The sequence below is a fragment of the Triturus cristatus genome, chromosome 10 (assembly GCF_964204655.1).
Source record: "Triturus cristatus chromosome 10, aTriCri1.1, whole genome shotgun sequence".
Lineage (NCBI taxonomy): Eukaryota > Metazoa > Chordata > Amphibia > Caudata > Salamandridae > Triturus > Triturus cristatus.
In genome coordinates, this window is record NC_140593.1 from 1,174,183,392 (window position 1) to 1,174,255,480 (window position 72,089).

Below are 72,089 nucleotides of genomic sequence, written 5' to 3' on the forward strand. Positions count from 1 at the left end.
TTTAGGGCGGTGGTGTTCGGGCAGTGTAGGAGGTCTTGCTGGGGGTGGTGTTTTAGGGTTTAGGTCAGTGCAGTGGTGTTCAGGCAGTGTAGGGGGTCGTGCTGGGGGTGGTGTTTTAGGGTTTATGGCAGTGCAGTGCTGTTCGGGCAGTGTAGGGGGTTGTGCGGGGGCTGGTGTTTCAGGGTTTTGGACAATGCAGTGGTGTGCGGGCAGTGTAGAGGGTCGTGCGGGGGCTGGTATTTCAGTGATTAGGCCAGTGCAGTGGTGTTCGGGCAGTGTAGGGGGTCGTGCGGGGGCTGTTTTTCTGTGTTTAAGGCAGTGCAGTGGTGTTCGGGCAGTGTAGGGGGTTGTGTGGGGGCGGGTGTTTCAGGGTTTAGGGCAGTGCAGTGGTGTTCGGGCAGTGTAGGGGGTCGTGCAGGGGCATGTGTTTCAGGGTTTAGGGCAGTGCACTGGGGTTCGGGCAGTGTAGGGGGTCATGCTGGGGCTGGTGTTTCAGGGTTTAGGGCAGTGCAGTGGTGTTCGGGCAGTGTGTAGGGTCATGCTGGGGCTAGTGTTTCAGGGTTTAGGGCAGTGCAGTGGTGTTCGGGCAGTTTAGGGGGGCGTGCTGGGGGTGGTGTTTCAGGGATTAGGGCAGTGCAGTGCTGTCTGGGAAGTGTAGGGGGTCGCGCAGGGCGTGGTGTTTCAGGGTTTAGGGCAGTGCAGTGGTGTTCGGGCAGAGTAGGGGGTTGTGCTGGGGTGGTGTTTCAGGGTTTAGGGCAGTGCTGTTCGGGCAGTGTAGGGGGTCGTGCTGGGGTGGTGTTTCAGGGTTTAAGGCAGTGGTGTTCGGGCTGTGTAGGGGGTTGTGCTGGGGCTGGTGTTTCAGGGTTAAGGGCAGTGCAGTGGTGTTCAGGCTGAGTAGGGGGTTGTGCTGGGGCTGGTGTTTCAGGGTTTAGGACTGTGCAATGGTGTTCGGGCAGTGTAGGGGATCATGCTGGGGCTGGTGTTTCAGGGTTTAGGGCAGTGCAGTGGTATTTGGGCCGTGTTGGGGGTCGTGCTGGGGCTGGTGTTTCAGGGTTTAGGGCAGTGCAGTTGTGTTCGGGCAGTGTAGGGGGTCGTGCTGGAGCTAGTGTTTCAGGGTTTAGGGCAGTGCAGTGGTGTTCGGGCAGTGTAGGGGGTCGTGCTGGCTGGTGTTTCAGGGTTTAGGGCAGTGCAGTGCAGTGGTGTTCGGGCAGTGTAGGGGGTCTTTCTGGGGGTGGTATTTCAGGGTTTAGGGCAGTGTAGTGGTGTTCCGGCAGTGTTTGGGCATCGTACTGGGGGTAGTGTTTCAGGTTTTAGAGCAGTGCAGTGGTGTTCAGGCAGTGTAGGGGGTCATGCTGGGGGTGGTGTTTCAGGGTTTAGGGCAGTGCAGTGGTGTTCAGGCAGTGTAGGGGGTTGTGCTGGGGGTAGTGCTTCAGGGTTTAGAGGAGTGCAGTGGTGTTCGGGCAGTGTAGGGAGTGGTGCTGGGGTAGTGTTTCCGGGTTTAGGTCAGTGCAGTAGTGTTCGTGCAGTATAGGGGCTTGTGCTGGTGTAGTGTTTTAGGGTTTAGGGCAGTGCAGTTGTGTTTGCAGCGCATGTGCTGCGTCGCTAGGCGAGACCTAAAAAGCATTACACTAAGATGGCTGCCAACACTTCCTGGATTGAAGTGTTGGCAGCCAATTAGAGCCAAGCTCATGCTTGTGTAGTTAGGTTCCGCCCAGATATATAAAGATTTTTTTCCTTCAAGATCTCTAAAACTACTGAACGGACTTACACCATTTAAAAAAAAGGTTGCTTTATGACCCAAGCACTACCTTTTTGCCAAATTTGGTGTCATTCTGTTCAGTAGTTTCAGCTGTAACCGTGTCTAAAGTTTCCTATGGGAAATTGATTTTTTGACCTCTATTCTTTTAATTTATCAGGAACTACTGAACAGATTTACACCATTAAAAAAATAAGGTCTCTTTCTGAACCAAGGGCTACCTTTTTGCCAACTTTGGTGTAATTCCGTTCAGCAGTTCGGGCTGTAGTCGTGTCTAAAGTTTCCTATGGGAAATAACATGGAGAAAGCGCGTTTTGGGACCACACTTTTTTCTCGGCACCCGCTTGGCGAATCACCCCGAAACTTCCAGGATAGGAGCTGACCGGAGCAGGATCGTTTTGAAAATTACGCGAAGATTCGTCAACCGGCGCCAAATTTATTGGGAAAAGAAAAAACGCTTTTTGAATAGAAACAATGTCCTAACTATAACTACCTACTGGTGATGTGTGTGTGTATATATATATATATTCACTGAAAAAACCAAAGGTTTCAGGGGCGTTATAGTCAGGAATTGGCATTTAAAAAACCTTAGAAATTCACTAAAAAAAACATAGATTTCAGGGGCGTTATAGTTAGCTGTACATTTCCCTCGTACAAAACCCTAGAAATTCCCCCGTTATAGTTAGTTCAGCTAACTCTAACTCATGCCCCCGCAATGCACTGCTGATGACGTCACATGTTACATCACTCATGACATGGTCAGTGACATCACTGATGACATCACTGATGACATCTCAAATGACATCACTGATGACATCAGACCAATGCCACCCTGGTCACGTGCAAGATTTGCAAAAGAGTCCTATCGAGAGGGGATCCTAACAAGAAATACTCTTGCGGCACGGCAAGTATGATGAAGCACATGAGGACCCTTCATCCGAACAATCTTGCACAAGAAGGATGAGAAACACTCCTGCTCCTGCGCCATCCACCTCATCGCAGCCGAGCACATCAAGAGTGCATCCATCAGCCCAAAACTTGGACATCCGTCCTCAATTTGAATTTTTAAAAGTGCTCTGCACTAAGTGCTATAAGACTTTCTGCTATGGTGAGCAGTCGATCGACCTGATCTGCCGCCGGCAAGAAAGTCACATTTGCTAGTTTTTTTTGTTTTTTTTTATTGTTCCCTGAAGTTCATTGTTTGGTTTCTCCTGTTTTTTTTTTTTTTTTGCAGAAAAACCCCAAAAATGTAAAATTGTTCAGAAAACCCCCAAAAAATTATAAAAGAAGAAAAAAAAAGTTCTTTTAAGAACTAACTGTCCTGGTTTAACAAAAGAGCTAAATTTCTTTGTTAGTGTTAGTTTAGATGAATGTATGTGTAGTATGTAATTGACTGAATGAATGCATTAGTAGCGTATGGTGAATGTATAAGTGCGGAACTATGAGGAAGTGCTGCAGCATCACACAGTAACCTCTTTAACTGCAGTGTGCTGTAGTACTTCCGAAGCACAGGGATGTAACATATGTACATAAATATGTTGCACATCTATGCTTCTCTCTGCACGGCTGCTTAAACTGCAGCCTTGTGGTGACACAGGCACCCTTGCACCACAGTGCAAGGATATCTGTGTCATGTGCTGTTTGTTTTTCTGCAGGAAGACACACCTTCCTGCACAAAAACAATGAGAAAATGCATTTTTCTTCTTCAATGTATGCCGAACATTTCAGCATACATTGAAGTTATGCAAATGTGGAGAAATTAAAACAATTCTCCTTGTTGTGCTTTCCTACACCAATTTTAGAATGGTGCAGCATTCACACACATATCGAGATTGATGATTTCTGATAAATCTAGACATGTGTCTTGTTCTATGAGTATTAAGTGCAATCATGCACAACAACACTTATAGAACACCCTTTCAACACAAAGTGGTGTGCATGATGAGGTTGTATTTGCATGGAGTATAAAAAGTGCACAGAGTGCCTTTTCCTCTCTTTGTAAATATAAAAGAGTATCTTGCACAATAACTATGTTACAAAAAGTGACATATTTCCGTTTTTAAATTTCCTTGCGAATGATAGAAGGTAAGCACAGAGTTTTGTCTGCAAAGATGTTCAAAGAATAATGATTGAAATGATTGCGGTCCTTCAACAGCTAAAAAGGTGAAATATTATGAACCTCTCAAATCTCTTTTTTTGCAGGTCACATGATATCTGATTATGGTCAGATTTCAAAACTACATAAACAGAGTGTTTTAAGAAACGTGTTTCAACTTTGTAGCTTCTTGCAGGCCTCTTCATTCTGCATATTAAGACTTAGGAATACAAAATGGTATACATTTTTTTCTGTTTTTCATTCAAATATAAATTCATATAAATTGCTTATTTTAAAATTTGGATCTGTGAAAGAAAAGGGAAAAAAAATTATAACATGTAATAATACATTTTTTACAACACAGCATAATTTCCACAAAGTAATTTTTTTGCCTTTTTTGCTGTTCTCAGAGTATATTAAATTTCACTAAAAATAGTGATTTCAATCGTACTCATCACTTAACAGCAGGCAAAAAAAACACAATCTCAAAGATTGTTAAAAAAAACCCAACATGCCATTCTCAAAATACAAATCACAGAAATATAAAATGCACACAGCTAACAACATTTTTTAACTTTAACTTACAAAAACTGTAAATGATGTCGCTATAAAATATTCACCAAATCTAAAGTTGAATTTTTGGAGGATGCACCACGCCCACAACATTTTCCTTCAGTGATGTGGAAATTTTCTACTTTTCTCGAGGGGCAAACAAAGACCAATAACACCTTTCTCATGCTCAAGATTTTCAAAAGAGTTCTGTTACGAGGGGATCCTAACAAAAAATACTCATCCGGCACAGCAAGTATGATGAAACACCTAAGGACCCTTCATCCAAACAATCTTGCACGAGAAGAGTGCAAACAGATGAGAAACACTCCTGTTCTGTATCTGTAAAAAAGAATCACAAATAAATGTATATTAATAACTTTCAAAATTATACTATTCCATTACTGTACAAACACATTTTATATAAATACTGACTAAGAAACTATGTCCCTGAACCACAAGTGTGACGATGGTTAAAACACTACATGCATAGTGCATACTACTTTGAAGCAGTTCATGCCCTAAAGCCTACCTCACTAAGGGCCTCATGTAGGTAGCCAAATACCGGTCGGTAACGGCCGATTTTCGGTAATTATACCGTTACCGACCGGTATTTTGGCTACTGGTATGTAGGGGGACAATTTTTGGTTTCGGAATTTACCGAATCTGTAAAATTACCGATTCGGTAATAATACCGAATCGGTAATGTTACCGAATCGGTAACTATTCCGAATCGGTAATTTTACCGATTCGGTAAATTCCGAAACCAAAATCGAGATGTAGGGGGAGTGTGTGGGTGTGTTTTAGAGTCGGTATTTACCACCAACTTATAGTTGGTGGTAAATAATTAATGTATGTGTTTAGGCATTTTTACGCGCGTAGCAGTGTGCAATGTGGCATACATACATGCCCTTAGGGCATGTATGTGTGCCACATGTGCACACATGGCCGAATCAGGGGTGCAACAGGGTGTCAATGTGACACCCTGCCACCCTTTCATGTGTTCCCCCCATTACCGAATCGGTATTTACCGATTCGGTAATGAGGCATACCTTCCCATCAATGGGAAGGTATGCCTCATTACCGAATCGGTAAATACCGATTCGGTAATTACCGACTTGTAACGAATCGGTAAAAAATACCGACTCATTACCTACATACGAGTTACCACTTCTAAAATACCGATTCGGTATCGTTCGGTATTTTAGAAGTGGTAACTGGTATGCTACCTACATGAGGCCCTAAAACTCTACATGCTAACTGACTAAATGATTACAGTAGTATAAGGAGACACACTGGGTGATTGACAGGGTGTTTTCTAGAAGAGTATGAATACTAACTAGGGAATTGAAGGTGTGAAACACAACTGTGTAGGTGATTAGAGGACTGCATCCATACTGCATAGGCATTTAAAGCAGTCCATGTGCTAAGGCCTGGCTCACTGCATGACTACTTGGGTACTGACTGAATGATTAGAGTACAGCAAGGAGAGTGCCTAGGTGAATTTATAAGTGCTAGGCTTTTCGCACAGGGAATGGATTAGTACTTGGTACTGAATGGGTCACTAGAGGAGTGCAAAGGCAGTGACAAGATGTTTGCTGGACTGTATGGATACTGACTAGGAAATTGAAAGTGTGAAAGACAAGTGTCTAGGTGGTTAGAAGACTGCATGCATAGTGGATAGGGGTTTGAAGCAGTCCATCTGCTAAGGCCTGGCTCAGTGCATGAATACTTAGGCACTGACTGAATGATTAGAGTACTGCAAAGATAGTATCTTGGTGAATTTATAAGTGTTTGAGTTTTCGCACAGTGAATGGATTAGTACATGATGCTGAATGGGTCACTAGAAGACTGCAAAGGGAGTGTCAGGGTGTTTCCTGGAAGTGTATGGATACTGACTAGGGAATTGGTGGTGTGAAAGACAATTGTGTAGATGGTTAGAGGACTGCATGCATAGTGGATAGGGGTTTGAAGCAATCCATATACTAAGGCCTGGGTCACTGGAAGAGTACTTGGGTACTGACTGAATGATTAGAGTACTGCAAGGAGAGTGCCTGGGTGAATTTATTAGGGTTTGGCGCAGTGAATGGATTAGTACATGATGCTTAATAAGGTCGCTAGAGGAGTGCAAGGGGAGTGACAGGGTGTTTGCTGGAAGTGTATGGATACTGACTGGGGAATTGAAGGTGTGAAATACAAGTGTGTAGGTAGTTAGAGGACTGCATGCATAGTGGATAGGGGTTTGAAGAAGTCCATGTGCTAAGGCCTGGCTCAGTGCATGAATACTTAGGCAGTGACTGAATCATTAGAGTACTGGAAAGAGAGTGTCTTGGTGAATTTATAAGTGTTTGGGTTTTGGCACAGTGAATGGATTAGTACATGGTGTTGAATGGGTCACTAGAGGACTGCAAAGGGAATGACAGGGTGTTTCCTGGAAGTGTATGGATACTGACTAGGGAATTGATGGTGTAAAAGACAAGTGTATAGTATGTTAGAACACTACATGCATACTGCATAGACATTTGAAGCAATCTATTTGGTACTTAGAAACTGACTAAATAATCAGACTACTTCTAGAACAGTGCTTAGGTAAAACTTTTACATTTTCAGTTCTGCCACAGTGAAGAGAATAGTACATTGTACTGCACCTTAGTGTCAAACCCTGACTCATTTTATCAATGCATAAGCAAAGACTAGCTTCTAATGCTACTAAAACTTGATAACATGACAGGTTTTAAAAGAGTTATCTGCTAAAAAGTACATGATGTTACCAAATGCTTCTCTCACAGTGGTTCCCAAATGCACACAGACTCACAGTGTGATTCTAGACAACAACCACTATACCTAGGAGTTTACCAAAAATATTTCACTACTGTGGAAGTGGTAAGGGAACTGCACACAATCTTCATATTTCAGGACTGCACTTTTGTGTCAAAGCCTGACTCATTTAATCAAAGCATAAGCAAAGACTGGCTTCTAATGCTACTAAAACTTGACAACATGACCGGTTTTAAAACAGTTATCGGTCAGCAAATACAAAATGTTACCAAACGCTTCTCTCACAATCCTTACCCAAATGCACACAGACTCACAGTGTGATTTTAGACAATCAACACTATCCTAGGAGTTTACCAAAACTCATTCACTAGTCTAGAAGAGTTAATGGTAGTGCACACAATCTACATATTTAAGTACAGCACATCAGTGTCAAAGCATGACTCATTTAATCAACGCATAAGCAAAGACTGGATTCTAATGCTACTAAAACTTCACAACATGACAGGTTTTAAAAAAGTTATCTGTCAGCAAATACATGTTGTCACCAAATGCTTCTCTCAGAGTGATCCCAAATACACACTAACTCACACTGTGATTCTAGACAAGCACCACTATCCCGAGGAGTCCACCAAAACTCATTCACTACAGTGCAAGTGGTAAGGGAACTGCACACAATCTACATATTTCAGGACTGCACTTTTCTGTCAAAGCCTGACTCATTTAATCAAATCATAAGCCATAACTGTCTTCTAATGCTACTAAAACTTCACAACATGACAGGTTAAAACAGTTATCTGTCAGCAAATACACGATGTTACCAAATGCTTCTCTCACAGTGGTTCCCAAATGCACACAGACTCACTGTGGGATTCTAGACAAACAACACTATCCCTTGCACTATACCAAAACACATTTCTTCATCTAGAAGTAGTACTACATTTTAGTATAGAAACATAACACAACTCATTTCACAAATTCATAAACAATGACTGGTTTCTAATTCTACCAAAATATAAAAACAGCACAGTTATCTGTCTGCAAACACATGAAAAACACCAATGCTTATCACAGAATGGTTTCTACATGCACACACACTGAGAAAAAAAGTACTCCCTACACTTTAGCAGGAGAAATACATTAGTCCGATTAAAATCAAAGTAGTCTACATACATCCCCTCACAATTAAATAACTCATCTTTCAAGTTCTTTTGTAGATTAAGAAGTATATCAGTCACTCACCATATTTTCTTTTACAGAATCTCTGCACTGTGCACCTCTCAGCAAAAACAAAGAATGGAAAAGTTTCCCTTTCATTTTCCACACATATACATGTAAACATCAAATCACAATCCTTCACACATAAACTCAAAAGCAAACACACATTTCTATTGGTTAAACATTTCAACCCTTTCCAACTGAAATACATTTCAACCCTTCCCACAATCTGCCTTCTGCCTGTTACCATAGAAACAGGTCATGGAACACTGCACTAAGCACACAGGTCAGAAGTTCAGCACACAATGTTCCTACACAAGAGAGGAAGTGTCCTTCACTTTTCAACATATCAGCTAATTATTTATAATGTTCCTTACAATCTGTTTTTGTTAACCAATAAGAATCATACCTTTAAAAAACAGAAATATACACCCTACCTTTCAGTGTACAAAGTAGTCATACAACCAATGATTTCTTGTCTTTTTTAAAAACAATTCCGTGGATCCGCTCTCCCAACGGGATAGGATGCGCGCACCGTGCGCGCATTTCACAGTTTTTTTTGTTTTTTTTAAACGCGGGCCCCAGGGGGTCCTTCTGGGACCCCCTAAGCACCTCTAGAGGGTCAGAGTATTTCCACTCTGCCCCCTTTATATGTTTTACACACGTATTCCCCTTGCTTCTTCAGCCTCGCTTCTACCGAGGCAGAAAATGGCCGCCAACAGTTCCTGGTTTCGAATGTAGAGAGACACTCGACAGCCAATTAGCATTCAGCACGCGATCGGGAGGGTGCGCGCTCGGTTCGGGGAGGGTGCGCGTACGGTGCGTGTACGGTCCGTGGATCCCCCGCGGCCATAGATATTTATGTACTTTTAACTCTAGTTTTCTCAGGAACTACTGAACGGATTCACACCATTTATGCAAAAGGCACGACTCTGAACTGAGGACTACCTCTTTGCCAAATTTGGTGTCATTCCGTTCAGCGGTTCGGGCTGTAGCTGCGACAACAGATCCTATGGGAATTTGCATGGGGAAAATGCATTTTGGGACCCCTCTTTTTTCCCGGCCCCCGCTTGACGAATCACCACAAATTTTGCGAGGATTCGTAAACCGGCGCCAGACTTATTGGGAATAGAATGTTGCGGATTTCCTATGGAAAATCGGTCCTAACTATAACTACCTACTGGCGACCGCCAGTAGGTAATATGTATATATATTTGTATGTGTATATATCCAACACATAATTCTCCAAGACAGGTGGCCCTAACCCTGGCAGCATCCTGCTACTTGCACCCAGCAACATAGAAAATTCAACCGAGTAACAGGAATGCTATTCTTCAACGTTTCCGAACGAGTCAGTCGCATTGGGCTTGTTTCCAGACAATTCGCTTTGGACATTTTACAGCTCCGCATGGATAGCAATGTGCTAATCCTCTGCTTAAGGACTTTGCTGTGGAAATAGTAAAAGACTTTCTATCTCGGCGTGGATGGCACTGTGCGAATCCGACACTTAAAGACTTTGATAGAAAAGCAGACATTTGAGGTGAACATATTTAGAGTGTTGCTGGTGTTGAGTGTGCTGGAGCTGCTTTCCAACTAAATTTGAGAGCTACCCAGAGTTCTCTGCTTCTTTTTTGCATAATTTATGCCTCACTTAATGCCTGAATGGATATTCAAGTTCTCTGCTTCTTTTTTGCATAATTTATGCCTTTCTCTATGCCTGAAAGGATATTCTTTTGACTTATACTGGGTGCTCCCTTGTGTCTGGACAAAGCTATACCACTCTGAAGAGCTCTAATGAGAGCAAAACACGTGTCAGGGTATGATTTTCTTCATTTCAGGTTGGCTTGGATGGTATTATACCAATCCAAAGCTGTAATACTGTGCCTGGATTGGTAAAAGGCTTTAGCCGTTTTACAGCTCGGCATGGATAGCACTGTGCTAATCCTCTGCTTAAAAACTTTGCTGTTGAAATGGTAAAAGACTTTGTCCGTTTCTATCTTGGTGTGGTTGACACTGTGCTGATCCTACGCTTAAAGAATTTGATAGAAAAGCACACATTTGAGGTGAGCAAATTTAGTGTGTTGCTGGTGTTGAGAGTGCTCTATATAGGCGCTGGTTTCCACCTAAACCTGAGAACTACCCAGAGTTCTCTGCTTCTTTTTTGCATATATAAAACCAACAAAAAGACCATTTCTTATATGCCACTTTTAAACCAATGCTTAATTGCTGAATGCCCAAAGGTTATGAGAGTTATGAGCACTTGGATATTTAGCAAAAATGTTGATAACACTGTAGTTGGAATCAACAATGGTCTTAACATTAATGGAGTAGGTACATTCCTGGTTGTGATACATATAAGCAGTTGCTGGTGGTGGTACTATCAAAACTCAGCTACAATCTAAAGCACCATGAACATGGGGAAATTGGGCACGTTGATAAATCTCTTGTTTGATCAGTATTTGCTCCTCAAGCGTATTTAGGAAGTGCAGATACTGTGGAGGTATTTGAATGAAGGTGTCGGGTAGAGTTGGCAAAAGGATGATAATGCCCTGTGAAAAAGTGCCCGTCACCCTGGCCCAAGTGCTTTGGTAAGATTCTGATCCAAGCAGATATAGTACAGCCAGGAGCTTCAAATGGGAAGGTATGGCGTGCCGTACTGGGCTCCAAATCGGGTCATTCTGTTTTTTATTCAGGAGAACCATGACCAGTTCAGTCTTTAAAATTTGATGACATCGCCCTCCCTTTGATTTGAGTGTGATCCTCCAAAACACCCTCTGCTTGTTTGGACTTCTAAGGACGCTGTGCTGTTGAAGTGTCTGCCTGTGGTACTGATGTGTGATTTCCATGGCTGTAGAGTAATGTGTGATATACCCCATGCTCCTTTATATACTGGGGAGCTTCCCGGGTTTTGTTCCTACGTGGACCATGCATGAGGTTTGACATTTGCGGTACGCTACGCCTGTCTATGAGAAAATAGCAAATAACATTACATGATTTTTGCTAAGGGTTTGCGTGTTTCCACCTACATTACATATATTAAATACATTTTCACGCCGCATGGTGCAAAACAGATTGTGCCCCACCCAAGCGTTACAAAATAATGCAAACCCTCCACTATTCTACTTAGTAAATACTACTTGCTCCATTGGGCTGGGTTGCGCATGCGTGTTTGATGCAAGAGTTTAGGGGCATATTATCGAGCACGGCGTTAAAATTATCGCTGCTTTAGCGGCAGAAAACTGCCGCTAAAGCGGCGATAATGGGCTTGATAATATGCCCTTGTGAACTCCAATAGAAGCCCATGTTGACACCAGAACATGGGCTTCTATGGGAATTCTCTGTGGCATATTATCAAGCCCATTATCGCCGCTTAAGTCGGCGATAATTTTAACGCCGTTTCTTGATAATATGCCCCTAAGTAATTCCGGGCCTGGATCTATATTGCCCATGGGTTTTTTGCAATAAATTAGTAGGACATGAAAGATTAACTGCTGATGTGAGACTCTACGTCTAGAAAACGTCAGCTCTATGGGTAGTAATCATAGTATTTCAGAAAATTAGGGCACGTTTAAAAACGTGCATAGCCTTAGCTGGTAAAACAATTATTAATGACAAATTACTCCTCTTTAAAGTATAGGCATGTGTTGCACTGGTAACCCCAAAGAAATGTCATTAATTAAAAATAAAATTCTGTAGAAAAATAATCACATCTCCCATTTTTCAGATTATCTTCCTTTACCGTAATCCTAGTTAATGAGAGTCTAAATCTCAACAGTCTGGTCTGCATCCGTGCAGAGGAGCAGGTGCGCGTGCACCCGGAGGATGATCCGTAATTACCCTACTGCCCCCCCCCCCCGGGAGCGTCTCTCTTTATTCACAGGGTCGCCATCGCCTACTCACCAGTTGTGGATAAATAGAACGTGTCCTTTCACCTCTGTTAGCAGAAAAACGTCCTAGAATCATGAAGAGTAGAGAGACGTCACCGAAGACACCCTCCTCGCCGTTCAGTAAGGAGAGAGTCGAACTCTTTCACCTCAGAGATGAACCCTCAACAGCTCCAGTCTGAAAGCCCTGGCGTGGTGAGTGACGTTTCTTGCCTAACCAGACCTAAGATCTGTGATTTTGTATTTTACCCCGATCCTAACAGGGGAGAACGAGCTTGCTGTCCAGTGGGCAGATGAGCGTGTACACATACAATATTTGTAAACTATAACGAAAAGGAGCAAATGGGAACATTTTCCTGCAAAAATCCATATCAAATGTATTAATGTATTAACTATCTTTTTGGGGTTTTTTGAAAGAAGATTGAGTTGTCCAAACCCTTTAGTCTGTTTCTTAACATATGTGGAACCTAGATCTCAGGCTCAAATAAAAATCTTAGGGGGATATGTAGAAAAGAAGTGGCGGAGGGAGGCGTTAGACGTCTTATCTTAGCGCCTCACTCCGCCACTTCTGAAACGCAAGGCTGCACCATATTTACAACGATATGGTGCAAACGCAAGGCTGCACCATATTTACAACGATATGGTGCAAACGCAAGGCTGCACCATATTTACAACAATATGGTGCAGCCTTGCGTATCCCCGTGTGATGGCGCTATACTTAGCAGTGTAGCGCCAACGCAGGCACCTTTGCACCAGAGTGCAAGGGTGCCTGCGTGCAGGAGAGGATTGTTTATGTGTAGGAAGGTGTCCCTTCCTGCAGATAAACATCCTGACATGTCATTTTGTCACTTTCATGTGTGCTTCTTAATGCAGCACACATGAAAGTCACAAAATTGATTTTTTTAAAAAAAGATTGTTTATGTACAGGAAGGTCCTTGGCATTTTGCTTTTTCCATGTGTGCTGCACAAAGCAACACACATGGAAAAATGCAAAAACAAGGAGAAATAATGCATTTCTCCTCGTTTCGCCAAGTTGTTCTTAATTTTAGCGCTGCCTCCTATGCACACTGCCCTTGTACATAGCTGGCAGTGTCAAAATCAATAGGTGTTGCGGTGGAACGCCTACCGCAACACCCACTGCCCACCCCTTTCACGCTAACCACAGCGTGAAAGGAAGCCTTATTTACAATGCAGCGTTAAGCCACATTAAGTGGCTTAACGCTGCCTTGTAAATAAGGCTAAGCCCCTATCGCCATCACAGCGATTATAAAAGTGACGTTGTGGAGGCTAGTGGCTTGCACATATGCCCCTTATTATTTTCTCATATAACTAAGCAGGTGTCTAGTTATAATTACATTTAAAAAAAACTATTATTATAATAAGGTTTATGCATCAGTTTTCCAATATGTGGTAACTTTTTACAATTGGTAATTCCACATCGGGAATAAGCGCCCGTTTGTACCAGATTTGGAGTTATCGTACCGCTCATATCTAGAAGCGCAGTGTTGTAATACCTTATTGGGCATATTACACCAACTCTGCTAGACGAAGATGTTCGGTGCTTCATTTGTAAAAGAAGGAGTGCTGGGGCCCGGGGCTCTTGTTCTGAAGTCTGCGGCCGGGCTAATTCAATGTCAGCGCGCCGAATACCAAGGCTGCTCTTAAACCTTCTCCTGCCGCTTCAATCCGCTACTAGACACTCCCTCCCCTTTATATCACACTTGCGTCCCCTACTTTCTCCCTTTGTGATGGTTCTTCCAACATTCTCGTTCCCTGTCTTTCCTTGTTGTTTTTCTCTCTCTCCCTTTCTCTCTGTAAATGTCTGATGCAGGAAAATAGATGCCGATCCCCAAAATTTGAGTGCCAGTGGCTACCACCTACAACCACCTGCTCAAATTAAGCACAGGAGATGTTCAATTGAAAGGCCGCATCAAGATTTGGCCACATTTGCAGACATTTTGCACTTAAATAGTGGTTAGATGGAAAAAACACTTTCTGAAATAAATTATAAATTTGGATAAAAAAAGGCAGACTTTGTAGAATTTCTAGTATATGTATGGAGGGGGTTAGATTTAACAGAAAAATGTTTCGTTGTGGAGAAAATAAATGTTACATTTTCTATTTCACAATTATGCATGCATCATTTTCCATCGAGCAAATTGCGTCCCAATTCTGGTGGAAAGAAGTGAAGACTGCAAATTTCCTGGTGATGATGGAAATCCACTCCAAATTTAGCAGTTATACAACAGGCTCGAATGACGAATTTAAAAACTAGTCCTTTGTAAATCAAGCACAGTGGAAGCAGCGATTCAAACAGCAAGTTTCATTTAGAGAAGTAGAACCCCCATGTGGAGCCTTGGCTGGTTTAATGGGTAAAATTCTTAACCTACAACCCACTGTGACAGGACTGCCAGACACACAACTAGCGCTGGTGGTGTCTGGTGTGACAATCTTTTTTGGCGCCCCGATGACCTCCTCCTCGGATTCCCTCACTACCACCCTCCAACAGTGCCCCTCATCTCTCCCTAGCTCCCCCCTCCACCCCATGACCTCTTCCTCGGATTCCCACACTACCACCCTCCAACAGTGCCCCTCATCTCTCCCTAGCTCCCCCCTCCACCCCATGACCTCTTCCTCGGATTCCCACACTACCACCCTCCAACAGTGCCCCTCATCTCTCCATAGCTCCCCCTCCACCCCATGACCTCTTCCTCGGATTCCCACACTACCACCCTCCAACAGTGCCCCTCATCTCTCCCTAGCTCCCCCCTCCACCCCATGACCTCTTCCTCGGATTCCCACACTACCGCCCTCCAACAGTGCCCCTCATCTCTCCAAAGCCCTTCTCTCACATGCATTGCATGTGTTTGAAGGCACTGGCAAAGGCTGGCTTTACTAATAAGAATGTATATCTACCCAAACAAACCCTTTTGAGAAATATTAGAAATAGATCATGAAAACTGGGGGGAAGCATATAGCGTCCTAACCTTTTTAATGCAGATTGCACGCAGCCTTTTAATGGCAGTTCATAACAGTCACTGTTCTGTATTAGGGTTGGATCTTATGAACTGCAGTAACAAAAGGAGTTCTGTGAAAAAGCACTAATCCACTCAGCTATCTACATAAAATACAAATCTTTGATCTGCACAGTGGGAGTTTTTTGCCGCAGGCATATTAACCCTTTGCACTACTTTCTGACGAGTCAAAACTGCCATTAGACAAAACTCCAATCCCTCTCTCTAGCAGGAACATTAATCACAAGAGTTATCTTTACATTTTTATTGCTGCCTGAAAGCAGGATGCACAAGGAGCTCGGCAGCAGGTATATTTAAATGATGTGTTATTGCTCTACACAGTGCCTCCCTCCCCGTGTCAGCGCCCAGTGCGGCTGCACCACCCTAACGTCAGCCCTGCTCACAGCATTGGAAGTCCTGCTTTAAAAACTCAGTTTTCCTTTCTAGATATACCATGCAAGGCATGGCAGAATTCTTGGAATGCATTTACGGTAAAGTGCTTGTGGTAGGGCTCTATATTGAAAAATCTGCCCTGCCAAGAAGGAGAGGATCTCAAAATATTGCAGTGGTCCACCTCCATATTTTAAATGAGTCCAGAATTTTTTATATATCCACAAAACTGTAAAAAACACAGCATACTGATGAACACCATACATTCTGAATGAGGCAACGGTGTGGGCACACAAGCGAGGGACATTGAGCGAAATTAGAAATATTGTGGCCTATTCACAATCTGCATTTGCAGTCCGTGAAGTAGTACTACCTAACTACTACTTACATACCACAAACTGGTATTCTGTAACTTGCCTTCAGGCAAAGACCTCCATCTCTCCTATCTTTTCTGTGCAAAGTCCACCACCTGCGGGAAGATCTTTCTTTTAAAATAATAATTTTTGTATTATTACAATGCCTAACTATAAGTTCACCATATCATTTGGTTTTTCAGTGAATTTCAGATTTTACTTAAACTAGGAGCTTATTATTATACCTAGCTCCTAGCTATAGTCATTTTCAACTTTGTTTTTGTCAAAGATTTTAGATATGTGTGTGTGTGTGTATTACATACATGTGGTTAAAGTAACATTATAGTTAGTTGAAAATGTCAGTGGGAACGTAACATTTTACGCAAAGAAATGTCCTAATGTCATAAGTGATGTAATATGAGGTGTAATTAGCAGGGCATGGTGAGGGCACTAGTTAAAGTTACTCTGAGGCATGAGTTCTAGTTATTAGAGATCTGCTGATATTGGTGGCTGGAAGAAGGGGTTAAAAAAACTAATATTATTTTTAAAATATGGATTTGCAGGCAAAACCGAAATAGTCATTAATTCGAAAACATTAGAAGAAAGAGTCAGTGACAGGTTGTATTTAAAAAAACTAAATCAAGCCAATATATCTGTGAGTATTTCTTTTAACATTTTTCAGTCCACAAAACACAATCCTAAAAACAACCAGAAGAAGTCTTTGCACTCCAGCTTCAGAGAATGAGTGTTTTTAAAAAGTATGGTACATTTTCCTGGGGTAATGGATTCAATGACCCAGGTGACTACACTCCCTGCTGGCCCCTACAACATTAAAACGTTTTGTTGGTACTCCTGTCCCCTTCTAGGGACATCAACAAGCTAACAACAAAAGTAAAGAACCCTCGCAGAGAATTATGGGGTGATTTTTTAAGGGGAAAGTGAATAATAAATTAGCAGATTTTTGGAAGGGGCCACATAGCCCCCCTCTCTAAGCCATCACAGGCCTCGGGGAGCACACCTCCCCTTTACCCAAAAAAAGGGCCAGAGGGATGGGGTCCCCCGGCCTAATAACGCTTATGTAGCGAGACCATTTGGTCCCCCTCCTCCTTAAAACAAGCATTGGCAAAGCTAATAGGTCTCAGCTTTGGGACCTTATAAGTGTTTAGCCAGAGCTATTGGCTTTGCCATTGTCTTTAGGCTATGTTGTAGAGGAGTGTGGCTGCTCCGCAGCATGTTGATAATAAAAAAGTGTCATAAGCATTTTTGTTACCTTATATATATAACCAAGAAGACATTATGTACAACTGAATGACCCTATTAAAAAAGAATGAACATAAAGAAAATGTCTTCTAGTATTTTTGACCTTGCAGTGCTGGCAACTTCTTCCTGCCTGTTCTAATGTGTGTTTGTTATAGTTTTTTTTATGGGGACATAAACAGATATAGGGTGGAGGTTGTAGATTGGGAAATAGTACCTGAATTACAACACAAGCAGACGATAGTCACTAGGGGAAAATCAACTGATGCCAGATTCCAAGGGCAGACTGAGGTGGTGCTGCATGGTGCTGAGGTGGTGGTGTGCCGATGTTGAGGTAATGCTTAGGTGATGCTGAATCATACTCAGGTAGTATGCGGGGTAATTTCTGTAGTCCACAAAACACCATCCTAAAAACAACCAGAAGAAGTATTTGCACTCCAGCTTCAGAGAATAGAGCTCCAGCTATGAGTGCTTTTAAAAAGTATGGTATGTTCTCCTAGGGTAATGGATCTAATGATCCAGGTGACTGACTGTTTTAATTTTTTTTATGTTGCTTGGGGACTGTTACACTCTCTGCAGGCCCCTACAACATTATAATGTTTTGTTGGTACTCCTGTCCCCTTCTAGGGACATCACCAAGCTAAAAACAAATGTAAAGAGCCCTCACAGAGAATAATGGGGTGATCTTTTAAGGAGAAAGTGAATAATAAATTAGCAGATCTTTGGAAGGGGCCACATAGCCCTCCTCCCTAAGCAATCACAGGCCTCAGGGAGCGCACCTCCCCTTTACCCAAAAAAAGGGCCAGGAAGATGGGGTCCCCGTGCCTATTAATGCTTGTGTAGGGAGACCATTTGGTCCCCCTTCTCCTCAAAACAAGCATTGGCATAGCCAATGGGTCTCACCTTTAGGACCTTATAAGTGTTTAGCCAGAGCTATTGGCTTTGCCATGGTCTTTAATCTATGTTGTAGAGGAGTGTGGCTGCTCCACAGCATGTTGATAATAGAAGAAGTCTTTGCACTCCAGCTTCAGAGAATAGAGCTCCAGCTATGAGTGTTTTTAAAAAGTATGGTATGTTCTCCTGGGGTAATGGATCTAATGACCCAGGTGACTGACTGTTTTAATTTTTTTTTAAGTTGCTTGGGGACTGTTACACTCTCTGCAGGTCCCTACAACATTATAATTTTTTGTTGGTACTCCTATCCCCTTCTAGGGACATCACCACGCTAAAAACAAAAGTAAAGAGCCCTCACAGAGAAGAATGGGGTGATCTTTTAAGGGAAAAGTGAATAATAAATTAGCAGATTTTTGGAAGGGGCCACATAGCCCCCCTCCCTAAGCAATCACAGGCCTCGGGGAGCGCACCTCCCCTTTACCCAAAAAAAAGGGCCAGGGAGATGGGGTCCCCGTGCCTATTAACGCTTGTGTAGGGAGACCATTTGGTCCCCCTCCTCCTCAAAACAAGCATTGGCATAGCCAATGGGTCTCACCTTTAGGACCTTATAAGTGTTTAGCCAGAGCTATTGGCTTTGCCATGGTCTTTCAGCTATGCTGTAGAGGAGTGTGGCTGCTCCACAGCATGTTGATAATAAAAAAGTGTTTTAGCATTTTTGTTACCTTATATATAACCAAGAAGACATTATGTACAACTGAATGACCCTATTAAAAAAGAATTAACATAAAGAAAATGTCTTCTCGTATGTTTGTCCTTGCAGTGCTGGCAACTTCTTCCTGCCTAGCATATGGCCATGTCTGATCTAGGGGTGACGGAGTGAGCTAAAGAATAATGATGGATTAAACCCAGATCTGTTGGGGGTGAGTGCTTGCAATGTTCAACACTCTGTCCATCATCCCCTTTGGTTTTGCTAACTTCTTCCTGCCTGTTCTAATGTGTGTTTGTTATAGTATTTGGAGGTAATGCTTAAGTGACGCTGAATCATGTTCAGGTGGTGCTGAGTGATGCTGAGGTGGTGCTGATGTGGTGGTGTGCTGGTGCGGAGGTGATGCTGAGTGATACGGAGGTGGTGCTGAATGATGCTGAAGTGTTGTTGAGTGATGCTGTTGTTCTGAATCATGCTGAGGTGGCGGTGCTGTGTTGGTGCTCGGGTGGGGATGAGTTGGGCTCAGGTGATGCCCTGGTGCTGTGGTAGTGTCAAGAGCACTATAACATTCTGTGTGCGACTGCAAGAGTATTGAACAGCTAAGTCCTAATGTTAGAGGAAACACTATCAATGTAGTCAAAATATTTGTTTTGATAATCCACTCACACAGTCAAGAAACAAAACACTACTTGTAGTGGACAAATAGTCATCTAATGAAAAGCCATCATCTTGGATAATGACGGCACTCAAAATGTCTTCACTTCAGAGCTTTTAAAGTAGTCGACTTTAAGACTACACAGGGATGACCTCAGAGGCTCTGGGAATCTATTAACATTAAAAAAACACCTGGTGCACAACAAGCCTTATCAGCACCTATGTAGTGGTGTCAACATGATATTTACAAGCTGGTAGGGCGAGCCTGGCGGAGGGGGAGTTAGACCACCAGGTATCCATACTTTGGTAAGAATTGACCAAAAGCTGACCTCCTATACAGTGCACAAAATCCTAAATAAGTTCATCCAGATATCCTAATTGCAGAGCAGGAGAATTAGATTCTGTGCATTTAATAGGACGCCATTAAAAAGAGGGTTCATTAAAAAACTGGGACTGCGTGAGACCATCTGGAATCTTCTTAAACAGCATGTGTCCACTAAAGACTGGTAAATCAAACTAACTCTTTTCCAGTCCTACTGGGTCCCACAGGGAAAAAACTGGAAGTTGAACACATATTATCACCCCAGAACACTAGAGATATCCATCCGTTCAGTCGGTTCACAAAAAAAGAACAAAGGCATCTTCAAGCCTGAAGGTGATCTTCTGGCTGAAAACTGGGGGTAGCATGCTTTATAATTAGGTTGTCAGATTTCCCTAACGAAATACAAGTGTTGCAGGCGAGTGCATATGACAAATACAGTGCTACTGGACCCTGTAGGAGCCTTACTGAAAGACAATAACTTGTAGTCTACCACTAACCCGTAAGAAAGGGAGCTGAAAGCGTCACTCTGGGTAAATCTCCCAACTGTACTTGGTACATCCAGTGGTGGGATCAATTGGCTTACTACAGAAAGGACCTAGAAAACAAACATCTCCAAGTCTGACACCAGAGTGTCAGAGAGAGGATCCTGCCAGTGGGGCAGAAGGGGTGAGGGGGCTGCTTGTGACTGTCACCAAGGCAGGCAGGCAGGCTGCTGGCTCTCTGGTTATCTTCCACTTTGGGGAGGGGGTTTATTGGAAAGAAACATTTAACTGTTACATATAGAAAGGAGACTAGTAATAGGTCATGTCTCACTAGGCTCAACCTACAAAATGGTACAGAGTGCACTGAGACACTGGCTCAGAGCCCAAATACCCACTTTGCCAATCCAGCACTGGAAGCTCACAAGGGTGGAACTTGTTGTCTAGAGGAAGTGCTATCAACACTGTTTGAACTACTATTTGAACACAGTTGTTTGGAATCACAGTATTGCTTGTCTGTGCACCTTTTCACATTTATTTTAAAATGGCATGCTTGCATGAGACACTAAAGCTCCTTGAGGTGATGCATTATGCAGAGCAGCGCTACAAAAGTGTCATCATTCATGCAAGATTAGAGAGAATCGGGTAGTGAAAGTAGTAACGAATCCCTGAAGACTCTAGGCGACCGTTGATTATTGGTAAAGGCCTGTTCAGTGATGTTGAATGCATTTACACAGATAAGGTACCAGGCATTTGGAAGCCATAATGAAAAGGCCACAAGATTAATTTTTCTGTTTTAAAGATTACATTTATTAATTTAAAATCAGTTACACAAAAAGCCTCATTTTTGAAGTTCAATAATTCACCTCACCAATCTGTGCCATTAAAGTGGCTGCAGAAAATGTTGCTCTCGCTTGATGCTTTGCCTGAAGTTGTCTTGTTTTAATATTGTTGTTAATATTGGCTTTGAAGTAATCTCTATTACAACATTGGAATGTGTAGCAGTCCATTTAATACAATGGAGTGCTCCGTGATTCTTCGGGCCAATAAAAGCCCTCAGAGCAACATTCCACGTAATCTTTGCTGTGAACCAAGGCCTCTCGAAACCCGAGGGGATTTAAAACCCCTCCGGCTCCGAGAAGCCTTTGTTTTATTTGTTAGAACATTCTGCCCTCTAGTGGCAGAATGTTCTAATAGCCTTATAGTCCTTCGTAGCTGGGCTATAGCGGCCATTAAAGTCCCTCTCCCTTGTTAAAGGCCCTCGCCTTTGGCTCTTGCCTTTATTGCTGGAGCGGGCCTTTAATGGCCAGTATAGCCCGCTACTGCGGGCTATAAGGCTATATTAAAGGAACTGAGGGGCAGTGACAATACAGTTATTTTCCAAAAGATCACAGATTGATAAAGTGGGAAATTATTGTTATGACACAAATAACAACCAACACATTTCCTATGAGTTATTTTTTCCACACGGTCCTTGCACATTATTAAAGCAAGTGCAATCCCTGCCCCCGCCAAAGTCTAAATAAAATAGCTACCGCCAGCAGGCTGCTTTTGTAAGAAAGTACTATAGACATCAATTTTGAGATAAAAGCCAGATGCAGCCACTGCTCCATCAATATGATGATGCTCGGCATTTCATGTCCCCAAATCAACGATCTCTGTTTAGAGACAGCAAACAGGGAGAGGATGTGGTGTAGCGGCCAGAACTGGCGACTTTGGAACTGGGGAACCAACTTTGAGTCACCTATCATTCACAAAAACAACATCCAATCAAAAGAGTGTGCAAACACAAAGGGAAAAACACTGCAGAGTAAGGAGACTAGTAATAGGTCTGTACTTCTGGAGAGGGAAATAGCTAAAAGAAGGTGGGACACATAAGTAAAACAAACCACACAGAAGCACTCTTTTCAGAATGACACACACATTAACAAATCAGCATCGAGAGATGGAATGAAAGCCCACATAGTGAATACAGCATGTCCCACAGGAGGCGCATGTGCACTGCTTGGGCTCGATCTAAAAAAGGATCTGGGGTCCCCAGGGCCTAATGGGCTTAAAGAGGCTTGGGGAAGGGGGCCACTTGGCCACCCTTCTCTTTAAAAAACATTAGGTCCTGTGGCCATGTGTGGTGGGGGGTTGGCTTTATATATGGTAATAAAATATTACTTTAGGTTAAATAAAACCTAGAAATGCACTGAAAAATACCAAAGCTTAAAGTAACATTATAATTAGGTGTTATAAAAAGATCTGTTTTGTTTATTGAACACCTTAGAAATTCACTGAAAAAAACAAAGGTTAAAGTTAAAGTTAGGTAAATGTGTTAGTGATAAAATTTATGTTTTGAACTAAGAAACATAGAAAGTCTTCAGTTATAGTCAGCAGCGCTAACTCTAACTTAAGCCCCTGTCATGCACTGCTTATGATCTCTCATGTAAAAAGAACAATTGATAGACAGAATGCTGAACCATGTCATACATTCACCCCAGTACAGATATCCAGGCCTAAATGCATCATTTTTTTGCTCCCCATGCAATTCCAGTTTGAACCCAGCCATATGCAAATCAGTCTTGACCCTGTGCCCAATGGGAACAGTCCAGCCCAAATTGCCAGGCCAGGCCCTCCCTGGAATGGAACAAAGCATCCTAGGACTGGTTTCGGGGTTTCACCCCTCATCAGCCAGGATAGTTTGACTCCAGTGGCATGGAGAGCACAGGACCCATGTCTGGGCATACACTCAACAGTTGCCAAAAGAACAATTGATGGACAGAATGCAGAACAATGCCATACATTCACCCCAGTGCAGTGATATGGGCCTAAATCCATCATTTTTTTACTCCCCATGCCATTCCAGTTGGAACCCAGCCATATTCAAATAAGGCTTGACCCTGTGCCCAATGGGAACACTCCAGCCCGAACTGCCAGGCCAGTGTGTCATCAATCATGACATGTTTAGTGACATCATTGATGTCATCAATGATGACATCATCCAAGTTTAATTTTCCCACATATTGCTGTATAAACTACTATGGCATTAGCGGTCTGACAGTAAGTTCAAAATAGCTCAGGAGAAGATCAGGCATCAACAACACAGAAACAACTCCCTTAGATGTTTAAAACAAGTATTTTGTGCATCATTGACCCTATAGCAAACACTTTACACTTAGCATAGTTCACATTAACAATCAACCACAGATATATGTGAAACCCTCATCGAGTACAGTGTTCAATCTCTATACAACTGTTTGGAGAAAGCCAAAATAGTGAATGTCGATTCCAAAACAAATGCCCTACTACTGACAGCTTTTATCTGTATCAAACCCCAGACACACACCGGACCTACATTAAGACATGATGTTGATATCAATTGGGAATTGAGTACTGTAAACAATGTTTACTCTATGGAGTGAGTTCTCTAACACACTGTTTGCAAACATTGAAACTCTTATGAGAAATCCATCACAGAGTATTACAAATAATCTACTAAGAGCAGTGTACATTCTATGCAACAGTTGTCCAAAAAGATACTATTTGATACTAAAACAACGAAGATCTGAAGGTGCTGAAAATCATACTACCTGCACCCTTCGTACTGTGGTGAGAACTTTGCAGATAGCCCATCTTTTGAAGCAATACAAGCACACGTACATAGGTTAGTACCTGGTGCATGCACTCTTCTATGTTAAGTATATAATATCATGCAGGCACAATTCTACCGAATAACTCAAGGCTGCTTACAAAAGTTAGTATCTTCTACATAGAATCTTTATCCTGCTGAAAACCTATTCTTCACAACCAAAAAGTTATGTGGACCATAATTAATACAAGCCAGCTGTCACTTGCACCTAGAGTTGCTCTTGAATGCAAACATTTATAACATGCTCAATACCTCTATACAGCTTTGGTGCATTAAGATCACATGCATTTTGTAAACACTTACACCGATTAGCTGGACCCAACCTGTACAATATTACGTAGAAAAGTAATATAGTCGCTACCCGTCACAATGTAAACTGTAATACAAACTAGCACACTCATTGGATGATGTCATCAATTATGTGATTTGAGACGTCATCAGTGATATAATAAATGATGCCATAGAACATGTCATCAGTGATTTCATATGTGAGGTCATAAACAGTGCATGGCGGGAGCACAAGTTATGGTTGCTAACTAATACTAGTAAATCACAGTTTTTTTTTGTTGAAAATGTTAATGTCATATCACTTACATATTCACCTAACTATAACGTTACTTTAACCCTAGGTTTTTTCAGTGCTGAAGTGGAAAAAGACTTCTTAGACCAACTTTCTTATTTAAAAAAGTTAATGTTGTTACTGACATATTCACCTAAATGTAATGTTACTTTATCCTTTGTTTTTTGCAGTGAATATGTATACATTTATATATATATTATGTGTGTTTGTGTGTGTGTGTGTGTATATATATATATATATATATATTTGATCTCCATTTGAAAGTCCCACCTTCCCACCAGATATACATTATCTACTACCAGTCGTCACTAGGTAGTTATAGTTAGAACTTTGTTTCCATAGGAAAAGAGTTTTTTGAGTTTTGTGACAGCTCCCGCCAATCCAAAGCAAACACTCTGGTTTCAGAGGGCGAAAGGTGTCAAAGTGCCCACTCCCACTGGAAATGGAGGTTTCATCTATTTCCGTGCCAGCAGACATGAGGGCGGGGAAAGAGATGAAACGATTGCTCTCACACACAGGGCGCTGCATGTTTAGCAGCTCTCAGCATGAGAAAGCAATGCCAGCTCCAGCAAGAGGCTGGGAGCTGGCTGGGACTGCAGGGTTCCTGGGGAAAAGAAAAGCAGAAAGAAGCAGAATGAAGGACAGCAACGACCAGGAAGAGGCAAAATAAAGGTGAGAAATTAACAGAAATAGTCAGAATAAATGGGAGAATTGAGCTGAAAGAGGCAGAATAGAGGTCAGCAATAAGAAGAAAGAGGAAAAATAAAGGTGAGAAATGAGCAGCAAAGGCAGACTAGGGTTCAGAAATGAGTGAGAAATGAGCAGCAAGAAGCAGAATAAAGATCAGAAATGAACATAAAGAGGCAGAATTAAGGTCAGCAACAAGTATAGAAAGATGCAGAACAAAGGTCAGAAACAAGTATAGAAAGATGCAGAATGAAGGTCAGAAATGAACAGAAAAAGACAAAGTAAAGGTCAGAAACAAGCAAAAAGAGGCAAAATAGAGGTCAGACACAAGCAGCAAGAGGCAGAATAAAAATGAGAAACAAGCAGAAAGAGGCAAAATAAAGGTCAGCAATGAGCAGATGTACAAAAATACTAAGGAGCAGCAAATCCATGGCAATAATAAAAAAAAAACACCACTGACTCCCAGGCTTGTTTTGAATAGAGCCCCTGGGTGGGCCAGGTCCCGAGGCATTTTTTTTTTTAAAAGAGGAGAGGTCTCACAGGGCCCCCCTCCTGAGGCTCTCTAATCCCGCCTCCCCGGGGCCAATGAAACATTGATGTGAGTGGCTGTGCAAATCCCCCTGAGCCAAGTGGACTACCACCTCCCAGGTAGTAAAAAACATTTAATGAGGGTCCCTCAGACTCCCCTACCCCTGGGGACCACCACCTCCCTGGGGCCAAATATTTATTTTAAAAAATGGAAAAGGAGGCACGCAGGTCCCCTCCCAGGCCACATAGGGCCCTGGGAAACACCACTTCCCCGGGCCGGCCCTGAAAAGAATAGGAGGGGAGCCCCCCTTCTTGAGCCATACATGGCCCTAGGAACCACCATCTCCTAGGGACGCATCCTGCTATGTTTCAGGGTAACCAGCCCCAGGACAGAGCTGTTTGCTTTTACTTGGTGGGAGCTGGGTCAGCATCAGTAGATCATGCCAGAGGCTGTGGTCTGTCCCCCATCCAACAAGGGTCCGACAGCCTGCATCAGCGGAGGGACTGAAAGGCTGACGGTCGGGCAGACCGCTTCCAACAGCCTGTCAGTGGCGGTCCACCCGTCATCAAATTAGGCCCTATGTTCCCAACTACACTAACAATTTAAATGTAATGGAAATAAAAAAAATGGTACAATTAACACATTAAATAATATACAAAAATGTTAAATAAATGAATATATAATATTTAATGTATCATTACTTAAATAACTTCCCACCCTATTCCTCTACAAACTAAACAACACACACCTAAAGTATAATTTAACAAATATGATAATTTCACAATTTATATAATTATCAGTTGCATAATTAATAATGAATTATCAATAAAATTGTTTCTTAATGAACTTCCTACTCTGTTCAATGCAATTAAATCTTTATTCGGATATGAGTATATCCATAAAAGATATATGACAGTGGTACGCGCACAGCCAGTGTGTAAGGAAAATATTGAAAAGTTTATTCAGTGCCGCCTGGGAGTCACTCTCTGAACACGAGTGGTATCTTGAAAGTCTGGCTGCATTCCCAAAGACTTTGAGATATGTCCCCAGGGCACTGATTTGTGGAATCCTCACCAGAGGTTATTAATGTTTAAATGAGAAACGCTCAAAAAATACTCTTATTCAGGTTGTTTTTGATAATTCGCTATATTGTTGGTTTCATAACATAACATGTATTTCCGTAGTCAAAACAACTACAATTTCCAGGATGCAGGATGTTTTATGGTTCCATCATCCCGATGCATTTCGGCCAGCAATGGCCTTCGTCAAGGGAATATCTATAAGTAATATGAACATATGCTCCTCAGTATCCAGGTATGAGATCATGTTAAGTGTATATACAAGTAAATATATGTATGATTGATGTGCCATGCAAGTCTAAAGATGGTGCTCGTGAGTATTGCTAATCGGGTCTACAGTGTAAGTGAAGGTGTTAATGATCAGTAAGGCGAAAGAAACGCCAGAAGTTTATATCCGTCGCGGTAAAGTTGTCAGTGATCTAATTGCGGGTCGCTAAGTGTGGACTAGATTAGTAGCGTACCTTGCGTGAATAAGTCTCATGCGGTTAACAACAAACGGGTGTAGCCTCAATGCGTCTACAGAGCAGACAGAGGGTTTGTGGACCAGGCTACTGAATCGCATTTGCGAATGAGTATCTTGTTTTCCTAACTCTAAATGATTTCATCATACAAAGAATTAAAATCTGCATATGGCCTGGATATTAATAATCTTACCTAATCAAAGTTTATGTACATGCAAAGCTTTGTTTGCTTTTGCAATTTTCTTTTAACTGTGCCATGTACATGTTTACAGTTTGCTAAATGTGTGCCTTTCCCATGTCTTGTCTATTATCTTATTAGTGTGCCCCTTTGCTCCATACTGAGCTGGACGTGGCTGTGCTGATTTATCCTCATCTCCACAAATATTTTCATTTTGAAAACGTGTTTTGCTCTAAAAGTCGTGAAGAACAAGAGGAATTTGGAGAGGCCTGTATCGGGGCCTGCTTGGCGTTGCTTCTCAGGAGTCAAGGGCTGCATGAGCCTGCAGAATGCAGTGGGACAGACAAGTCCCACAAGAGAGGATTTGTGAAAATGTGTGAATTGAGTAGGCCTGGGCTAAAATTCCGTTCCACTCGCGGAAATTGCGATAATTTGACATTTTCACGTTCCGTGGAGAGCGCGAAAATGTCAAAATTTCCGCAAACCGCATCTTTCCGGAATTATTTTTCTTGCTCGCGCGGTAAAAAAATTAATTCTCGCGTGCGCGCGATCGCCTTACCTGAATCCTCGCGTTCGCCGACAAGTTTTCCCGATCCGGTCGCCTTCTCCATGAGATGTTGGATTGTTGGTAGCCATTTGCGCTGTCTCGCGACAGGTCGCGCCCGCATTAACGTCATTTGTCACGCGATCACTTCATTCGTCGCAAAATCACATCTTTCTTCTCGCGATCATGCACCGCGAGAGTATGAGATGATTGAGATCACGCGCCCGTGAGAAACCGCAAGGGTAAGTTGGCGAGCCGCGATCACACAGAAAATACCGCGAACGGGCGGGAAAAACTTCTGCATCTTCGCGATATTTCCGCGTGTTTGCGGAGATTTGTAACATTTTCGCGATAGTTTGCGATAGTGAATTTCTCAAATTCCGCCCACCCCTAGAATTGAGAGGGGGTGGAAGAATGGACCAGAGGAGCAGTGTAGGTGAGAGGAGAATCATAATGGGAGGGGGAGAATGCTGGAGGGTTGGGACAGGAGTGAATGGGCAATAGTAGAAGAGGTAAAGAAAGTGGGCCATAATAGAGGAGAATGGAGAGGGAAGTGGTGATAGAACCCATAAGGGTGCAGGGTAAAGAGAGGAGTTAGGAGCAATGGTCAGAGTGGGAGGATGGTGAGCGGAGACTTGTAATGGAGGATGAGGATGGCAGAAGAGGAGGGAGGGAGAGGAAGGTTGTCATGGAAAGGAAATTGTGAGGGTTGGCCAGGTGATAGGAAAGTCATAATACAGGGAGAGCAGCTGAGAACTAGGAAAGCAGTGTGAGTTCAGCTTTATTGTGTTACCTAGAGACAATTGGGGGCAGATGTACTAAGACTTTGTATCAGGGTTGCATCACTTTTGTAATGCAGGCTCAACACATAATTGTTTTTGGTATTTACTTAGTGATGAAAAGCCAATTTGTGTGGCTTAACGTAGTTTAGTAAATACAAAGTAATGCCAGCTGTGCATGACTGTATTTGAAAAAGAAATACTTTGTCGATGTTTTACGCTATCCACTGAGGACCCTGCTCCAGCGAAAAAGGGCAAATTTACATATCCTCACTACGTCACGGACCGTCATCACACTAACTCATCCATATACGCATTTATTGGTGGGGCCCATAACACCAACACTCATACATCTCACTCCGAATCCGCACACAGGAGGAAAGAAGCGCTGGACATGTGGGGGTACCTTATTACCTATAGGAAGAAAAATACTTTACATTATATACATTATATACATTAGTACCTATAGAATCCTAACTTTAACATCAAGGCACTCCACTACTTGGTCGATGGACCAATAAGTTGGACTGGTTGATGTTGATTTAGAACCAGCTAAAACACATTTAAAGCTTCGGAAATTTTAATCCATACCTTATTAAAAGAATCACAAACTCATTTTCTGTTAATAAATGTTTAGTTTATCTAATTAATTCACTTTCATTGGCATAGTCAGCATTTAATCAATCAGAGTTTCAATCAATATTTTAGCACAAATTTGCATAACAATTATATTTACCTAAATTTTGATACCGGTGACCATTTCTCGAAACCTATTAGCCCTGCATAACTCAAATCTCAGGGAATTCAACATGTCATCCTTTAGTTTGTATAGTTCTCATGTGAAAAGTCCCGAAGTAACAACATGTAGACCTCTGGATACAGGTCACCATTGTCTTATCTGTCTTTCACACTAGCTGAGTCCTGTCAATCATCCACGTTCCTATCCATGACAAGGAACACGTAGCCTGATTTGGAGGTCGCCTGGAGATCTTCAGAGCCATCCGAGTCTGCGCAGTAGACATCGCGCTCACACGACGGTGGCCACTTCCGAACTCCGTCTGAATATCGCGGCTTAGTAGGCCCGAATTGCAACTTAAGAAAAACAAACATAAAAATAATTAATATACGGAAATTAAGATTCTAATGTTTAAACCCACACTAATCCCAATATAGAGTAGTATTTTCCTAGCTTATAGCAACATTTAAAGCAATAATACTCACCGTTCCGCAATACCAGGAGCACAAACCATTACAAAAGCAACATAAATCATGCAATTTTCTCTATCAACACATCCTGCGGTTAATATGCGTGCCACAGTTAATCATTAGAATTATTAGCCATGCAATTTAGCATTTAGTCCCACGTGCAATTTGTGTTTATGAAGGTGCATATATTGTTTAATAGTAACACTCCAAACAGTTAATACAGGTTAATATTTAGAATAGTTACGTGATTAGTATTTTGTCATGCAAATAGATAAGGTATACAAATGTTTGCTTTACCTGCTCCACCAACCCTTTTCATTTCCCATTATCCTTGGGGCTGAAGCATGTTTGTTGCTCCTGCAGAACCTTCTTTGGATGGACGGGCCATCATGCAGACTCCGCCATGTCTTTCTTTGGATGGACGGGCCAATATGCAGACTCCGCCATGTCTTTCTTTGGATGGACGGGCCATCATGCAGACTCCGCCATGTCTTTCTTTGGATGAATGGGCTCTCATGCAGACTCCGCCATGTCTTTCTTTGGATGGACGGGCCATCATGCAGACTCCGCCATGTCTTTCTTTGGATGGACGGGCCATCATGCAGACTCCGCCATGTCTTTCTTTGGATGGACGGGCCAATATGCAGACTCCGCCATGTCTTTCTTTGGATGGACGGGCCATCATGCAGACTCCGCCATGTCTTTCTTTGGATGAATGGGCTCTCATGCAGACTCCGCCATGTCTTTCTTTGGATGGACGGGCCATCATGCAGACTCCGCCATGTCTTTCTTTGGATGGACGGGCCATCATGCAGACTCCGCCATGTCTTTCTTCGGATGAACGGGCCATCATGCAGACTCCGCCATGTCTTTCTTCGATAAACGGGCCATCATGCAGACTCCGCCATGTCTTTCTTCAGATGAATGGGCCATCATGCAGACTCCGCCATGTCTTTCTTTGGATGGACGGGCCATCATGCAGACACCGCCATGTCTTTCTTCGGATGAATGGGCCATCATGCAGACTCCGCCATGTCTTTCTTATAGACAGGTTTCATTTTCAGTACAGCTCAATGCCCAGCTGTAATCCTGAAGACTATGAATACAATTACCACTGGGTACTACAGCTGTATTTCTACCAAATGTGAATATCCGAGACAAAACAATGAGAACACGTACCACACATTCTAACTTATACATTTGCTCTGTTACTACCAGCAGTGGTAAACAGGTGAGGGAGCATGAATAATATTGGAAAATATGGTTTTGGGCAGAAGAACTGGATTGCTTCAAATTTCTACCCTTAAATTCTATTAAAGGGGCTTAAAGGGCATCTTAAGGGAAGCCAACATATACTTTAAGGCCTAAAGCATTAAATCTAATAAGGGAATGTTCTCAGCACCATCAACAAACACCGAAAGAAATCTATTGTCTGAAAGTAGAGGACTGAAAGGGGAACTGCTCTAGGGAAACAATTTCCGTTTGAATCCACTTTGCTTGTCAGCTATATGCATTACCTCCCTGTGATCAAGAAAGTCTACCTTCCCCCCTTTCCTTCCTTCCCACTTTATAGACCCCTTAACGCTATTTTTCATTCACAAAGGATGATCTACGTTTCATTTATATCCTCAAGAATTTAGGTTGTTTTCTTCTACAACAGTTGATGTATTTCATATTTTCAAATGATGTTGCATTTAGTTAATATGTGTTTTATCATCATCAACTGCTGTTAAGTTTTCTATATAAAATGAACCTTAAAAAAACGGAAAGCCTTCGCCTTCGCCGTTACAGTGTCAAGCCACTGCCGTTGCCATGTTACTGACCCGTGAACTTTGAACTCCCCCTTGTAACTATGGCCAGAATGTGAAGTACTGGACGATGTCATGAGGAGAACGCTGATTTCCCCTGGGGGCGCGTGCCCTTGTTTCTCCTAAACTCGTAATCTCTTGTCTGAATAATCTCTTCCCACGCGCATCCTGTTAGAACAAATGCTTTCATGTCACCTCTCTCTCGAGGCTCATTACATGCTTATAATGTTGTTTCCCTAGCTTTAGTTGTCTCCCTTGGTTTTTTTAAACACGTTTAACTATCTACTTTTTTTCTCCTTCTCTGCAGCGTACAGCTCTCTTTCATTTGTAAATTACTTTCCTAATTACTTTGTTCGGGTACAGTAAGGGGTGCATCTAGACTGGAACTGTGGGGAAGGCAAAGCGATGGAGCGGGGGTGGGGTCATCTTTAAGCAAGAGTCAGAAATGCATTTGGGCCCTCCTTTCACTGTTCTGGTATGATGCATTATATGTAAGTAAGTCATCTTTACTACATATGGCAAACTATGGGTTATGAAAGCGCGCTGGGCCAGAAACAACTGGCTCGGTGTAGCATGACCTAAGATGTCCAAGGGATTCTTGGTTCCCCATTAAGGAAAGTTTGCATGATAAATGGCAGACACTACGTTTTGATACATATTGGCCCACTAGACCTGATAGGATGGGGAATTTCTGATGATAGAGTCTCCTATTATCAGTGGCAAGTTGGTGCATTAAAAACACCGGGGTCACGTTGCATAGGTCTTAGCCTAATAGGACTTTAGCAATATTTACAGAATGGTTCGGAATCCTTGCCCCAAAGGACATGTTAAGAGAAGTGGTAGCAAATTGCCCAGTTGAAACCCAATTACGGGACATATTCTCAAGGAGCTATCGCCGAGTTAATGGCACTTTATCACAGCCAAAGTCGCAATAAATTTATCGGCCCATTCAGAAGTTTGTGTGCACAGCCTATAACACCAGTTTACCCGCGATAGCAGCCGCAAAAAACATCGCCACAGACGCCCCCGGCAACTATCGCTAATGAGATGCAGAATAGGCGTTCCCGTGCCAAAAGCTGCGACAACACTACTCCGCAACATTCTCAATGACCAGCCAGATTGGCGAAAAGACCACGACACATGCAATAAGGTGCGTTAGCAGCAGCAAATTAACACCTGCTCTGACCTGGTGTAAAGTCGGACGGCAGCCTGCACCACAAAAGGGAGCCCAGCCCAGACCCACACCAGAACAACAGATGCCATGGAGCCACTGAACATGCGGGCCGGACACCCTAGAGGGCCCCAACCCCTCGCTACATCTACAGACCACAGATCTTCTTCAACAACTACATTCATTCACTCATTCACTGGTGGGGCCCATAACACCAATCATTCATTCTACTTTTTAGATCAATGGTCCTCGAGAAAAGAGAGAAAGGGGAAATTTATTTTCTCTCTTATTCCATGCGCTGGAAATTATGGGAGGAAAATTTCACCAATCACTTGTTGAGTAACTATAAGTTCACCTATTCATCCCTACCTCACCAGGGTCTCAATACCTTTATAACCTAGCAGTTCCTTCCATACTATAGGCCATGGATCAGCTTAGTTGCTGGGAAAAGCGACACCTTATTCTTCTAAACAATGTACATCAAAATACTTCAAATAATAACCCGACACAGTTCTTAAATGAATTAAAATGTTTATCTAATTAAAGCATAAGAAAATCATAAAGCATTCAATATTTTGGTTCGCATATGTACCTAATCTGGCTAAATGGCGTCCTCTATGTCAAATTCAGATCTTTCGTCTCTATGCCCATAAATCGATCAATCAGTTCGCAATTAATTGGGCATCTGATCAGTTCGTCAGAGTCTCTGGCAAGCAGCCGTCCAGCAGTGTCACCGTCCTCTCCGTCAGCATAACGTCAGGAAATCAGGTAAAGCACGACAAGAGGTACCTACCCTCTCTGGTCTACTTCTTTAATAGTAAAATCAACAACAAAATGTTACAATACATGTTTTAGAACGAATCCGATTGGTGGAACCAGGATCATTCTTCCTGATTCTCATACATTCAATGTTTAATTAGATGTGGTTCTTAATTTATTAATAAACTGCAACAGTTTCGAGTCCATTCAGGGCATGTTCATTCCCATACGGGTTTGTGTCCATGGTGTCATCAATTATAACAGTTCTTAGGTTAAGGAAATTCATTGTTTTATGATTGGCACTCCTCCCGGTGCGACCTTCACGAGTACAGTCTGCCTGGGGTCAGGACGAGGTTATTGTTGCTCATCTTTTAGCGCAGGCGCACTTCACTCAGTGACTTCTGTATCTCGTCTGTCCGTCAAAATAGGGATGGCAGACATTTTGTGGCCACTCCAGAAAGGTTAACTTAAGCAAAGAGACACAAAACGTAATTAATACATGGAAATGACTATTAAAATGTTATTCCCTTACTAAACCCTCTATGTGTGTGTATTTATCTAGCAAAAGCAACACGCATTGCGGTTTATACTCACAATTTAAAGCACGATTCACAAATCACATCACAAAAGCAACATATAACATATAAATTCTAAATATCATTAGTATGCGTACAAAAATTAATTTACGTATCAATCAGGCCATGCAAATGCGATTCCCACGTGTATTTACTAATTAGTAATGTTGATTAATCAAACACAGCAAACCATTAATACTATTAATATTAATTAGTTATTCGTTTTAATTCTAAATGATAAAATGGAGGAGGTATACAATTCTTAGGGAAAACCTCGCTCCAGCAATCGTACACTACCAACAACTGCCCTGGTGTCACTAACTCTGTGCATCGTGAGCCTACGACACGTGGCTGTGTCCCACTGCTGAACGCTGCCTCCGGCCTACACTGCGATCCAGTAGGTCACAGAGTCTTGATTTGGCAATGCCGGAGTTCATATCAGTGTACCGGCATCACCCCATACTGCAGCCCCTCTCAGCCCCGGTGCCACTAAGTCTGTTTCCCCGACATTCATGGACACTCTCTGGTCGTACATTGGTGGCGTCTGAGTTTATGGACTAGGGGGTAGATTTCATCCTCATGCAGCTGATACCGAATTGGTGGTGGCAACGAGGCTGTAGATTTCCACTCCTTCATTTGCTGCTTTCGGATAGCTTCTGCCCTCTGCATCATGACCTGGAGGACACCTTCCACTGTCCCCTGCAACCCTCCGCCACATTTACCTTCGACATCGATGAGGACTCACACATCAAATCGAGTCCTGACCGGCCCGGACATCGCATCACCACAGGAGGCACACGCCACCACCGCCAGGACCAGCTCCAACCACTCGATACATAAGAGGGGTGTACTGGGCCGTCATACGGAGGACCAGCATGGGTGTGTGGATGGTATTTACAGGGCTCTGGGCATAGTTCAGTACAGGAAATGTACACATTCATGTGTCTCTGTCACAGTTTGGGTCTCCTTTGTGGGGTGTAGGTGGTCCGTGATGGGACTTCAACACCCCGTATGTGATGTAGTTTGGCTTCCATGAGCTCTGACCCCACCCACACCTGTTCGGCCACCTCCTTTTGGCATTCTGACACCTGGCATTGGAATGCGATGTGTGCCTCTGTGAAGTGTTGGGAGCCTGCCGTGGTGGCCGCTGCTTCCTGCTGTGTGGTCTATGCAGGGGCTGGGGTTTCCTCTGTGTAGCTTGGCTGCCCTGCTCCTGGGGGTGGGCTGCCTGAGATGTCCATGAGCTGCTGTAGGGCGTCGTTGTTGAAGGTGTGGTGGTCATCTCCGGCATCACTGATGGGTTGTCTGGTCTGACCTGCAGGAGGTGTTTTGTGTCCCTCTGCAATGTGAAGGGGAGATGCATGTTGACATTGTGTTGACATTCATGTTGGCACATTGTTCTTGTTGACATGAAGACTGTGTGACAATGTACATTGTGACTTTTTTGGGGGGTGCTGGCAATTTGAGGGAGGACAGTAACCATTTGGACTACATGACAGATGTGAGGTTGCACCTGTACATATGCATTTCACAGTTCCCTGCTCTGTCAAATGTGATTGGCCTGTTTCTGCGCTTTAGCGTACCCAGTTGTGTCCTCTGTTCTGCAGTGTCGGTGTTGCACTTTGTGCCACATTGTCATGGGATGTGCTGCGATTGCTATGTGTGTGTGCTGCAGTGTGCCACGGGGATGAGGGACATGATCCTGGGTCATTGTGGGTGTGAAGTGTGCTATACTTAATTGTGCATGTGCGCTATTGTGCCCATCTCCCCCGTCCCCCCAGTCCCTGGTCGCTACTCACCCTGTTGTTGTTGTGCCAGGTCCTCTTGAGCTGTGTCCGTACTCCCACCTCCTTGCACCGTCTCCACACTGATGACTGGCCTCCATTTCCTCCAGCTCCTCCTGTGGCGCAGGACTCCCACCTCCTGTCGCTGTAGCTGCCTTCCTGTTGGCAGCGGCTTTGTGCCTGGTTTAGGTTTTCACGTCATGCCAGCGCATCTTGGCCTCCTCCATTGTCCTCCTCAACACTCTGGCTGCATTCAAGGTAGTCTGATTGTGGGTCAGTTGCTGGTAGTGTTCTCTCACCTCCGTGACGCTGATCTTATTTTCCTGCAGACTGCACCCCGTCTTCCTCTCCCTCTTCTCCTTGGCCTTCCCCGACCCCATTGTTCCTTGCTGGTGGTCTGTGGGGCTTGTGGGGGTCGCGTTGTCCTCTGCACTTGGTCAGGGTGCATCCATGTTGCTACGCACTTTGGATTGTTTCTGGTGTGTTGTTTTTGTAGCTGTGATAGTGCATTTTCCTGCCAGACGCGTGGGATTTGCAGGCCTGCCGCTGGTTTTTGCAGCTTTTTGTATCACGATTGGCCTCATCGCAGCTCTTTTTGCATTCGTGTTTCGCATTTTTGCGGCGTGGCGTTGATTTTAACACGGCCATTTGATGCGTTCTCTGGAGACTATCGATTGGTACCACCGTGTTGTGAATACTTGGTTAACATGGCGTGAATTTTCCACGATAGACTGCGATGTTGAAGGTTGTGTTAAATTACTTTTGCGATGGTTATTACACGTTCTTGAGAATTTGCCCCTACGTTTGTTGTTGATTACAATACTTATACTCTATTTGCAAGTTGGGATTCTAGTACAGGAGACAACACTCTTACTGTCATGAGGTAATGATGTCCGAGGTTAGTGCACTAAAACAAACAGAATACATACTCAATGGTATTGTAAGTTAACCCTGAGTTCGAGCTCCCAACACATTTTGTTGGCTTTGATATGCTTGGGAAATCTGAGTCTTTGTGATGCTGCCCGCACTTGGGAAGATGGTGACTGTATGAACACAAATGAACCGCAACAACTAAGCACAAAGTGTGAGTACTCAATGCAGCAGAGAAATGATATCCAAGATTACAACATTCCCATAGCACAAGAAACAATAGAATATTCAATATGAATACCCTTTATAAAAATAAAGGAAATAAGCGGCATTAATGCCTGCAGATTAACTCGGATACAAATTGTTGAATTTTGAAATATATTTTATAAACTTCATGGTAAGTAAATTTCAGTAGAATTCTCATGTGAGTTGATTGGATATATTACACAAGACGTGTTGGGGGGAATACTCATAAGGTCTTGCAGAAGGACCCGTGATGCTAAATCAGAAACAGAACCAGAAACATTTTGTGCAAACGGGAGCAATCAGTGTGAGTACAGGTGGGAGCTGCAGCCATAGTAGGGTCTCCTGGGGTGCAGCAGGCTAGAGCAATCCGACTCCAGTCTCATTTTACTTCCGGAGGTAGAGCACTGCGTTTTCTGAAGCAGGAAGCAGATATCCCAAGACAGTAACTGTGGCCACGTGACATTTTCAATTTCAATGATTGCAACTCTTTTTTTCTTCTGACACACATAAATAAACATGGCCTAGACAAGGGCTTTAAGTGGGATAACAAATGGGGAGGGGTCTCTCAAAGGGGCATGGTCAAAGTAATTAAGGGTGTGGCTTAAACACGTAAGCTAAAAATCTGTGCTTAGCATAGTGTGCCGCCCAACTTGTATTTTACTGTTTCTGTCATTGCATCCAGATACATGATAAACAAGTAACCTCATACCTACAACTATTAGCTTTGTCAATGATTGATAGTTGCATAAGATAAATAAGCAGCAACTATGGCTTGTATATATTATTGAAAGAGCTTCAACTTAAAGCCCTGGTGACACCACAACAATGTTGCTGCTCCTGAGTTTCAAAAAGAGAAGAGAAATCCAGAGAGAAAATTACTCTTTAAAGGATTTCCCTTCCCCTACAATGCTCACCTGGCATGACATCATGCCGTATCTTCTCCACCAGTAAGGAGTGAGCACGCACATATTGATGTGCCTGCTGTCACTGCAGTCCGGAGAAAAACGGACCACCTGTGCCAGGGCACAAAACAGAGCCAAATAGAGACCCGTTTCGAGTCCCCCCATGAAAAACTGCCAGTGCTCAGCTCCGGCGAGACCCGCGCCACTTAAAGCCCTGGCCTAGACTTAATTGAACCTGATAAATGCCTCTTTCACTGCATTTTGAGTCTCTTCAAGTTGTGCTTTGTGAATATTATATTTGCTCAGTTAAAACTTGAAAGCCTAATTTTGATGTTATCAGAAAAAGCATACAGTGCGGATGGCCACTATCACTCATGTTAAGAAACCTTCCGTTTGTGTTGACAAAGCTGCCACTCGAGTAGAAAATCTCCTTGAGCAGCTTAAATATGCAGCGCCCTCTTTCAATTCGCCTGGTGCTGTTCACCCTGATTTTACAGCGCAGGACAAACACCCAGTGCTAAAAATCCGCACAAAAGGTGCAATGTAACGCAAACTGTTCAGTGGTAACAAAAGATGCTTGAATAATTTGACTTTAAGCCTTTGAAAAAATACAATTTCACCTCAATACAATTTGACATAAGTGATACCAATTATTGGAGGTGCAATGTTCTACAAATTATGGATCAAAACCACAAGGGACTTCTTTAAATGATGCAAATAGTATCAGTGACATTGGGCGGCTTTGAAAAGTTTGCCACTAACTATTATTTTGCCTAATTGTATATCATAGTTATATTTAACCCTTGATATAAATAGTTGATTAACCTGGTGAGCTCATGAGTTGTAGAGTTGTGATCACCTGGCAGCTGAGTGGAGAGCATAATATTCTCTTTTTAAATCTTTCTTCATCATACTCCAGTGTACCCAGACATGTAACTTTGGTGTTGAGTCAAATTCACCGTCAAGTAAAACATATTTCCACAATCTCCTTTACTTTGACCTAGTCCTGCTGCTAATGCATGTTGATCCAAACAGTCAGCCAAACCAATAACGCCATCACACCCCGTGACACACTCACTTACATAGGATGCTACTGGTGTGGGCGCATTCAGCTTCCTCAATAATCTAACAGGTTCACATAGCCAGCAAGGAGAAGCACTCATTTCAACTTCAGTATTGTTGCTTTCTTCCTCCAACAATGCGCTGAGGTAGTAAAGTAAGAGTACGAGCCTTTCGGCTAGTTGTTTGGCTCCACATGCACTTTTATGCTTTTTACCTCATAGCCATGAGTGCATCTGACCGTGGCAAACAATCATCATGACCATCCCTGTGGGAACATAGCCCTGTGCACCTTCAGGTTGGTTGGAAACAACTGCGGCAACAAACACAGCTATACAGCACACAGTGAGTGTGGCCAATCTGCCATGTATTCAAGAAAAGGAACCCCACTGCTATCTCCTCCACCCCAATGACCTGACTTTTGTGAACAATATTTAGAAGACAAATTTTTGTCAGACAATATTTAGGCCATGATATTCTGTCACCACACACTGGAAACCAACGTGGAGCCACCGCTGAAGCTCCAAGAGACCGCCTTACTGCTGGCTCTGTCTGAAAGGAGGGTCACGGTCTGCATAAGGGGGCCAGAGATGAAGACATAACACTTAGCACCTCTTTCTGTGCCTCACCAGAGATTGGAAGACAGTTGCCTCAAGAAGTTACAACTACAAGTTCAAGAGAGCTGAGTGGTGGCTCTGCCTGGTGAGCATACACTCTCACTGCACCCAAATTTCTGCTTTTTGTTTAATTGCCTCTACTCTTTATATGGAGAGACAGCCCCTGTTGACCTCGGTGATAATCAGGTTGGGAAAGATCTGTGTTGTTTGTGTGCTTCTTGTGTGCCAGAGGTCTTGATTGCCATTGTCTGTGTGGCAGGCTGCGGTCTGTCTCCTTCATCAAGCCTGGTCCTCCCTAAGTGAGGAGTTAGCCTTGACCTTAATGGTCACAAGGATGCAATATTTTCAAATTTAAGGAACACTTACCACTCAGATCTAAAGTGTAAGATGAGCTCACTGCCTGAGCACTGAAAGTTATTGTTGCACTTTACTTCGACTGCCACTCTGCTTCTCTTTGTGTTGTTTATGATCAGTAGGATCATGTACGGCAATGTGAGAAATAGGGTTGTATGTTAAAGAGGGTGTAAGCCCTTCTCGAGCAATAGCCACAATCCTTGTCAGGGTGAACCACAAAAGCCATTAAATTAACCTGGTCTTAAACCCCTGATAGCTTGGTGCAAAAGCAGCTAAGCTTAACATAGAGGCAATAAAGTAAAGTGTAAAGTATATATGTTGGACATAAGCAGTAATAAAGTAAAACCAAGACACAACAAATATCTCACACCAATTAAAAAAAAGAATGTAAAATTTCATAAATTATTTGACACCAAATGACATAAATCGCATCAGAGATATACAATTTCAAAGATTTAAGGTTAGTATATTGTCTAAAAGAACAAAGCACCACTCGTGGTTATCTGATCAGGTAGAGCGTTGGGGATGGTTGTGGCTGTAGGGCAAAGAGTGGACTTTGGATCATGGATATTCATTACTGTAGCACAAAGATCTTGTCAGGTGTTGCTGATGATCATGCTGGAGCTTCGCATTGGCCATTAGTCATCACTGTTGTCAGCTCGACTAGAGATTTGTGTTTGCTTTTGGCACGGGCGGCAACATCTTAGCACATACGGCCCATTCACAGTCACAAACAGCACAAAGCTTCAGGCTGTCTCCTTTTCTCTTAGGAGGAGCTCAACTGATAATACACCAAGGGTCCAGGACCTGCGGGGCATATATTGGGGGTTCAGGAACTCACTTCAGCAGAAGCCAGCAGGTCTCAGACAGATCCAGTTGCAGGTCCAGGCAGGTCCTGTACAGCAGGCCATCTAGGAAGTTGCAGGGAGGCCTTTGGAGCTTGTTGTGCCCCTGTAGCTCAGAACAGGATGTTAGTCAGCTGACCCTTTGAGTCATTTCAGCCTTGGATGAAGAGTTCATGTTCAGTCTTCCTTCCACAACAGCAGGCAGGATTCAAGCAGCAGGTTAGTCCTCTGGCAGCAGGGAAGACATTCTTCTACTATCCACAGGTCCAAGGGTGTGCTGAAGAGTTGGTCTGAAGGTCTCCTTTTTAGGTCTCACCTAGCATTGCAGCGCGAATGCGTAGCCATCGCTTTGTGAGACATGCAGTATATACTGTAGTGTGGAAGCTTTTTGGAAGCTCCGCCCACTCTCTGCCCATTGGCTTTTGTCTTAAATGCTGCCTTCCGATTGGTTTGAGGCTTGTTAGTCCCTTCTCATTCATCATTTGTATACTTCCACGGCTATTTGCCCCTTTACTCCTAACACTATTTTCTTTTCTGTCTCCCCACCCCATCGTCCCCTCCCTCAGTCTGTGACTTCTCACCCTTCCCCGCCCCCCCCCCCGTTCATATTTTTTTGCCTACCGGCACTTCCGTTTTCATCTTTATTATTGCCACCTTGAAATATGCGAGTTCAAGATGCGTGCTGTACAAAAACTTCTCGTGTTTAAAGAACAGATTTTAATGTTACTCTAAATATAGTAAGACTCTAGGCAACATTCGGGGTATGCATGGCAACTGACGCCTCTTAGTTCACAAATGGCATTGTTGTCGGGCGGGAGGAGCAGAAGTGTTTTAACTCATGCTTAAAACGAGCACTTTTAATAACATCATTTCAATTCAGTGCTATAATCTTGTGTACTGAGGTGACGCGCTAAAGAAATGCACTTTTTTGAATTCTGAAGAGACATTATCACACATTTACATCATGTTTACTGTATGATTAACATGCCGATCATTTTCACGACTCGCCCACTGGCTCATATACGCTTTGCTCGTCTCCGGTTGGCTCTACCTGTTAATTAATATATTGGCTCGCGCACCTCTAACAAAGAGAGATGAATGGATACATGACAGTGAGCCCGTTAGATGGTAGAGAAATAGACTGGTGCAGACAAACAGACAAAGTCATTCTCCATTGCCTCACGTCATAATCATCACTTTCAATAACCTGGAAATCTGCCGGCAACTCCTGCATGCCCCAACCTCATTCCCCTCACTTATTATTAGCAGAAGCGGCAGATTCTGAGCTGTGCCCTGCTGGTGCAGAGGAGCACGACAGAGTCTGTAGAAGCACTGGGATCCCTAGCCTCTCCGGGCGGGCACCTAAGCCTTCCGGGTGCCTTCACACTCAGGATAAATGAATACATTTTGTTCTGTGCTTTAGTCGCACCTCTGTGAGCACTGTCTGGTAGATAAAGCTCTGTGTTAATAAACACATTCAGAGAGGTGGTTGTGTACAAACAAACAACAGTCACAATACCGTACGTTTTGAATGTGTAGTTAAATACCTGCTCATCGAGTACCTCATTGGCTGATCATTCCATGGCACTGCCAAAATTACATTTGGACACATTTGCTCAACTGTAAAACATTCCCTTCTATCGGTCATTTAACAACTCAGGGCTTTTGGGTTAGGTGACCTACTTTGGATGCTGTGCAAAAGAGTAAATACTAAAATTAATGCAATGAAACTAAGCAACCAGTACTGTCTAAAACACTGTGAAAACTGACACGCATTCTGGCATTTTGTTTAGATATTGTTGATTTTCTCATAGATGCAAGTAAAGTACTCTTAAAATCTTAATGAAATTTTCACACTTTTAACAAATAGTACCAGGCGACCTTTGACAACTAGGCAATGAATAGATTTTCATGTACCCCCTAAGCCCTCCTGCCCGCCGCCCCCAAGGCAAACTTCATTGACTCCCAGTGTTTGGGGGATAACCAAGACGCAGGAGAGTGAGTCAAATAGTCGAGAAAATGAAAGAGAAGCCGGGATTCGGATTCACATGCTCCGATCCCAATCGCGTTGGTTAGTCTGGAAGCACTACTTTTATTAATGAGTTTCGCATTAGGAAAGCACCACGGTGTGCATGTGTGGCGACACCTCACCCATGAAGTACGTGCCAAGCAAATGTTGACACAATCCACACTTTGCATCTTTTTCAATATATTTACTACGAAGTGCAGGACCTTTCCAAGGGATTTTGCACACTACATACATTCACTCCAAAAATAAAACGTGTAAGTAAAAAACATTGCCATTTACAATGTCAATAGCTCTAACTCACAAATGCGAGACCTATTTGCATTGCAAATGCTTGTTATATCTGGTACACACTTTGAAGTGAAAGAAACTTGTGGAGGCTTCCCCCTACAGATGTGTCTAGAATGTTCTGCCTCCCTGTCCTGGTCCCAATTTGTCTGTGTGTACAATAGGATAGTGTGAAGTCCTTTGTATGTGAGCTGCGACAGTGTCTCTGAAGTACAGGTATGACAGGTGACAGCTCTGCCCCCTCATCAAGTGAGGATGGACGATTCTACCAACACTCAGACCCTCTATTGTATGGGTGTCTGTGAGGAACACACAAAGAACCAACTACACATAGTCATGTGACCCAGGAATGAGCTGCAAGTTCCAAATGGTTAGGGAAAGAAAATGTAAACTTTCTAAAAGTGGCGCTTTCAAATTGTGAATTAAAATACGACTTTATCATTAAAGACGCTTTTTTATTACAAGTCTTCAGACACCAAACATGCATTTCCTACCTGCTCCCAATGAAAAGTTATCACTTATTAAATGTAATAGTGTAACCACACATAATCCTATAGGAGAGGTAGGGCTTGAGATTGTTTTACTACCAGGACATATACAACTTAAAAGTACATATCCATCGTTTTAAATACAATGCAGCCTGCCCTAAAGGCTATTTAGGACATACCCTAGGGGTGAGTTATGTGTATTAAAAAGAAAGGTTAAGGCTTGGCAAAAGGTTTAATTGCCAGGTTGAAATGGCAGTTTAAAACTGCACATATAAGCTGCAATGGAAGGCCTAAAGCATGTTTCTAAAGAGCTACTTAAGTGGGTGGCACATTAAGTGCTGCAGATCCACTAGTAGCATTTAATTTACCAGTTCCTGGTACAAGGTAAACCACTTTACTCAGGACTTGACAGTAAATTAAAATGCCAATAGGTTATAAGGCAATTTTGCCATATTTACTGATGTGAGCTCAAGCACTTTAGCACTGGTTAGCAGTGGTAAAGTGTGCAGAGTCCTACAGCCAACAAAAACAAATTCAGCAAAACAGGACAGGTGAAAGCAACAGGTTTGGGGATGACCCTGAAGAGAGGGTCACTGGTCCAACTGTAAACATTTGCAAACTGTACAAAATAACTCAGATTAGGCAAGAGGAATGCAATTTTCCATTTGGCATAGTACTGTTCCATATCAGGTAATAATCTCATATCGCATGTGCTTTTGAATGTTGGTTAAACACTTCACAATAGTAACTGCATTGGTATTTTGCTGTGTTTCAGATTTTCGGAAAGGTTCCACTGTCCAGGATAATTTTTGATATACCTGGGTAGAGGTTGCCCATGAAAAGGTTTGTCCCAATGGCAACCATTTAGAGGGTTGGGGGAGTGGCCCAGGTGGACCCAGGGCCATTTAGGTCTGTGATCAATGAGCTTGTCAATGTACTTTTCCCGCTTAACCAATGCATTGTTGATTTTCACTATACATATGCCTCCTGTAGGGCTCAAATGATATCAGGCACCTTCATGGCCCATGATTATGTTGCACTGCTTGGTAATATTTTATTGCCTTACGAAATGTAATAAAAAGATTTTTTTTTTAAACCAAATACAAGTGGTTCAGAGTGTTTGGAGACAGAGTCTTCGAGTTTCTTTTTGTTCTGTGTTGCATTACCATGCTATTGCATACCATGTTTTGTACGCTTTTTAACATTTGACCTCCATTTGTGATATTCATATAATTTGAAATATTCTTAGTTTTGTGAATTTACAAAAATTGACAAGTCACTACAAAAGAACATTTACATTTTGAAGTTATAAGATCGTTCTTATGGTGATGATGATCTGCAGCTTGATGTTATAATCTAATTTATCAAGATGAGAGAGATCATTGACAATGATGGCAATTGGTGGTAAATTTGCTCTTAGTTATTAATTGTAAACATTAATTAATTTCTGTCCAGCTGACATTACGCTGGGGGAATTGAATACATTATGAAGATACCTAGCATCTGGGTGATGCCATTTTCAAAGGGATGAATTAATTGCTTTCAAAGATAATCCTATGAAGTATGAGTGATGTCTTGTAGAATCTTATGAACATTTTCTGACAAAGGAGATTAAATTGAAGCCGGGGCTTTGGTTTTTGGTAGAAATAAGAATACGCAATAATTTATGGGATTAGAGATTTGGTGTGAGTTTTTTTTCCCAATGTTTAAAAATGATGTCATTGCTTTTTGACACATCAGGTTCCAAAAGTGACAGATTTCATTTGAGTTCCAGATTGAGGAAAACATGGCATTAAAAAAAGAAGTACACGGTGAAGAGTGGACATTTAAATCTGGCAACCTTGTGTACAGAACGGTTTTAAGATTTAAGTAGTACCAATGTTTAATTGGAAGTAAGAACAAGAAATTATTTATCTCTTTGAAGGTTTTTAACAAATGACTTCAAACGAGCTGGCCTGAATAAAGGATACCCTTGTTAATCCATTTTCACCAATGAATTTCTTTTTTGCAAATGGTTATCAATGTGTTGTCCTAGATTCATGCTTTTGTATATATTTTTTTGTTTTGCTGTAGTTCTGAAGGATCTTTGGGCCATTTTTAATCTAATTGAGATAAGGGTAATTTGACCATTGCTAGGAAATAGTTTGATATTAAGAGGCACCCCATCGACCAACACCACTCCGGAACCACTCCGGGGCATTCCGATCAACACCAGATCACTCTGCAAACATGTATTGAAGTCTGGGACACCATTTCCACCCTCATCCCTGATGTGACCTTCATACAGAGACATGGCTCAACCCCTCCTCAGCACCCGACATCACCACCCGACACCCAATGGCTACAAGATGAAACACCAGGATTGCACCAACAAAGATGGAGGTGGCATTGCCATCATCCACAAAAAATCAATCCCCTGCAACTCCTCTAAAGACGAAACCACACCAATCATGAAACTCCTGAATTTTTCAACTCCACACTAGGCCTGGGCTAAATTTCCGTTCCGCTCGTGGAAATTGCGATAATTTGACAATTTCTCGTTCCGCGGAGAGCGCGAAAATGTCAAAATTTCCGCATTCAGCCCCACAAACTCCACTCCACAAATTTAGCCCAGGCCTAGTGTGGAGTTGAAAAATTCAGGTTCCGTGTTTGCGGAGATTTTTAACATTTTCGCGATAATTTGCGAAAGTCACTTTCGCAAATTCCGCCCACCCCTACTCCACACCAATGACAAACCAACCATCAAAGGCACCATCGCCTACAGATCCCGAGGACCACGGACAAGCCTCTGAGACACCATCACTGACTTCATCGTCTCACTTGTCATCGAATCCAAGCACTACATCTTCCTTAGAGACCTCAGCTTCCACTTGGACGACCCCATAGACACGGAGTCCGCCAACCTCCTGGAACAAATGGACAACACCCCAGTTAGTCACAGACCCCACACACACAGCAGGACACACACTAGACACTATTTTTATGTCAGGCAACAAAGTCTAATACAGCCACACTACGGCACTCACCTGGACCCCATCTTCCACTTCACCATCGCAGGACCACTACGCACCACTCACAACCCATGCAACACCTCGTTTTACAGCTGGAGAAAAGTGTCACAAAACCAATGGATGGACACCCCCAACACCAACCAGCCCGACAGTGTAACCAACCTGAAACAGGCAGTCGAGAACTTCAACACCACGATAACCAACACAGCCGACCGAATTGCCCTCATCAAACCAGTCAAAATTCGCAGATCCACCAAACAAGTCAGCTCGTACACTCCAGAACTCAGCAAAATGAAACGCAGCTGCAGACAACTAGAAATAGGATTGTGCACCAGCTGAGATGATGCAGACCAAGCCACCTTCAAATTAGCCCTCAACAAATACCACCATCAACTCAAAGACATGAAAAAGGACACCCTTGCAGACCTCATCAAAGCTAGCGCTAACAACACCAAGGAACACTTCACCATCTTCAGAGATTTCTCCTACCCAGAAGCCATGGAGAAGACAATCCCTCCCTCACAGGAACTCTGTGACGCTCTAGCAAATCACTTCCACCACAAGATATCCACCATATACAGGAACTTTGACCTTCAACCCTCTGACTTCCTCAGCCTCCCCACTCCTATGGAAGCCTCCCCAGACTAACATCTCACCGCATGGGAACAGCTCAACATACCAGACACCACAGTCAAGATGAACTCCATTCACTCAGGAGCACCCACCGACCCATGCCCCCACTGCCTCTTCAACCTAGGAAGCGATGAGTTCAGCCACCAACTAACCACCATCCTCAACGCATCCATCGCCAAAGCCACCTTTCCCAATGCATGGAAACATGCTGAGGTCAGACCTCTCCTCATGAAACCCTCCTCAGAACCCAGTGATCTCCAGAACTACCGCCCAATCTCACTGCTCCTGTTTCCCACCAAAGTCCTGAAAAAGGCCATCAACTATAGGCTCACAAAACACCTCATGATAAAAAACCTGATAGACCCCTCCCAATCAGGTTTATGAGCCAATCACAACACTGAGACTACCCTGATCGCCGCCACAGATGACATCAGCACCATACTCGACTGTAACCCTGGGCATAGGACTATGCGTAGTTCGCGTTGTTTGCGCAACTACGCACTACGCGAATTGCACGTAGCACAGTGCTAAAACGCGTAGCGGGAATTTTTGATTGCTCGCGGTCCTCAACGTCAAGTTGGCGACCGGTTGCGAGCAAAATAACATCCCGGCGAGATTTTTTCCTCGTTCACGATCAGCAACATCAAGTTGCCGATCGTGAGCATGGAAAATAAACCTCCCGGCGAGATTCTCAATGCGGGAAGGTCAGGTTTTTCATTGCGAGTGGTCGTGTATGCGCGCGACTGCTCGCGATGAGAAACTACCAGTCCCCGTTGAGAAAGCTGCCACTCGAGTGCAAATCTACTCGAGCGGCAGAAAATGACTGCTTACACTGTGCAAGATGCGGTTTGCAATGATTGCACAGTGCGGACATGCATCCGGAACTGTGCAATCAGTGCGAACAGCATTTTGCACAGTGCACTACGCAGTTCGTATAGCTACGCGTAGCTCGCCTAGTGCGAAGTGCACTTCACGTAGCTACGTGTAGCGCTACTATGCAGACTACGCCCAGGGTTACTTGATAGGGGTGGATCGGCTACCATCGGCCTCTAGACAGCCTTCAACACCTTTTCCCACCACACACTCATCAAGAGACTTCACAAAAATGGAATCCGAGGAGATGCATTCAGTTGGATTGCATCATTCCTCATGGGATGCACGCAGAAAATCCTTCTCCCAATTCACTTTACAACATAAGCCGCTTGTGGCATGCACCAAGGGTCATCCCTCAGCCCTACCCTCTTCAAAATCCTTATTACACCACTAGACATCTTCAGAGCTCAGAACATCTGCATCATATCCTACGCAGCTGACACCCAATGCATCCTCTTGCTCTCAGCAGACCCCACTACAACGAAGACCAACTTCCACAACTGCACGAAGAATGTCACAGCCTGGACAACTATCTGAAGCTCAACATAGATAAGACCAAAGTGCTGATCTCTCTCTGGAACAACACCTGGTGGCCCGCCCCCACACTAAAATACTACACCCGAAACATCACCATGAAATGACAGATCAGCACAGTCTCCTGGGCCTGCTTCTACACTCTCACGTTCTGTGAAGAATCTACAATCGGCTCCCCATAAGCATCAGCAAAACAATCCCGCAAGTACCAATCGCCAACCACTGAACTACGGCAACAGACTGTATGCAGGTACCACCATAAAACTCATGAGAAGGCTGCAGGCGATACAGAACTGACCAGCCAGTCTGATTCTCAACCTGCCCAAATGGACCCACATTACCCAGCACTTAAACCTGCACTGGCTCCATGTCCACAAAAGGTGCCAATTCAGACCACTGACACATGCCTACAAAGTATCCAGGATCAAGAACCGCCTTACATTAACTACCAGCTGAACTTCCACCAACAATCCAGAGACCTTCGCTCCTCCTCCCTCAGCCTGGACAGACACATCACATTCACCATAGCCACAGTGGGGGACGCTCCTTCTTCCACCTCACCGCCAAGTCCTGGAACACACTCTTCCTCCACCTCCAGACATCCCCCTCACTGACGGATTCCAGGAAGATACTCAAGACCTGGCTCTTTGATTAGCCCAGTAACCCAGCTCCTAGATACCCTCACGGGTGATAAGCCACGCTCTGCAAGTACTGACTGACTGATTGATTGATTCCTTATAAACTTATGTTTAATCTGCCAACTGCAGTCAAGAACTGCTAAGATGTCAAGATGATTATTTCCCTTTGCAGATTTTCTGCCTACCTCTTTAAGGAGACACTTTTTAATTTTCAGTGAATGGCAGGGCAGAACTCACCTTTTCGACATGCAAATAAGTAGGAAATTAAAGACACCTCGATTGTGTCCAGTCTTTGACAAGCTGCTGGCAAGGGACGCAGCACTTTAGACCTGAAAAGTGTCTGATTTAGAGTGCCATGTATGGATTTACTCTGTCTCTCAGAGGACCTATATGTCCATCATGGCGGTTCCTGTCAATGTGTTAATATTTGATGCACTTCTCAGTCAAACACAACATGTGCCTGTCAAAAATTTAACATTTTTTTGTTTTTTTAAAACAAGATTCTAAAATAGGATGTTTTTTTTTTTTTAAAGGCAAAAACTAATGACCCTCACACCATAGGATTTATCTCCTATACTGTGAGGGGACTAATTTTTTTCCATTAGTGTCTCTCTCCCCCAGGTTCCACCTAGTGGTGATGAACAGCAAAAAATATAACACCAACCTCTTTAAATAGGGTGGATGGTGCTATATGTGAATATGTAACAAACAACAAGAGAGAAAGGTAGAGAAAATCACTCTTCTTCCCCTAGTAAATATTATTCATCAACAAAAGAGTGACTATTGGTGTAGAAATAAAGGAACAACAAAAAGAGGGGTAGGTGTGATGGAAAAAACGTCTATTTTTTAAAAGAACCCTCACTCACCAACCTAGTTGGTGACATGCTTCATCATCAGGTTCCCACAAGGGAGACCAAATGTCTCCCTGGTGTGCTACAACGTCTGAATTACAGCGGAGCTGGGGTTTTTTGGCAGTGTGATAGTGCAAAAAAAGGAGGTGCAGTTTTAAAAGATGGCAAACTGCACCCAGAAATAATTTTAATAACAGGGCAGCTTCCAATCGTTAAAAACAGGTGAAGCAGACACGTGCTGGCCTTTACAGTGAGCCAACTGTATCCTAGATTTTACTGTGAAAGAGTGATCGACATGTTTCTGCTTGTGACTGCTATTTTAGCCAAGCTTTCATTAGGACCAAAAAACTCCCCGGCGGTATACGCACGCTAAGGTGTACCCTAACCTGAGGAGTATGTGTGTGTGGTAAAACTCACGGTTTTACCAAAACGGGCGCTCCCGGGATTTCCAAGGGCCACAATCTGAAAGCGAAATAGACAAGAAACACAACATAAACGCATCCATAGGTGTACACTTATTTCTCGTATGGTTTGTCGAGGTGCATTTACATCAGTGACCCCGTATTTGTGGATCACGTTCATGCCCTCACCAGTGCTCGTATTTCCTGTAACACTAGTGACAACCTCTGTTACCTGGTCATGCCAGAGGTTACTTGTAACATGCCATACTGTACAATTTGTATTTTTACGAGCGTACTCAAGTGGTACACGAGTGAAAACAATCAGTGCACCACACTCGGAGTACGTGCTCAATTCATGCTATTCCCTCGAAAGTTAAAAAGGCATGATCAGGCCTTCGCGCTACACACATTTCTACCAAGGTGTGTGCACCGTAGCATGGAAGATTGCCGGTAAAATTGGGCGGCTTACATGAAGATAGAAATGGCTTCACGTCATGGGTTCCGCGGCAGAGGAGTTTCTCGACATGTAACTTCTTAAAGTAAAGGGAGAAGACAGTGGTTGAGTAAATTTGGTGTGCCCTCGCCTGGGAAGTAACGGCTCATCAGAAGCACTCACACACAAGAACAAACTTACTTTTATACAGGGGGTATCCCTCACCAGACCTACAATACGGTCGTCCGCGGCCCGAATGTTGCCGTGAAGACGCAGTACGCTGAATGAAATACTGCTCTAAGGTCACGTGGGAGGCGTGCGACGTGACGTATTTAGGCAAGTCTTAAAGTGACAGAGCCCATTATTGTATTAAAAACTTTATTGAGGCTAGTGTTTGGAAAACAAGCAACCCTCGGGTGTTGGTAAAGCCCATAGTCTGTCTCTTCAGTACTGAAGAGCCTGCGAATGTGTGCGCTAGCTGTTTTCACGGACCCAAGTATGTTAAAAAGGTTGGTGGTGGCGATCTTGGTTAAAGCAACAAATACCCAATGTGTGATGTTCAAATAAAGGTCTACTCAGTGACCTAATAAACAGCATGTGTATGAAAATGTCCACAGGGTTCCCAAAGAATAGTGGTGGGACTCTAGTGGCTACTATCTAGAGTGGGCAATGATTTCAATGAAGAAAGGAAGGGGATTATAGCAATCCGTCCCTTGTCAGTGCGTTAGTCAGTGGTGAAGTGGAATTCAGGTAAGATTAACGTCGCATCACTGAGCCCCATGGTATATTGTCATTCAGCCCGGGTTTGGTGCGTGGATAAACGATATATCCAACGTTGCTCCTTCTCGAAGAGCACATTTTGCGCCCTGGTGTTCAGTTGAGGTTGTTCGATGATTGTCCACCTGATATCATTGGGGGTGTGGTTCAGTTGCAAAAAATGTTTGGTGGTATTCTTGCGACATCTTATGTTACTGCGGTGTTCGCAGATGCGTTTTTTTAATTTTCCTTGTGGTCATGCCCACATACCTGAGCCCGCAGGGGCAGTTGATCAGGTATATTACGTTGGTTGAATTGCAATTTGTGTGCGTACATTGTAGCCATTGTTTACTGGGTTCCAAACTCAGGGACTTAGTGGCGGTGGTCAAATGGACACACTACAGCCCCCACATGGGAAGTGACCAGTAACTGGGGGGAGCCGCCAGGCATTGAGAACAGTCTGGTCCTCCTCTCTCTTTTGGTTTTTGGGGCGTGTGTGAACTAGAGAGTCTTTTAAGCTTCTTGCCCGTTTATAGGAGAACAAAGGTTTCTCCCAGTTGTGTTTGTTACTTTCCAAAATCTTCCAGTTTTTCTTGATGGAACGGCTCACAGCGTTGGATGCTAAATTATACGTGGTTACACACGTCAGTGGGACATTTTCCGATCCTGTTTTGGGGTTATTTTCCAAAAGGGCGTCTCTGTGCTGGTTCCTGGCTCTCTTGCAGCTTTTCTTCAAGATTCGGTCAGGGTAACCCCGTTTCTGCAGTTTGTTGGTATGATCCTGTGCTTGTGTCCTGTAGTCTGACAATTCGCTACAGTTGCGTCTCAGGCGCAAATACTGCCCGAAGGGGAGGTTCTCCCTAAGTGGACGGGGATGAAAACTTGAAAAATGCAATAGGTTGTTCTTTGCTGCGGGTTTGTGATAGGTTTTGGTCTTCAGGTGATTCCCCACCTTGCTGATGGTAACATCCAGAAAAATCATTTCTTCTTTGTCATAACAATGGATGAACTTCAAGTTAGGGTCACATGTGTTGATCCAATCCAGAAATTCGAGCAGAGTGTTCTCTGTCCCTTTCCAGATGACAAGGACATCATCTATGTACCTTTGTCAAAAGGTTACATAGGATGCATACGGGTTGAGTGGCGACAGGACGTACTTGCATTCGAAATCATACACGTACAGTCCGGCCACACTAGGGGCAAAGGTGCTGCCCATAGATGTGCCAGTGGACTGCAGGTAGATCTCACCTTGGTATTCAAAAAAGTTTCTCTTGAGTGCAAGAGTAGCGCAAGCGACTACAATATCCCTCGGTGTCTTGAATTTCCATGGTGTTTGTTCAAGGGTTTCTTTTATTACCCTGATGGTGTCATCCTGTGGGATGCAAGTGTACAGGCTTTTGAAATCTAAAGACACTAAAAAGGAAGGTTCATTGGGAATCACAATTTCCCATAGTACTAACAGCAGGCTTTTGGTATCCTTAATGTAAGTGCTGGTCGCCTGAACAAGTGGTTTCAAAAAGAAATCGCAGTATTTCGACAAAGGTTCTAATAAAGAACCAATGCCTGAAACGATGGGGCGGTACTCTGTTCTTATGAGTTTTTGGCAGCGTGTAAAAGTAAGGTATTATGCCCTCCTTGGTTGTTAAGAAATCTGCCTCTTGCTTCGTGCTGTGGCCATTGGTTTCTGCATTAGCCACCAGCTCTAAAATGTCATTACGGAGATGTGATGAGGGATCATCCTTGAGACGGACATAGTTAGTCTGGTTAGTCAGGAGGCATCTGCACTCAGCGTCATAGGCTACTGTGTCCTGGATGACGATCCCACCCCCTTTGTCAGCGGCCTTAATGACAATGTTAGTATTGGTCTGCAGTGTTTGTAAAGCCTGAAATTCAGTGGCTTTCATGTTTTTGAAAGTGGATGGTTCTACAAGTGATTATACAATACCTTACCTACCCTCCTTAACCTGCTCCCACCCCCTTCCCTCTCCTGTAGCAGTGCTTTCTGCTTTTCGGTTACGCAGACAAGCCGCACTGAGCTGACAGGCACTCAGGTAGCCCTGTCACCTGGCCCAAAAATGCCTTCATGACAGAGCAGCAGTGGGTAACGGGTCCAGATGATGACTTCAGTTGAACAACTTGCCACCAGATCACCCAGGATTACACAAGACAGATGAGCCCTTTCCATGCAATAAAAATCACATGAACTTACTACACCAGCACAAAGTCAGTCATGTCACAGATGGCTTCTCAAAGCAGTCATAATTACATTACATGTAGCTGCTCACCCACCAAACTCTTATGTTCATGCACATCACCAGTGTGGGAGAACCAACTAACTTAATTATTTTGAAAGACATAGAAATGATTAATACACTGCTCTGCAAGTAGAGAGAACATATAATGTAAGAAACATCCTCTCTGCTTAGGTTGTCTATGATGGGATGGAGGACTGAGGTCATAAAGAACCATCTTCAATAGCCCCACATGAGTAGGAGCATTCAATGAGTATGTAAGAGTTTGAAATCTCCCAACACTGGCCTTTTCATGAATGGGATAGACAGAGGTGCTAGATTGATAGTCCCCCACTTACGGGCAGGCTATCATTTTGAATTGTATGCCGGAAGAACCAACCTCCACTTAGCCTTTCCTGGCTACTACATGCTACAACTACTGGTACAAAGACTCAGCACCTCATTCAGAGGTGGGCTATAGAGGGACGGTGCCCATAATTGATAGCTGTCCCAACCACCCATCTCAAGCATCCCTAGCCCCATTCAGAGATTGGGATCTCATGGTTTTCACAATGGTGGAGCTGCTGCTAGTTCTGCCATTGGGAAAGACTTTTTAGGTCGAGCATTTGAGACCTCTTGTATATACTTTAGTATATACTTATATACTTAGTATATACTTACAGGTGTATGTACCTTGTGGGGGCTGGAGATCAGCCCTAGGACTTGTCTGCTTCCGCTTAGGGACTTTTTTTCTGTTCAACAGCCTGTATTTAACTGTCTTGATAGAAAACAACCAGCAGAGGTCAGTAAAATACCAGAATCACTTTAGCATTCTCTTGATTCCAGTCCATAGAAATTGTCTTCCATGAGCCCCCGTAGACACTAATATTTTTTTTAATCTTGTATTTTCAGTGATATGACCACCGAAGACCTTGATTTTTTATTAAAAACAGAGGTTGGACTATACCCATTCCTGCTGAAAGGCTATATTTATCTCTTTATGTGTTCCCATACCTGGCGTGTCACGCAGTTTGGTGCTTACTTTCTCTCCATGTTAAAGAACAGTAGATGTTTCAGCACCCAGGCTAATGTGCTGCATACCTAGATACATATAATGTCCCAAAGGAGAGACCGATTGCATTGCAAATGCTTGTTTGCAGGATAACTGCTTGTGGCCCTGTCAGAAGGCCCACCTACATTAGGGAAGAACACCTGGTGCTATGTCTGCTGGCTGTATTCCTGTGTGGGGCAACAATGCACACCATCATCAGAATGTAAAATGTAAAAATCTCGCCCACGTGCAGGGAGACGGCTCACAGTGCTGCAGGAACATTACGTTCACATTTGCCTTTTTGGAGGCTTTTCTTTAAAAAATGTAAATACGGTCAGCTGGTGGACCACGATGCCATGGCAGGGTGGAAGAGCCGGCAGATTATTTTACACCAAATTTCTCATGCAATGGTTGAGAGAGCTACTTCCTCCCAAAAATCCACTAACCATTTGGGATTCTCGAAATGTAACAAGCCAAACACTGCCACAAATAGGATATGGAAAGGTGACACGAGTGTATAGAGACAGATTGGCATATAGAGAGTTTATATAGCAATTTAGTTCCTGCTTGAGAACCAAGGCCACCCTGGCGCTGAAAATCTGATAGATGCTGACCTGACTTAGAAGCAAAATGTTATTTGGCAGGTGGATGGACAGCCATAGTAGGTCTATATTTGTGGACATTGATGTCTGTGCAGCATAAAATAGAATGCTTGTAAAATGAAGTATAATTAAAAGTATCAGATGTGACACAGAAGGAATAGAGGTTTTAGGTCATCATGATTAAGGCAAGAATTTATTTTACTACAAATAAGCTGGCAACAAAAATATTTGCTGTAACCATACTGAGCACACACTGAATACCTCAATACCATAATATCAGTATGTTAATGCCACATCAGGACCTTTCTAGGGCAAAGTCAATTTACTATTCTGATCCTTACTCCAGCAAATTTGTGGGCAAGAGCCTAAGGATGGGATTGGCTAATTCAAGTCTTGTAAGAATGATGGCATGCCATGATTAATTCCATGTTGCAGTAACAATTGTGGTATCAGCATTTCTCCAACATGACTCATCATTCTGCGACACCTTTTCCACAGCTGGAGGTGCAGAGTGACAGGGATGGTTCAGACACCAAAGTCTGTCAGGTTTGCATTACTGTGATGATGCAAGGCTTATGGAACGTGTTCAGGTGCAATTTACTACCCAATGCAATGGATAGTAGTCCAAAGCAGCGCAAAGTTGCACAATGCACTGCCTTGCATTACTTTGCGTCAGGGGCATTCCATGGATGGGGCAGAGTCTCTCCCGTGCATTTACAAAGGATTGTAGACAGGGATTTGTGCCAAAATGCCACGCATCCTTGAGAGTGGTAAAATGCGAAGACATTTTTCAATTCTTCTAAGTTTCCTATTTTGCATGTGTGCTGCATAGTAACGCACACATACAAAGCGGGAAACACCTTATAGCATAGTTTTTGGACTAAAAAGGGGCCCTTACCAGGGCAAACCATACATTTCAAACACCGATGACACCCTTGCTCTATATCTGCATTAGTTCAGGGAGTGAAAATGGTGCCCTTCTGCTGTCTCCCCTTCATGAAACACTGCGCCGCATGTTTATTTGTTATGCTGCTTGATAAATATGGGTTTACCTGCCTTTGACAAGGAGTCTTGAGGTAACTCAACACGTTTCAGCAAACAAATCTATCTATTTACCAGGGAAGAATTAAAAAACCTGGTTTCAATAACAGAGCATTGATGTATTCTTAAACTAGTTTTTTGCACATGATATTCAAACTTAAATGTGCATGCAATCCGATTTGGAAATGCAAAACCAATTCTATTTCAGAAACAGTTGAATCTGCACCTATCAATTGATTTATTCAGATGGAGCCTTCCACTGAGTAAATCACCTCCAGTGGGTGGAGAGTGGGAGTTGCAGGAAGGAAATGCCCTAGAAATTTGTAAATACCCACAAATATGCATGTTTTATCTGTAGTCAACAGCCATTTTATTGTGATGGAGGACAAGTAGCCGAGGAGTAACTTTGAAGACTGTTTAGTAGTCTTAGTTCCAGGATGGCATTCATGTACAACAGCCCCTTCAGGAGCAGTATGCCTGCTGCCCAGCCCATCTTCTTCTGTCACACAGGCACCCACACAGTCCAATCATCTCCATCACACCAATATTCCACTCAGAACACTCACACTGGCTGAGCTGCTATGAGCCAGGTAACATCAGAGAGTCATTAATGCCTAAGCAGGATATCACACATTTTCCAACACCTTCACACCCTGAAAAAGGCCAGAGATCTACTCCTCTCAATTGCAAGGGTAAATCAATTTCCAGAGTAGGAAGGAGCAAAGAACACCACCTACAATTGGTTGGGGTGTATGGTCAAGGGGCGCTTCAAGGGAGATTATTTTCTCAAAGGAGAAATAAAAACTAAGAAGTTGGGTAGTGCACTTGAATTAGTTCTGATCCTTAATAAAATCAAGAATGTATGTCTTCATAATCTTCACAATGAAAGGCACAAAAATATTTCAAAACCACACAGGAACGCATAACCAGGAACAGTTTTCAGAGTTCCTGAAATCATTAAATCTACATGGATGAAAGATTGTAGACCTCAGTGTGGAGATTTACTCCTTCCATTATGAAGAGATCTTGACAGTTTTATGAAAATACTTCTTGTTGTGCTGCAATAATTTAGCCTGGAGTCAGTCCTGGTTACCATAGAGTTAAAGTTACTCCTCACCCAAGATGCAACAAACATATATTGTTGTCAAATATGTTGATCTTATTGATGCCACTGTTATGAAAGGTAATGGGAAACACTAATCGTTGACCCTTTCTGTTACTTTTCAGAGTTACCATCCTCAGCAGATGGACCAGAGAAATCACACTACAGAATTTGTCCTCCTGGGACTCTCTAATAATACACAGGTACAAACCATACTCTTTGTGACGTTCTCCGCCGTCTACTTCTTCACTCTCATAGAAAATATGATCATTATCAGCCTCATCTTTGTAGAACATCGCCTTCATACCCCAATGTACTTCTTCTTGGTCAACCTTTCTATTGTAGACCTCGGGACCTCCACTACCGTAGTCCCACAGATGTTAGTGAACATTTTGTCAGTAGAGAAAACAATCTCCCCAGTTTGCTGCTTTGCCCAGCTGTTTTTTAGCCATTGTTTTCTGGGAACTGAGTCCTTTCTGCTGGCCATGATGGCTTATGACCGCTATGTGGCTATCTGTCATGCTTTGACATACAAGGTTAGAATGAATGTCAAGCTGCAGATTCAACTGGTTTCCTTTTCATATATTATGGGTATCACCTACTCAGCCCTTCACATTGTTTCTCTGACAAAACTGGACTTTTGCAAATATCGAGTCATCAACCACTTCTTCTGTGATATGCCCCCAATGTTCCAGCTCTCATGCTCTAAAGCCAACATAAATGAGGATCTCATCTATGCTCTAAATGTTCTGGTGGGGTTTTTTCCTTGCCTTTTTGTGTTGGTCTCATACCTGTTTATTATCTCTTCTATTATGAAGATCCGTTCCACTGAAGGGAGGCACCAAACCTTCGCCACTTGCTCCTCCCACCTGGTTGTCGTGACCTTGTTCTACATGACGACCATCTTCAGCTATATCCCACCCACCACCAGTTCTTCTTTGGAGAAGGACAAGGCAGCCTGTTTGATCAACACAGTTCTGACTCCTATGCTTCACCCTCTTATCTACAGTTTAAGGAACAATGAAGTGAAAGGAGCCCTGAGGAGGGTGATTGCCAAGAAGATACAACTTTTGGGGACTTGAGACATGTTTATCTTAGGCTTTGTATGGGCAAAAGGTGAACCCTTTACACATGCAACTGACTATGAGCATTTTCTGTGGCAAACATTTAGTCAAAGAAGGATGCAGTGTTCACCAAACCAGACGTGAGAAATGGACATAGGAAATGTTACTGTACCAATGACTGCATTAAATGCATTGTGCAATCAGTAAAACACATTGGACTTGTCGGCAGTAGATGATTTGTCAATCTTTCTTGTTGAAAAAGATGGAGCCATGCAGCAATGTCTTAGTGCAGTTTAAAGTATTAGCAACAAATAATGATGTTGACGGCAATATTACTCCATCCCCCCTCTTTTAAGCATTGCGTGTTGCTTTGCTAACTCAATGTGTGTTTGTAATAAAAATATCCAAAAATGTATTTGGGAGCCTTAATATTTGAAATTTATGTGAACTACACAGAGACACAGATAGTTGGTTAAAACAATGGGGCATATTCTCAAAAACGTGTGACAACCATTGCAAATTTAACTTAACTCAACTCTTCACATAGCAGTCTATTGCGGGAAAAAAACTCTGTGTTAACGTGGTATTCTCAACATGGCGATACCATGCAATAGTTCCACAATAACGCGTCAAATGACCATGTTAAAATTAACGTGACGCCGAAAAAACGCGAAACACGAATGCAAAAATAGTAGCGATGAGGCCAATAACGATACAAAAATCAGCGATAACCAGCGATAGACCTGCAATTCCCACGCGACATGCGGGAAAATGCACCATACAAGCAGAGTAAAAAAACGGTGAGATGACAATGTACGAGCACAACCCCACATCCGTGACGTAGAACAAATTACCATTGTCCCGCATCAAATAGGCATCTCCTCACAGTCACAATGTACATTGATATGCAGTCTGCATGTAAACTGCGCCAATGCTGAAGCATGCATGGAACACACTGTGAAACTACATGACCCCTTCACATTGCAGTGTGTCAAGCAACCCCTCCTGCACACAGACGTGTCATGACCATGATCAATCAATTGTGAAAGCATGGACAAATGTAGGGGCAGTAACTCCCACTTACTTACATCTTGCCCATGTTGTGGAACTTGAGTCACAGGGGCATCCCTGCATCATGGTGTTATCTATCTGACCCCAAAAGGAGCCCTGTTGTCACCTGTAGGTCACAAATGGCAGCCAAAATGGAATGATCTGGGACACATGTGAAACGCCGAAGAGTGGGATTCCCTACTAACTGTGACACACAGAACTGGCATTTCGAATACGTGACACCCTAAACAGCCTCTCTGCACAGAGGTGACACACCCACCATCCATGAATAATCATAAAATTGTTAGCACTACATGTCGCACTCACACTTGCTAGAGTGATGTGCCCGTACAGGTGAGTGACATGCACTCAGGGAATGTGTTTTTGGAGTGCATTTATTTGCACATGCTGTGCCTGTGGTCAGTTTGTACTGTCCAAAGATTGCTAAGGACTGTCACAATGTGACGTGCTCATGTGAAGAAATTGTCAATGTTGGTGTTCCTATGGGCTATTCCTGCTGCGGCTGTAGTGGGGTGTGGTCCACCTGCCTCATCTTTATCATCATTGTCCGGTGCATCTGGCACTTGTAGCTATGGGGCATTGCTGCATACACATATGTTGTGCAACACACAACATGCAACGATCATCTTGCACATGATGTCTGGGCTGTACAGGAGCCTTCCACCTGTGATGTCCAGGCACCTGAAACATGACTTCAACACGCCAAATGTGCATTCCACAATGCCCCTGGTGCGTTTGTGGGCCGCATTGTACTGCCTCTGGGCCTGTGTGTTCAGGGCTCAGAGGGTTGTCATCATCCAAGCGCAAAGTGCATATCCTTGGTCACCTGTGACAGTGCAGAGAGACATGAGTCAATAGTTGGTTCTGCATGATGTGTTGGCAGGCTCACTGGTTCATTGGTGTGGGATATGTGTGACTTTGTGATTCCTGTATGACATTTACTGCTTGTTGCAAATGAGCTGCATCAATGTGTATTACGTAGCCTCACTGCTGCTCCTCCCTCCCCTTGAGCCTATTCACTAGAGTGCGCAGCGCGGTTGCATCACTTGCACCCCTACGGCACATCATTGTCATGCCTGTCTGCGCATGTCCACAAGCCTGACAATGACACAGTGATGTTGTGCGCTGAAGGTGGGTGGCCACGTGTGTGTAGGCCTATGGTAAGGACAGAGCGGACACAGATCTAGAGTACATGCCTGGCTGAACTCGCCATGCGGTTGAGGGTAGACCTTTGGCTTATGCTGCGGAAATAGCAACACACACAACAGTTGGCATGCCTGATCCCTGACCCCGAGCGGGCTAGCGCACTCTCATTTACCCCTTGGCCGAGCCCGCACTCTGGGAGCATGCTACATAGCAACATTGTATATTGCATGACGGGTGGCACCGACACTACACTAGAGACACACGCATTAGTTACTTCCTTGGCAAGGCCTAAACTTAACCACACCCAGAGCCATGTGTTGAATGACCTGACCCCTACGCCATACTGCCATATGCCGGTCCACTCCCTTACGCCCACAGGGAGGTCCGACACAGCTACATGTCCCAGGTCTACCCCACTGCCTGAGGTGACAAGGTTGCGCCCGCTGGATACAGCACAATGTAATGTGGTACGGCCCGGGGCCCTCATGCATACATAATGACCACACAGACACACTGAGATAATTTGTGGAAGTGGCTACGGCCACGTGCGCCCAGCACCTTTTATTGCCAGGGTCACACGTCCAGTGACATCTGTGCTGAATGGGTGTTGGGTAGTGTAAGCCACCCTTCAGGGGTTGGTTGGTGCTGGCAACAACTACAACAGTGGTTTGTTGGGCGAAAACATGGTTAAACAAGGAAATTGGGCTGAATCATGCCATACTAACAGACATTGTTGCCATGGATAATGTCAAGAGGATTCCCTGGGTAGAGTACGTGAGAAAGTCCTTTGTTGACCTAGGACGCCCAGAGCTCTTCACATCCCCAGAGAACATCTGTGAGAAGGACGTCCTGTGGATTAGGTCTAATTTTTTGGAGGGGGCAAGGTTGACCAGGGAGGAGATGGAGCTTAAAAAACCAGCAGTGAGAATGCATTACGCCCTGGCCACCCTGCCCTCCCTGGAACCATATTTGCAACTTGTAACTAAACCTTTTCATAGATTCCTATTGATCAGGTTCAGATTTAACCTAATCCATTTTTCCCTGGGTAGTTATCCTGTGTGGGCAAAACCGGAACACAGTATGCCCTACAGGTGTGATAATTTCTCAACTAAGGACGCCTTACATTTTATTATGTTTTGTAGTTTTTACTCTGACATAAGGAAAAAATACTTGTTACCCTTTTAAGAGAGAAAGGGTTTATCCAAGTCAGACCAGCCCTAATTTACCTACAGATGCTGAGTTGCACTCGTGATATTTTTTACATTGCTAGTTTTTTGGTGGCAGCTATGAAGTTAAAGAACAAAAGATTGCCCTCCCTCGATGCCCCTGATTGAGGTTCCCTTTTTATAAGATATTATTTAATGCTGATTTGCACATACGATTGTTGGTTCCTAGATTTGTACTCAATGAACTTCTTATGAATTTGCTTTTATATAGAGTGATTTAGTTCCGCTCCTGTTTGAATGAACATGTTTAACTGAACTTTTTATAAATTGTATAGCCAGGATCGCAAATTGTTGGGACTTTTTTGTGTTTGTGTCTGTAATCTGCTTTTATGGTTTTTAGTAATCGAATAAAGTGCTTTGACTGACTGACTAACTACAACAGTGATCAGACAATCAGAAGTTCAAAGTGGCTTTTAATTCAGGTTGAACCTTAAGGGCATTTCTAACTCCTGGGGAACCCCTTGTCTTTCATATCATTTCTATATGGCCCTATGTAGGGCTCTCAGTCTCTTCATTTGTCAGAGCCAAATCCAGTATGCATGAATCCTTAGATTTGTAAAAGGCGTCCATCTATCTGCAATTGTTTTTCACCAACTTCCTCCAAGGTCATTTGGTTTACTTCAAAAGTAATTTTCTCAATCTGGGATTCATCCATCCTAGGGCATTATCCTATTGAGGTTAGGAGCGACTACTCTTTAGATGGAACAGAGTGATAATAGAGCTACCGGATTCCCATATGGATGGTCTGCATCTCATTCCACCCTTACTACATTTCTAGAGATATGTCATTCCTTTCTAGCCAGAGCATGGCAGAGGTGAGGTAGTTCAGAGGTGAGAAGAGGTATCCTGATCTCTATACCAAAATGTCTCTTTTTTCTTCTAAGTAACTTTGTTTTTTTAAAATGTTAATATACGTTGAAAGCAAGGATGCCAACGTATACCAGAGGTAGGTGGTACAATAGTTGTGTAACAAGAGCCAAGCAAGCAATAACATTAGGCCAGAGACAAGTTATACTCTAGCAGCGACATTTTAAAAGTTGCTCAATTGGTATTGCATCTCTTGTTGCTGGCTTGCCTCGATAATGTATTATCTGAGGTTTCCAACTATGGAGTACTCTAGAGTTGGCAATTAACGTGAAACTTGGAAAAAGAAGAGGAAAACAGTGAGGGAGCTTGGGAGGAGGGGGGCAAGTTGTGCCTTGGTCTATGACGTTCTATATAGGGATATCACTGGCAGCCAAAGATAATGATCTGCTGTGTAGGGGACTGAGCAGCCGAGGAAGGTGCTGGCATATTGTGCAGATTCCTGCAATGATGCAAAAAGACAGAGGGGTCTCATAATGGCCACTGGTGGTACAGAGTGGACTATACCAACATTTCTCTTAAGCACATTAGCCACTTTAGGTGGTCTCGATCAAACTTTCCAGATGTATTACACTTGGAAATAAATGGGGCTCGTCAATATAGACCACAGATTTGATTGATGGAATGCTCTTGCTATAGGGTTGCTAGAATGAGAATCCAAGAGGACAGGACATCTCTAAACTGCTCAGGAGCATCCTTCGCGATCCAAAACTGAATGTGCACAGCACCCCAGAAACATGTCTGTACATATTTAAGACATGCGTTTTCAGTCTGCTCAAATACATTTCAAAGACTCTAACTCACTGATCAGTAGCCATTGGCTCTTCACCCACTCTAATTCATTCTCCTTCGTGCTGCTTATCATATTTGCTGCATCCACTGTCTTACCCCCATCTATCTTTGCTTCCTAGCTAGTCCCTCACTCTTCTGTGTGCATTCTAGCCCTTAACTAAATTCTCTGATCCTTTATGAGTAGTTTATCATTCCCATCTGCCTTCTCTCTCAAAATTCTAAATCTCACCTCTATTAACAGTTGCTTCACATGTATGTTTTGATCTCCTTTCACCATTAGGTCTTCCTCTTACCCACTGTACTCCCTCTCTCTGTTTGTAAAATAAGAGTTGTGATCCTTATGCAGGTATAGGAGGCTTTAAGAATCAATACCATTTAGAATATAAAATGTCCCAACTATCCTGAGGCAAAGTTTGAGCACTATTAACCAGGGGAGGGAAGAAGAGTTGGCCTAACGGCTTGGGCGGTCAACCTCGAATATGGGGAACCAGGTTTGAGTCTCGGCAATGACGCCGAACATCCTGTGATTCTGGGCAAATCACTTAATCTCCTTGTGCTTAACGAAATTGAATATGTCCTCATGTAATTCAACTGGTGCTCGTGTAAAGCGCTCTGATACTCGATACCTTCGGTTCAAGTTTGCGCTATATAAAACTCTGTTAAAAAAAAAAAAGAAAAAGAAAAAAAAAAGTTCAAACAGCAAGGGTCCATGACTTGAGCTGCACAGAGTTAGTGGCCCTGGATGCACTACGGCCGGCACAAGCACACCGCCACGGGACGGTGACCTGTGATGCACTGAGGTAGGGCCAAGAGAGCTGAGCGGGTCCTCGTTGATGTCCAAGGAGAATGTCGCGGAGTGTTACGGGGGACAGTGGAAGGTGTCCATCCAGGGCATGATGCAGAGGGCAGAAGCAAGCAGAAAGAGGCAATATGGAGGAGTTGAATGCTACAGTCTCATTTTTCCCACCATGTCAGTATCAGCTACATGATGATGAAGACAACCCTCCGGGCCATAGACTCAGATGCCACCAAAGTTCAACCAGAGAGTGTCCATGACTCCCGTGGCACAGAGTCAGTGGCTCAGAGCTGGAAAGGGATGCAGTCTGCGATGAGGCCTGTACAATGATATGAACTCTGCCATGATGAGATCAGGACTCAGTTGTGTGACCTACTCGACCACAGTGGTCAACAGTGGCCCACAGCCACGTGTCGTCGGCTTGCAATGCACAGAGTCAGTGACACCAGTGCAGTTGTGGGTAATGTTCGATCACCTCCGTAGCAGAGATCTTTTTGTCCTCCGGACTGAACCGCTTCTTCCTCTTACTCCTTTCCTTGCGTACTGTGATATGAACTCTGCCATGACGAAATCAAGACTCAGGTCCAAATGTGTGACCTACTTGTCTGCTGTGTATGCCGATGGAGTATATCAACAAGAAAGGAGTACTGCGGGCCTTGCTTAGGGGGGCCGGGATGGTCTGAGGAGGCTGCCAAGGTAACGGGCCTCGGGCTTGGAGCTTGCACCGGCATGTGGTGGGCCCACTTGGAACACACCGGTGTCAGCAGGTTTGCAGTGAGCCCTGGATGAACATGGGCGGACAAGACTGGTTCAGGGACCTGTGGCCCGGGCTGCGGCAGGCTAACAGGATCCCAGGCACCGCCGCACAAGGCATTGGCCTCGTGGCAGGGTGAGAGGCGCTGCCCTGGCAGACACATTGGCCATTCCGGAAGAGAACCATGCCCAGGGCTATGTGCTTTGTATTCACACCCCTACGCTAGCCTGGCGTATGCCGGACCAGTCCACTTTGCATATGCTTACAGGTGGGACGTAACAGGCTTCTTCCCCACTGGCTGGGGTGACATGGTTCCATCCACTGTCCACAACACTACCACCACCACCAGTATATGTCTACATGGATATGTCTGTGGTCTGCATATGCACATCCATGCCATACTTGGCATTGTGTGCATTCTCATTCATGGGTCACTTGCCTCCTTCGCACATGACTGGTTCTCACCTCTACCCACATTCTGCTATTGTGTGGCTGAGGTACCATGACATTGGTGGCTCATGTATATGGCTAGCCCAGGTTACCGCAGTACGTTGTGCTGCTGTGTATGGTGGGTGGGCATGTTGTATGTGAGTTTGTAATGTGTGGGGTTGAGGTGTGTGGTGTGTTCATTTGGCACTTACCAAAGTGCAGTGCATTTCCGTAGGTGCCATCCTGGAAGCGCCAGTTGATGATGGACTGCCGGAAGATGTATGAATCATGCACACTGCCTGGATAGTTGGCGACGACATTGGTTAAGAGTCCCCGGTGATCCACCATTGCCTGCACATTGATGGGATGCGTGTGCTTTCTGTTGCGGTAATTGTGTGCAGTGTCGGCAGGGGGCACAATTAGGACATTTGTGCAGTCAATTGCCCCCAACACGTGCGGAAAACCAGCTATGGCGTAGAAGCCTTGCTTGGTCTCCAGCTGTTCCTGCACAGTGTGGGTGAAGTATAGGTACTGGGGTACCAAGCTGATGATGGCATTCATGACAGATGTGAGGAACTTGGATAGGCCTGGCTATGAGACTCCCCCGACTCTGGCGGTTGTTGCTTGGAATGTCCCAGAGGCCAACAGGTGCAGCACAGCCAGCAGTTTTGTCTGAGGTGAGATGTTGGTTGTTCGCTGTGTTGGTACCATCAGCCTGTGGGCAATGATGTTCAGGATGCGGAGGATGGTTGTCCTTTTGAGTCTGTAGTGGGCAATGACATTCTCTGGTGTTAAGTCTGTGAGGCTGGTGCGTTTCCTGAAGGTCCGCTGTCTTTGTCTCCGCTGCCTCTATGGTGGTCCGGGAGGGGGGGCGGCAGGGACCGGGGGGTGGCGGGCCTGGGGGTGGTTGCGGTGGGTGTTGTGGCGCTGTTGGGGCTCCGAGCAGCATGATGAGTAGCTCCATGGCATCTGTTGTTCTTCAGGTGTAGGTGTGGCTGTGGGCTGGGCTCTCTTTTCTGGTGCAGGTTGTCGTCCAACTTTACACCAGGTCTGAGCAGGTGTTAATTTTCTGCTTCTAACGTACCTTATCGCCTGATTTGTGGTCTTATCGCCGATCTGGCTGGTCATTGAGAATGTTGTGGTGTGGTGTTGTCACAGCTTTGTGCACGGGAGCGCCTACTCTGAATCTCATTAGCGATAGTTGCCGGGCTCATCTGTGGCAATGTGTTTTTGCAGCTGCTATTGCAGGTAAACTGGTAATATCGGCTGTTTGCACCAGCTTGTGAATGGGGCGATAAATTTATCGCGACTTTGGCTGCAATAAAGTGGCGATAACATGGCGATAGATCCTTGAGAATATGTCCCAATGTTGTCACACTGAGAAAGGCTTAGGCAAGAAATTGTGATTTTAAAGATAGAACATGTTTATGCAGGAATTTTAGTGTTCGTGAGAACACCTTTATGCAGGACACCGAACATGAGATGTTATAGTTGTCTACAATGCTGCTGGGGCCGTAGGATATGTTCTTTGGGAGATGGAAGTGACGTTGCTTAGGAAGAGGTTCTGTTCTAGACCTTAAAAGTCTGTTTTGATGAGCAAACCAATATTGCACCCTTTTGGCTGCCTGTTCAATTCGAAATTAAGCAACCAAAACTCATTATTTTATTTTGCCCATTGATTTTTCATTCTTGTGTTACCTTGGCTCAGACACTGAGCTTCTAAAAAATACTCTTTGCTTCATGCCATGTTGTGACATCAGAACTTGCATGGATCTTTGCTCCATTTCAAAGGTACTTTGAAGTTCTTCCTTCCCAGTGAAGTTGCTGTGATCAAGGGCTGTGGGAATTTGTCCTTTTTTTGTGCAAAATATGTATACATTTCACGAGGTTGCCAGTATTATGACAAATACATTTCCCAGGTATCTGTACTAACTTTTCTTTGTGACAATATATTTGAAAAAGAGCTGTCAGATATAGGCAAGCGACTAGTTTGAGAAGAAATTGCCTGTCAGTAAGAGACAGTAAGAGATGTTCTACTCAGACCAATCTTGCACAGTCAAACATAACATGAAACTGCACAGTCTGGAAAATGGTGAAAGTTGTGCACATCTTGTGTAACACAAAATGTGGGATTTACTGGTCCTGGAGCTACAAAGCTTCAGAGATTAAAATATGTCCCCAAAGGTAATATAGGGAGATTCTTTAACCCCTTCAGTGCCCATGACGAGATGGTCTCGTCATGGGCCGCGGTTGCGCTGTGCCCATGACGAGACCATCTCGTCATGAACTCCGCCCGCTAATAGAAAGCCCGGCACAGGGCGGGGAAAGGGCGTGGCACACAAGGGGTTAAATGAGACATGTAGGCTGTATAAAATACATTCAACTAATATTTGCGTGTATTCATATGGTTTTAAAAAATTTGTACAAGCCAGTGAGACACGCCGATGAACTACACCTAACACTACTGTTTGGGACCTGAAACACCTTTCAGCATTAAAACGACCAAGAGTGGATGTACAGTATCATCCTGGAAGTGCTATTCTGGAGCACTTTCTGCATAGGCAATACAAATCAACTTGTGCATCTCCCATGTGGAATTTATTTTCTACAAGAGCTCCCCAGCAGTCTTTCTGATTACAGGACATCTAAAGACAACTGCATCTAGAAGTATATTTGTCTAACAACATCCCTATCACCTCTAGTTTTGCCTTCCACTCATTAAGTCATGGATGTAGAAAATCCCTAAAGCTCAGCACCTCTTGGACACAAACCAATAAGAATGTACTCCTCAATACAGTCATTCTGGCAAGTACCTCTGATCAACTTAGACAATACACATTTTGTAAAACCCACAGCATTAGGAAAACCAATGCCAAATAGTGTATGTTCTCTCTGCCCCTCAATGTATAGACACATATACCAATTGCAACAAACAAGACCTGTTTTTCTTACATCCACCCCACAGGAACACACTCCCAACCAGTATTCTTGATACAGATGCATGCCACTTTGAAGGACATCTCACATTCATAATCAACTTGCACTCTCTTTACTTGCAAGTCTGAATCATCTTCACTTGTTGTTGCACCGCTTCTTACTCAGTGCAAAAATACACAGAGGTTCCTTGCAGAGAAGCTGTCAATTACTGACAGAAAGCACAGAAAAAGAAGCCAAATCAATGCCAACATAAGCCTTCAAACTGCAGGAAAGAAACAAATACTGTATACCCCCCAAGGCTCTGTTTGACTATGCTCCACACATTAGATTTGTGGTTTATCTTCTGGAACACAAGAAGGAGCTAAAAACGCACCTCCTGAAGAAGCACTGTCATTATCAAAACCTACGCAAAGTCCAGCCTCAGCCGACAACCACCAGGAACCCACCCACTGGACAGCATCCCTCTTCAACATGTGCATGATCATCATTTTTTTCCAGGTGTTGTAATAAAGGTTTCCATTGATCACTTTCACTAACTCACATGCTCATTCAATAATGTATCTGAAGCTTCAAGAGTAATTTAGAGTTGATGGCCCAGTACTATGGTAGCTTTGAAGTACTTCTGTTTTGTGGTGGCGATTGAGGCAGCCATTGAGATGTTGGTGTGCTTTTATCAAAAGACGGGTGCCGGACCTGCAGTGGATTAGCCAGAGCCACCTGCTCTATTGATGATAATATTTATTATTATTATCATCATCATCATCATTAACACTAGAAGCAGAATTAGTTTTACCATTATTTCTAGCATTATAATTCACATTATAATCAATATTAATACTATTATTATTATTATCATTATTATTATTATTATTATTATCAATATTATTTTTAATATTAATTGTAGTGGCAGTGGTAGCAGTGATGATAGTAGGAGTAGCAGTAGTGTATCAGAAATGTTGCTTAGTAGTATCATCTCGTTTCTTGGAGCTGCGACCTGCCAAGCACCTTGTTCCCTACTAGAATCAAATATCTTTGCACCTTCAACCACCCTTTCTCAGCTCCAGCAAGTGTCACATCTTCAACATTTTATGCTTTTATTTTATTGTCTCTTAAATTTATTTTTAAACGGTTTCCACTGATATTATTCTATTATGCAGCAGAGTTGTGAGTTCTGTTGCTGAGGCACCTCGCATCAATCCACAATCGATTTTTTAATACAGACCTTACAAAGGCAGGGCTCTTAGAGTAGGTATAAAACAGGCTTGGAGGACTCCTCTCATTAGGTATGGTTCTCTCAAACTTAGGTTCTGCTAGATAACAAACATATAGGGCCATATGTAGGTACCCAAATACCGGTCGGTAACGGCAGAAAATTGGTAAATATCCCGTTACCGACCGGTATTTAGGCAATTGAGATGTAGGTGGCTGGATTTCAGGATTCGGTAATTTACCGAATCGGAATTTTAAGAAATCGGTAAAATACTGATTCGGTAAATTACCGAATCCTGAAATCCTATGTAGGGGGCACTCAAGTGAGTGCATTTTTGGTTACTGGATTCGTTATTTACCACCAGCTACAAGTTGATGGTAAATAACAAATACCTTTGAAAAAGCAATTTTGTGCTATTTGAAAAGTGCCATGTGGCAGACATACATGCCCTTAGGGCATGTATGTGCACCACATGTGCACACATGCACGATTCAGGGGTGCAACAGGGTGTCAATGTGACACCCTGCCAACCATGAATATGCTCCCCCTATTACCGATTCGGTATTTACTGAATCGGTAATAGTGAATGGCTTCCCATTCATTCTTATGGGCCTCCAGGCCCATAGGAATGAATTGGAAGGGATGCATTATTACCGATTCGGTAAATACCGAATCAGTAATACCGAATATTACCGATTCGGTAATAATTACCGAATGTTTATCTACATTCTATTTACCGATTCATAAATACCGAATCGGTAAAATTCGGTATTTATGAATCGGTAAATAGAAATTATCTACATATGGCCCATAATGAGCAAGCATCACTAAGATGTTTAACGTATGAGGTGACATCACTGTGCATCTTGATTAGTGAGATGTGTTTTGTTAGATCTTACAACCTTCGGGTGGTCATTCATTAAACTTTCTGCTGTTGTCCTCCATTTCTTTGCTGATATCATGTTTGTTGGCCTTTTGACTCTGTGCACTTTACCACTGCTAACCAGTGCTCAAGTGCTTGGACTTACTTTAAACAGGGTAAAACTGACTTACACCCATATGGCGCATTTAATCTGCTTGTACGTCCCTAGTAAAGTGATACTACATGTAAGTAAAACGCTACTAGTGGGCATGCAGCACTTAATGTGCCACCGACTTAAGTAGCCTTTTAACATGTCTCATACCTGCCATTGCAGCCTGTATGTGCATTTGCAAATTGTCATTTATTATTATTGTAATCACCCTTTTGCCAGTCCTAAACTTTCCTTTTTAGTACATATATGTTACCCCTAAGTGGCTCAAAGGGCTGAGTGCAGTGTATTTAAAAGTCGGAAAGGTTCTTTTAACTTTTATATTTCCTGGTAGTGAAAGCTCCTACATTTTTTTGTCACTACTGCAAGGCCTGCCCCTCTCATATGACTACATTGTGTTAACTTTTTACCTTTAACAAGTGATAACTTTCGATTGGGAGCAGGTAGGAATGCCGAGCTGGTCTCTAAAGAATTGTAAGTTAACGTCCTCTTTAATGTTAATGGTTGGATTTCAAATTACAATTCTGAAAATGGCATTTTCTTGTCCTAACCATTTGGTGTCTCCAGCCTGTATCGTGACTCACAGGACTAAGTGTAGCTGGCATTTAGTCTTTGGGTATTGCTCCCAGACAGTGAGACAAAGGGCAGTGTGTGTTAACAGAATAGGCCCTCTCTAACTGGGTGAGGGGAAGGTGCTGTCACCGGCACGCTTGCACATCACAAGGGTTCTGCCTGAGCACACTCACAAAGGGTTCGACACTAATCTTTTGTGACTAGAGACAAGCTGGGTCCAGGGC

General features: G+C 43.5%; 1 protein-coding gene across 1 annotated transcript; it reads left to right on the plus strand.

Annotated features, from left to right (window-relative positions):
- The first annotated feature begins 12,360 nt into the window (after nt 1-12,360).
- Nucleotides 12,361-59,374, plus strand: LOC146796908 (olfactory receptor 8U9-like). The gene is made up of 3 exons (XM_085630259.1): nt 12,361-12,472; nt 58,098-58,175; nt 58,791-59,374. Exons 1-3 carry the CDS (start codon nt 12,434-12,436, stop codon nt 59,052-59,054), a joined length of 381 nt encoding a protein of 126 aa, XP_085486385.1. The 5' UTR covers nt 12,361-12,433; the 3' UTR covers nt 59,055-59,374.
- Nucleotides 59,375-72,089: the final 12,715 nt, after the last annotated feature.

Bases quoted from the DNA above. Each gene is read 5' to 3' on its own strand.
- LOC146796908 (XM_085630259.1), top strand. From the start codon at position 12,434: ATGAACCCTCAACAGCTCCAGTCTGAAAGCCCTGGCGTG. The intron at 12,473-58,097 runs GTGAGTGACGTT...GTTACTTTTCAG, and splicing joins AGTCTGAAAGCCCTGGCGTG to AGTTACCATCCTCAGCAGAT. The intron at 58,176-58,790 runs GTACAAACCATA...TCTATTATGAAG, and splicing joins GACTCTCTAATAATACACAG to ATCCGTTCCACTGAAGGGAG.